Source organism: Cyprinus carpio, unplaced genomic scaffold, assembly GCF_018340385.1.
Source record: "Cyprinus carpio isolate SPL01 unplaced genomic scaffold, ASM1834038v1 S000006603, whole genome shotgun sequence".
Lineage (NCBI taxonomy): Eukaryota > Metazoa > Chordata > Actinopteri > Cypriniformes > Cyprinidae > Cyprinus > Cyprinus carpio.
In genome coordinates, this window is record NW_024879248.1 from 527,565 (window position 1) to 599,653 (window position 72,089).

The window sequence follows — 72,089 nt, forward strand, 5'->3', positions numbered from 1 at the left end:
AGAGTGAATTAATGTCACGATCATTGGTAAAACAACCCCTAGAGAGAACATCATCATTCCTAAAAACATGCACTACCCACTTTAGTATAGAAGCCATGCATTTTTATGCAACTGGCTCTAAAATAAAATGTGGACAATGAGGAGATTACGTCCAGAAAAAGCCAGCATGCCAGTAAAACAGCAATCTCACACAGGTTTCCTGGAACTTCATGTGCATGCAGTGCCAAATTATGATGAAGATACATACTACATTTGGAAATTCTGTAAATTAAATACTTGATTTTGAAATTTAACGTGTCTGTTGTGCTGGGCAGGGGACTGGTACTCACTCACACCAACCAAATTTATGTTTACTTTTCTCTGTTACCCCCTTACATCTAGGACGTAACAATACACAGGCCAAACCCACAGACTCCCAGTCCATATATGTGCCAAACAGTTCACTCTCATTCATCACCAACATCACAAAACTGATCCCAAAAAGTTACCCTCGAATTGGAATTATGCACGTTTTAACACTCTCAGTCGTTCAACATAAGTTCACGAATATCAATCTTATTTGAAGCCACTCCACAATTACTAGGAACTCAAACTCCTACCAGAAAGAAAGCCTTTTAAGATTCAAGAGGTAAAGTTGGAGGCACAGAAGAGGCGGAATCAGAAGACTACAGACACAGATGACCCTCCTATAACGCTGAGCTCAAGGCGACAGCTTGATAACTGGATTATCGTGAAAAACACATCTGAATCCAGTCCTCTTGGCGAGCAGCGATATCAACCGCTATCCAGCTAGTCAAGGTGACAAGAACAACAGACACAAGTCATGCTGGATACACCATCTGCAGTGAAACACACGGTCTTCGGCGGCGGCCTAGCGATAAAGCATCGCTCCAGTCACCACTGGAGCTAAAGCTAACGGTCCCCGGCGCGATTTACTTACCGTGACCCCCTCTCGCCAAGAGTCCACTCATCTGAATCCACCACGACTTAACCTTTCATTCTGGCTAAAGGCGATCACCGGAGCAAAGCAGAAGCCCTTTGATTCAGTTTTTGGGCGTATATAGGAAGAGTTCAGCACAGCTGTTCGCCCGAAGAAAATGACTACTGTGTTTGAGTGTGGACAGGGACACTTACAGTTCTGATGTCCGAGATGAACACAGCTAATCCTCCTCGCATTCCGTCTTCCCTTCGGACACGGCCGGCAATGGTTTGCTCGTTTTCTCTTCAAGCCGGCTTCACGCGAAACAAACGACTTGTCAGATGTTTCAGAGGTGCAGGTTTAACAAGCGGCGGTTTGGGGTTCAAACTGCACAGCGCTAACTAGCGGGCTAAGTTAACTAACACGGAACTCCAAGTCTAGGTCTAAGCCGGAATTAAACTATAAGCGCGTCGTGTAAAGCACACAAATAAAGCAGCAGCAGCGAGTGTTTATGAAGAGAGGAGGTGAGTGCAGTGGGTGAGAGAGAAGCTGGGGAGTCAGCGCGACTGCTGTTTCCTTTGGCTAACGTTAAACTTTCATACTTTCAATCCCGTGAACTCTCGTCAATGGAAAACGATACAAGGCGTAACGTTACACGCTTACGTCGCGGCACTGACTAATGAAAAAACCAGCCAACGTGTTGTATTTAGTTTATGCTTACGCCTCCTATAGTCGAAGGTCGATTGATGTGGTGGTGTTAAAATTAACAAGTGATACTCCTCTCTGACTGTGAGTCACGCACGGCAAGCTAGCCAAAAAGCTAGCGTAGCTGGCTAGCTCCTATCAAATGTTCACGAATACATCACGGCCATAATAACACACGATAGGACAACGGTGAATCCTGCTTCAGTTCTGAGCTCGAACTAACTCTGACAGACCTGTCTCGGGAGAAAAGATAGCCCTGGGCTGTATTTAGTCGTTAGTAATGTGCGAGACTTTTCGCTCGGTCGCTGTACCCCGACGGAGCTCGTGACAGAACGGGCGCTGAGCTCGCTCCAGCGCTTCCTCCCCACAAGTCCCGCCTCTAGCCCGCTTCTCCTGCTCTCTGATTGGCTAGTTTACTGTCATTCAGTACACAATTTGGTCCGTTCAGCACGTCACTGTCCGTTCATACGTCAGTTGCATTTTATATCCATTTTAATTGGCTTGAAAACGATAGACAATGTTGGAAGTATGGAATGGGTGATAAGTTGCTAAAAGAGAGGTTGTAAATTACACTAATTAAATCTGACGACTGGTTTTCCTGTTTAAAACTGATATTTGACATAGTGTGATATTGATTGTGTGAAGGGGATAATCACATGTAATCATAGACAATACTTGTCTGTCTATCGTTTCAGTTTCTGTTTTTTATGTCAGTAAATGTATTTTGAATGGTGGGTGAATCGTTTGCAAAGAGATCAGAAAATAATCGAATATCTGCTTTTGTTTTGTCAAAAAAAAATCTACACATGTCCGCCGCCTCTATGCATAAACGTTATATAGAATGTAATTTTGTATTTTTTCCATGACAGCCTTTTTTCTGCCATCAACCATTCCAGTCCAGTTTCTTAAAAAAACACTTCCCTACGATCACAGGGAAGCTGGAGCGATTTGGGAAAAACCCTGTATGGATACCCTGCCCATCACAGCAGCTCTTTCAAATATTTATTAAAGATGAAATCAAATGTATTTTATATATTCTACAAAAATCAGATTTACCTTTGGGGGGTTCTTATCCCAGGTAAGGGGTTATTACTTAGTAACAGAGCAAGATGGCACCTGTCAGTTTTGTGCAACTAATTAAGTAATTTCCCCAAATGATACTATTTTGATTTACATCATCCGTGTAAACTCATACAATCTATCAATAAATGCACACTATTCTAAAGGCATCTTCCTTTAACTTGATATATAGGTAGCCATCAAATAGCTTTTGCATAGTTTCGTTTTGATTTAAAGGATAGTTCATTCAAAAAGTAAAAATAAACTAAATTCTGACACCATTTACTCACCGTGTCCTTCCAAACTGTATGATGACTTTCTACAAAAAATAAATAAAATACATTAAAAACAGAAGATATTGTCAAGAATGTTTGTGGTTCAACACTGATTATTATGTCAAGAACCAAAATCACTGGAATATTTTTATAAAAAAATATCTTGTCATCTCCACAGGGCAAAAAAAAGAAGAAAAAGGAATGTATATGAATTTGAGGGAGACACGAGGAGAGGCTTTTAATTTGGGAGATTATGTATGTGCTGCACTGTTCTTTTCCCCGTTTTAGTTTGATCAATCCTCTATTTTTTCTCTATCTGTCTCTGTCCTGTCTGGCTGTCTGTCTACCTATCCTGTCTGTCTGTCTGTCTGTCTGTCTACCTACCTGTTCTGTCTGTCTGTCTGTCTACCTACTGTCTGTTTGTCTGTCTGTCTGTCCTGTCTGCCCTAGCCTGTCTGTCTGTCTGTACCTGCTGCTGTCTACCTGTCCTGTCTGTCTACCTACCTGTTCTGTCTGCCTGTCTGTCTGTCCTACAGGTCTGTCTGTCTGCTGCCTGTCTGTCTGTCTGCCTACATACCTACTGATCCTGTCTTGTCTGTCTGCCTCTGTCTGTCTTTCTGTCTTCTGTCTGTCTACCTACCTGTCCTGTCTGCCTGTCTTGTCTGCCACATGTCTGTCTGTCCTGCCTGCCTTCTGTCTGTCTGCCTACAGTCTGTTCTGTCTGTCTGTCTGTCTGTTCTGTCTGCCTACTGTCTGTCTGTCTGTCTGCCTGTCTGTCGTGCCTGTCTGTCTGTCTGTCGTCTACCTCCCTACCTGTCTGTCTGTCTGTCTGTCCTACCTGTCTGTCTGTCTGTCTGTCTGTCTGTCTGCCTGCCTGCCTGCCTGTCTACCTACCTGTCTGTCTGTCTGCCTGTCTGTCTGTCTGTCTGCCTACCTGTCTGTCTGTCTGTCTGTCTACCTACCTGTCTGTCTGTCCTCCTGTCTGTCTGTCTGTCTGCCCTGCCTACCTCCTGACCTATCTGCCTGCCTACGTCTGTCTACCTGTCTACCTACCTGTCTGTCTGCCTGCCTGCCTGTCTGTCTACCTACCTACCTGTCTGTCTACCTACCTGTCTGTCTGTCTGTCTGTCTGTCTGCCTGCCTGCCTGGCAAATATCTCTATCTATCTATCTATCTATCTATCTACCTATACCTAACTATTAGGGCTACCTTGCAATTAATGGCGCATTAATCGATTGTCGTGCGCATCTTGTCAGTAAAGACGTTCCCGTGATTAGTATTAAATCAGATCACCTGCTTTCAGATGGAGCGGCTTGTCACTACAACAGAGCCGGAGTTCACTGACAAATCGAATGTGATTCATCTGTGATTATGAGGGCGATTTTGCCTAATTGTCAGTGAATTATGGCTCTGTGTAGTATTCATCTGTGATTATGAGGGCGATTTTGTGCTGATTAATACTAATCACGGGACCGTCTTTTACTGACAAGATGCGCCAAGATGCGCACGACAATCGAATGTGATTAATTGCACAGCCCTACTACCTATCCTGTCTGTCTGTCTGTCTGTCTATCTATCTATCTATCCTGTCTGTCTGTCTGTCTATCTATCTATCTATCCTATCTATCTATCTATCTATCTATCTATCTATCTACCTAGGCTGTCTGTCTGTCTGTCTGTCTATCTCATCTTCTATCTATCTATCTATCTATCTATCTACCTACTGTTCCTGTGTGCCTGCCTACCTACCCAGCCTGTCTGTCTGTCTATCTATCTATCTATCTTCTATCTATCTATCTATCTATCTATATCTATCTATCTAATCTATCTACGTACCCAGCTGTCTGTCTGTCTATCTAATCTCTATCTATCTATCTATCTATCTATCTATCTATCTACCTAGCTGTCTGTCTGTCTGTCTGTCTGTCTATCTATCTATCTATCTATCTATCTATCTATCTATCTACCTAGCTGTCTGTGTGCCTGCCTACCTACCCAGCTGTCTGTCTTCTTCTGTCCTGTCTGTCTGTCTGTCTGTCTGTCTGTTTCTAACTATCTATCTATCTATCTATCTATCTATCTATCTACCTACCTGTCTGTTTTTCCCCTGTCTGTCTACCTACCTGTCTGTCTGTCTGTCTGTCTGCCTACATGTCTGTCTGTCTGCCTGCCTGCCTGTCTGTCTGCCTACTGTCTGTCTGTCTGTCTGTCTGCCCCCTGGCCTAACTGTCTGTCTGTCTAAACTAACCACCTACCTACCTTGCTGTCTGTCTGCCTGCCTGCCTGCCTGTCTGTCTTTCTGCTTGTCTACCTACCTACCTGTCTGTCCTGCCTGCCTACCCGACTGTCGTGCTGCCCTGCCTGTCTACCCTACCTGTCCTGGCTCCTGGCCTGCCTGCCTGTCTGTCCTTTCTGCCTCCCTGTCTGTCTGTCTGCCTGTCTGTCTGTCTGTCTGTTCTGCCTGTCTGTCCTGTCTTCCCTGTCCTGTCTCTACCTACCTGTCTGTCTGCCTGCCTGTTCTGGCTGTCTCCCTACCTACCTGTCTGTCGCTGCCTGCCTGCCTGTCTGTCGACCTACCTGAACTGTCCTGCCTGCCCCCCTGGCCTTTCTCTACCTACCTGTCTGTACCTACCTGTCTGTCTGCTGTCTGTCTGTCTGCCTGCCCTGCCTGCCTATCTATCTAATCTATCTAATCGACCTACCTAACTATTAGGGCTGTGCAATTAAATGGCATTGCGTTTGTCCGTGCGCACATCTTTGTCAGTAACACAAGACGGTCCTCCCGTGATTATACTAATCAGCATCACCTGCTTTCACAGATTGGGCGGCTTTCATTACACTGAGTCCGTAGTTCACTGACAAATCGATGCGATTCATTTGCGATTATGAGGGCGATATTGCCTAATTGTCGCTGTGAAATAACCGCTTCTGTGTAGTGCAAAGCCAGGATCCAATCTGAAAGGGCAGGATGAAGTTGCTGACCTTTATGTACTAAGCACTGTACGCGTCCTTTACTGAGCCAAGAATGTCCTCACTATACTTTTACAATCGTAATGTGAATGAATTGCACAGCCCTACTTACCTATCTACCTGGTCTGTCGTGTCTGTCGGTCCTTTCTATCTATCTATCTATCTATCTATCTATCTATCTAATCTTATCCTACACTAGCTCTCGTCTGTCTATCTGTCCTGTCTGTCTATCTATCCTATCTATCTACCTACCTACTGGTCTGTGCCTGCCTACCCTACCTACCTGTCTGTCTGTCCTGTCTAGTCTATCTAGCTAGCCTGTACTGTCTGTCGGTCTGTCTATCTATCTATCGATCTACCCAGCTGTCCTTGATCTGTCCTGTCTGTCTAGCTATCCTACCTAGCTGTCTGTCTGTTCTGTCTATCTATCTAATCTATCTATCTATCTAGCTGTCTGTGTGCCTGCCTCCCTACCCACCTCTTGTCCCTCTGTCTATCTATCTATCTACTATCTATACATATCTAATCTATCTATCTATTTCCTATCCTATGCTATCTGTCTATTCTAACCTACCCTAGCTGTCGTTCCTGTCGTTGTCTGTCCGTCCTGTCTATCTATTCTATCTTCAAATCTGTTCTATCTTACCTACCCATCTGTCTGTCTGTCTATCTAATCTATCTATCTATCTGTCTATCTGTCTATCTCTCCTAGCTGTCTTGCCTGTCCCTGTCTGTCCTGTCTATCCTATCCTCTCTCTCTATCTATCGTATCTATTCTATCTATCTATCTAATCTATCTATTCTTATTCTATCTACCCTACCTAGCTGTTCGGTGTTGTGCCATGCCTACCTACCCAGACTGTCCTGTCTGTCTGGCGGTCTGTCGATCGTCTCAGTCTCTCTAGTCTATCTATCTATCTACCTAGCTGTACTGTCCTGTCTGTCTATCTATCTATCTATCTACCTAGCTGTTCCTGGTTTTGGGTGGGTGGCCTCGCCATACCTACCAGCTGTCTGTCTTTGCTATCTATACTATCTATCTATAAATATCTATCTATCTAACCTAGCTGTCCTGTCTAGTCTGTTCTATCTATCTATCTATCTAGTGCTATCTTACCTAGCATCATCTTGTCGTGCCCTGCCTACCTACCCAGTCTGTCTTGTGTGCTGTCTGGTCTGTCTATATCTACTATCTATCTATCTAACCTGCTGTCTGTCTGTCTACCACACGTCTCCCCTAAAATCCTGTAGAGTTCAACCAGCAATCCGAGAAGACTTCGACATTACTCCCTTGAGGTGTTTTCCACTTGATGTGTCTCCATATAGCATCAGACCGCATTCAAGCTTAACGGTCCGTGGGCGTGACAATCTGAGGCATGAGACTACAAGCCTATACCTGAAAAACACAACGTAAATCATTGAGTCTCAAATAACGTGTTAACATAAAACTTGTGTACAGAATAGATAATCATGTATCGCGCTGCAGTTTGGTCCCAAAAAATTTTGGTCAAGCCACGCTTCAAAACAGCGGACAAACGCAGTTGAAGTTGAGTCCTCATAGAACGGAGAGCCGCAAGATAAGTGGGCGGGGGCCTACCGTAATATCCCGTGATTGGTCGTCCAATCAAATCATTCATTGAAGGCGAAGTGGTCGGGAGCAAACACGTGTTGTTTTTAACATGAGGTCTGTGCTCGCATGTCGATCTCACAATCCAGTTTACCGAAATGGCGGAGTACAGCTGGACACAATGGAGTGTACAGCTTTACTATTACTTCAAGGCCATATACGCTGGCACAACATCCGAGGCCAAAAGCTATTTGCGAGAGGTTAGAGACTCACACATAACCTTTATTTTTTTAATTTATTACCCCCTTCCTATCTCCGACGCTTATGTCGTTGAACGGGGCTGTGCTGTGCCTGCGTATGTCGTTATCAGGTGGCTGGAAATGTTCGCACTGTCGCATCTTGAGCATCCATTTTAGCTGCCGCGAATATTTTCATTCATTTAGCATCACGTTGTCTGCTATTGCTAATAGGCTAGTAAAACGAGTTAGGGTAGTCCGAGTTTTTAAATGTTACGTGTAACCACTTTGATGTATAATGGAGTTGGATTCAGTGGTATAAGAGTCCTGTTAGCTAGCTCCCTCGTTTCAGTTTCCACGAGGGTCGTTCAGGCACGCTGGCGGCGCGCTTCAGTCACTTATTGTTGGGTGCAAGACCGCATTGGGATGTGCTTGCTACTTTTTTACAGCTTTGGGTCACCAAACCACGCCTAATTAGTTTATTAGTTAGCTGATTGCTATAGTTTTGCGGTGTGCGTCATTAATTAGTCGGTTTTTTCTCAAACCACGTTGTTGCCCGCATGTATTTAAATTAACGCTTCAGAGGACGCTATTAAAGATTTTTTCTAATTTAAAAGGCGAATTATTTTAACCGCGACTTTTCTTCTCTAATAAAATGTTTGTTTTTAATGTTGTGTGTGAGAACCTCTCGTTTATCCCGCTTTTTAACCCGGCCTGCTGAATCGTCCGCTAAACTGCTTTTAAAGTAGCGAATAGTGCTGGTCTTGAATTGTTCCGCTTGAATCTTTTGGCTCATGTACCAAAAAATAGTAATAGTGAGGTGGGTTTTTGATTGGTCACGGTGGCTTTAATCTTTTTGAATCCATTTACCAAAAAGATTTTTTTTTTTTTTTTTTTTCGTTCTTCGTAACAGTGAATCTTTAAAAACTCCAATCCTACATTTTTGGTACAGTAAGTTATGTGACAAGCGATTCTTTTATGGCTAGCACTTATTGAATCTTTTATTTTGAGTTCGTAAAATGAGTCATGCGTGACCGAAACAAGTTTTGTCCGTTGTTAAAATTCAGTCTAGCTGGTTTTGGGTCTTATGACAACTTTTAAAAATTTTATGGCAACATAGAATGTAGAAAGCTCGTTGCTTATTTTTTTCCTCTGTGTATAATTGATTTCTCTTTTTTTTTTTTTTTATAGGTGTCCCCAGGAGAGAGTCTCAGCAAAAACCTGCAGCAGAAGACATGACCTCCACAAAGACTACTACTTCGATTCCCTATGCACACTTTGGCATTCACGAGGTACAGTCTTGTTTATTCCATGAGGAGCGGTCAATTTTAAAAGTCTTCATATCCTGTGACTAATGTAACCCCCCTCTGTGTCCACAGGAGATGCTAAAGGATGAAGTTCGTACTCTGACGTACAGAAACATCCATTGTTCCACAACAAGCATCTCTTCAAGGGATAAGGTGGTGCCTGGATGTGGGAAGTGGAACCGGCATCCTTTGTATGTTTGCAGCCAAAGCTGGGGCCAAGAAAGTTTATTAGGAGTGAGTTGTAAATCCTGCTGTTTATGTAAATGTCACCTCATTGCTTCCACAGCTGAGTTTTTGTTATGGGATACCGACTGGTTTAGTTAAAATGTGGCCTCTTTGCCCGTCTGTCAAGGTGCTCATCTGCCTAGTGCTTGTGGCTGATTTTCCATCTGATTTTGTCATTCTTGTGATGCAGATAGACAGTAGGGGTGAGTCCCCAGATGGAGTGCAGCAGTAAATCAGACTAGGGCTGTGAAAGATGCAGTGTGAAGGCCTATACAAGTTGGATGCACAGTAAGCACTTCTCAGTAGCTGCGCTATGGCTGATCCTTACCTTGTAGATGATACAGACCTTCAATTGCACAGCGACACCACATCGGTGATTCTTTGAACTGAAACTACTGCGTTTTATGAGTTGTGTACACTCAAATACGGCTGACTTCACTATCCTCATCTTTACCTTGTGGGAACAGTCTTTCCACATTAATGGCAAGGTGACGTAAAGAAGGGTTGAGGTTCTTCCCGTGGAAAAGGTGGAGAGACATAATCAAATCTCAGAGTGGATGGGCTACTGCTCTCTGCTACACTAAGTCCAATGCATTAGACACTGTCATTTGATGCAAGAGACAACCTGGTCTGGTGGGTGTATGCTAAGGTCCTTTTAAAGCATTGAAGCTCTTCACTATAAACTATTCACTATTTGATTTAAATGCTCATGTTGCCCATTTGTTTTCTCTTTTCAGAAACCTGATGGGCCTGATTTTCCCTGACAGGAGCCACGCTCTACGTCACTGCCAGTGAGGACCGACAGTACAAGGACTACAACCAATTCACTGTACTTGTCCATGTCAATTTCTGAATAGCATTTGGGGTCTTTTCTGCTGTGTCTGTGGCACCATGTCATTGGTTTGGTTTTGTTTTCGCATTTTCAGGGTCTGCTGGGAAAATGGGTAGTGGCTTTGTATATGTCCTGGTATCAAGGAAGGTGGCCATTAGGAACCACTAGTGTATGTTGTTGACCCCAAAACAGCTTGTTAGTACTGCCTGCCTCATTAAGGTCAGTTTACATCCACAAAAGTGTGCTTTCAAATTTTTATTGTGTATAATATATATAATGTTTGTATCTATATGTGTGTATTATATATGTGTGTGTATATATATATATGGCATGTATGTATTTATGTATATATATAGAAGTGTATATAGATACTTTATATGATGTATAGTGTATGTGTGCATGCATGCATACACACACACAGACAGACAACATACAGGACTGCATGCATGCATGCATGCATGCATCCATACATGCATGTATTCACTTTATTACATGCTTGCTTATTCAAACCTTACCAATTCCTCTCGGGTTCATTAGGAGGTGGACATCTACACAGTGAAGATCGAGGACGTGGTCCTTCACGTCACATTTCTCTGCCTGCAGGTGCCAAAAGGAATGACTGACATCTCAGGCGCTGGTAAACCTACTTCACATTGAGTTTCACAATCGCATGCCAACAAGAGGACAGGCGAGCGTTCTCTGACTAATGAGGGCTGTCTTGTTTAATCCCCTCTCTCGAAGCTCACAACTTTAAGTTATAAATGAACCCTGGGGTGAAAACAAAAGTGCATAGAGTATCCTTTAGGCCCAGTGAGTCTCCTTACAACTCATGGGAAGCAGACTGGGTTCTTACCTTGATGGACTATTTGACTGTGAAGACCGGAGAAGAGATCCTTTGGCACCATCATCATGAACGAAACCCACATCAGAATAATGTAAGCCCATCTGCACTTATATTATAAATGATCACCTTTAGAATAGAGTCTTACATGAAAGTGTTGAAAAGAGAAATGGGTATATACATAAATAGTTTTCTGCAGGATATTTGAAATAAGTTTTAAAAATATGGCCTACGCTACTGTTAAAGTTTTGCCCTAGTAGAGGTTTTCAGTTTCTTTTAGAGGTGTGTGTTGTTGCTGATTGTTTTGTTTTGTTTTTCTATCTCCAGCAAGTGCTGTGCTATTTTAAAGCTATACATTAAACCTTTTATATTTTGGTATTTATTAAGAAATTTATTCTTCTTGTTAAGCATTGTAGTCTTCACTTTTTAAAATTCGACCTGTTGAATGTCCCAAGTAAAAAATAAGCGAATGTGTGGTATGGTTCCACAGAACTATAGACAGTGGGAAAACATTCCTGACCATTACGAGGATATTTCAGCCAATTAATAAAAAGTAATTAGATTTTCCCCCCTGTGAGTTTGCAGAGAGAAAAACCTGGACTTCAACGTCCGACGGTACGATCGACTTCGAAGGGTCACTTTAGTGAGGTGGTGAGGGTCTAAGACTTCAAGCGGAAGTAGGAAGGATGCGCTAGATTTTCGTTAGCAAAGTTGTGTGTGAGAGGCATCTCCGAGAGCATTCACGCTTGTGTGTATGAAACCGTAGTACATTATTCTCAAACTGTGCATGATGGACATTTGTTAGAGATTCTGTTTTACAGAATATTTTCCTGACGTCTTCTCCTTTTCTTTGAAAAAGGGGCCCAACGGGACTAAACAGGAGCAAACAAACGGTTTTTTTTTGTTTTGTTTGTGCCCTTGCGTTTTTTGCCAAATGGTAGAGTGCACCCAGCTTGGCTGCAAGCCCTTAGGGTTATGCATGTTAACATGTGCCAGGCTCAATCAAGTTTTTGTCCAGATTGTCTTTGTCTGACAGGGTCTGCCACTGTAGCTTTTTTTGCTTTGTCCCGCCAGGGGCCGACATGTCTGTTTGTGGGTCACTGTAGGAAAATGTGCAGAAGCCGCACATAGTTTTTATAGTTCCATCTGGTTACGACAGCATCTTATTATGTAGGGAAAACGTGGTCGGGTTGCACTGTGGACCAGCGCTCTGGCCCGTAGTAGCTAGATGGATGGCCCATATTGTTTTTTTTTATTGTTCTGTACTTGGAGGAGGATTGTTTTGGACCATCAGTAGAGGGCGAATCCTATTAGGTGCAGTTTTTTGTCTTCTGGGAGTATAGTAACAGTTTGAAATTCATGTAGGGGCTCCCAGTGTCCTCATCTGTAGTTTTTTTTTTTTGCTTAACCTTGGTTACAATAACTTAATCAGAGGATATTATCATGTTATTGGATGAAAGACCGCATAGGCAATCTCCTCTTGTGCAAACTCATAGGTGGGGGTAATGAGCACCATTTTAGATCCGTTGATCTTTTAATGTCCATATGAGGAGGAATTCTTCATGACCCATTTAGTTTAAGCTTATCTGCTCTGCTCTTTTGCACTATGAAGCACTTAAACTCTAGAGTTTCTCAGACCCAGAACTACAATTTATTCCATGGAGGAAAAACCTTCAGACTACATTTTCCATTTGAGTGCTTTTATTGAAGGTGATGCTTAATCCTGGTTTGAGTAACTTCACATTTGGTTCCATATGTGGATCATGTCTCATAGTGTTGCTGTGTAGTACTGTTATTGTTCGAGGGGTGCAAGTTCACATGCCTGGGTCTAGCACTGGTTTGGATTATTGTGTCCACTAGAGAAGTATTTTTTTTGTGTTTGTTTGGTTGTTTGTTTGGCACCACAACCCCCCCCCTTTTTTATTTTAAATAAAAAACCGTAATTGAATCTAGCGTGGTTTTTCAATGACGCAAAAATGCAAACTGACTTCTCAATAGACTAAGCCAGCTACTGCATTTATATGTCCTCTGTAGAGAACGTAATATTTTAGGGAATTGCACTGAAGATCATATGTGTCCAGTTTTAAAGAGTTTTTAGAGATGCCAAATGTTAGAACTATTGGTTTACCATAAAAAACTCCTCTACTTGGTCTTTAAAAATGACTGACATTGACCAAATTATCAAATGGTAGTACTCTTATGGAAATACCGGTAATATTTTGTAATTAGCACTTAGGTTTTCAAGTTGTTTGTTTGTATTGTTGCCAAGTTCTTACATTATTAACAATCTTTTCATTACGTTACCCCAAGAAAACATGTTTAAATGCAAATGAGATATAACTGAATGGGATACATTAAATGGGAGTGCCCTTTTACACACATATTGCAAGATAAATAGTATATCATCCAACTGTGCTGTAATATCTTTCATTACAATTATTAATGGTTTCAGTTAGGATATATATATATATATGTGTGATATATATATATATCTATATATATATAGTGTTTTGTTTTCACCAGATGTTTTGTGGTATCTTCATCATCACATTTGTAGACTTCCAGCAACTTATGTATTTAAGGTTATCCGAAAAACCAAACCACCAAATGTTTAGAAACTGCCAATCATACAAATTTAGTGTATAAAATAATCTTTTCTTAAACCACTTTTTTAAAACCAATTTTCTGTTTTATCATTGATCAAAATTTAAATCCAATTCCAGACGTCAACAGGTGTAATAATATAGTAAATTTATTCAAAAGAATATAAGGAACAGAAACCACAAATCATAACTTGAGAAATGAAGTTCGATATAATAAGAACCAACCTTCAAATATAGAAAATGTCAACATCCAATGTTAGTACATTATTAATAACATCCACCTTTATGATGGATTGAACCCAACCAGTATTAATCAAAACATTAATAACAATTGTAATTAAACATAAACAATTATTTCTGTTTGAATCAAAAGTACAAAATATTAAATATTCAAATATTAAAATTTCAAAGTATCAAAGTATCTGAATTTCAAGGTAATCTGAATTTGAATAAAACTGTAAAAGTTCTAAGTCTGAGTCTAAGAGTTGTCGATGGTGAAGCCCAAAGAAGAGGAAGTGAGCTGAAAAGATAGAGAGCACCAGAGTCTCAGAAAGTCAAAAACCCTATTCTATTTTGCAGATGTCTATCTTATATACGTTGTTCTAGACATAAGCTCGTTCATCTGGCTATCACTAATAACACCTGACCTTTAAAAATAGTCTAGTCCATGTGTCTCGATTTTGGACTTCGTCCTCTTTAGATACAAAGTATCACTACTGGATAATTCTAGAAATATTGATACAAAAGAACAATACATGCAGTTCAACTGCATATGCAAAACACTACTCAGCTGACTACGCAGCTTTGAAATAACTGTGAAATTTACATATGAAATATTACCATAAAGTTTACCAAAAACATTTTTGAATATAAATGAAACCATGTTAATAATATATATATATATGAGACAGATCCTTACCATGAAATATTAATTTTTAACTTTTGAAATGAAGCTTATCATTATGAATAGAACACATTTCTGAGTACGTGACTTCTCAGAATCTCTCAACAACACTTGGGTTAATTTAAATACATGGACTTCTCAGAATCTTCTATCAGGAATGTGGATTTCTTAGAATCTCCACACACCCAATCATAAAATGATTTTTTTTTTCCTTCACCATCTCTGAATATGTTTTCTGGGTCTGTTTGCAAAGTAATATAAGAAAAGTCTTAGTGAAACTTGTAATTCACTCTCTACCAGTTGCATGCAAGAGTTTTCTTGTGACTCGGGTCCTTATTAGGGCCTTTCGCACCGCAGGAACTTTTTCATAGTCTGATTGATTTAGAGTAGTTAACTAGCTGTATCTAGATCTAAATGATAAGATAAGGTAATCTTATTTATATATATATATATAGTATATAACACATGATATAATATATATATATATATGTAAAATTAAATATATAGAAATTATGTGGTTAGTGTCCTGACAAACCCCAAAAATATATGTGAATCAACATCAATTTTTCATGAGGAATGTCTCTTTTAAAATTGTATGCATTATTTTAGGTGGCAGATCTTAAAACATTTGACATCTGAACTATTCAGATTTATTGCATAAGAATATTTACAATTACATTTTTAAAACTTGAAATAATTTTCAATAGTCTTTGAAACATAAGACGCTTCATAATATTGTCTAAGTAGAGGTTTTTATGAAATAATACAGGTTTTCGTTTTTCTCATTTTTTCCTTCAACAATTCTAGCATTTCAGTGTCTCTCATCTGTTTCTGTTGTTCCAGCTGAAGACTTTGTTTTTCATATCTTTTTGACATTTCCTGCTTCTCTTTTTCTAACCTCTGCCTCTCCTTCTCCATTCTCTGTCTATTGCTGGGACTCTCATTTTTGCTCTTTATTCTCCTCATTCTCCATTGTACTGCTGATGTTTTAACTGCTCTTCTCTCTGTTTGTTGCCTCTCTAGCTCCATCAATTTTTGATGTTCTGCAGCCTGGCCACTTAATGCTTTCTGTGTCCTTTCCTACCTCTTGTCTCCTCTCGTTTTCTCTTTCAGTTTGCATGTGCTCTAGCATAGTAACTATACTGTGGTTTTTTGCTTTGTCAGTTGTTCATGCAGCTGTGTTCTTCTCAAGCTTGGCACTGCTGCTCCAGTTCTATGAGTTTAATCAATCTTTGAAACCAGCCTCTCTGGCTTTCATTCCTTTCTAGTAGCTTCAGCTTTCTGTTGTAGCTTAGCTTCTCTTTTCTTATATTGCTCCAGTAGCTGGTATGTTGGTGTTGGTGTAGCATCCACCACCATTGTCCTGAACCATGTCTTGGGATCTTTTTAAGGAGTTTGGACACATTTTTTTTTTGTAAATAGTTTCTATCTTTATTTGTTGAAAACATGGCATCTGCCACCACATTTGTCAATTAAGGCATTTGAGATCTGCTGTAGCCCCCTCTCAGTAGTCCTCAAAAGTTGTGTCCTCCAGGGCATCCCCCTTTGTGAATAAAATCAATGTGTATCTTGTAGCTCCTTCCCCAAAGATCTCCTGAATCTGCTGGACTGTTTGCTTCTCTTCGTTTGTGAAACGATTGCCAATCGCCAGCGGGGATGAAAAGAAAAAGACATGGGGGACCAGGGTATGACATGTCGATGCATTTCACTATGGCCTGTGTGAGCTCAGCCTCAGAGAGCTCTGTGTCACACCAGCCTGGAGTGTCCAAAACTTTGATTGTGTTTTTCCATCAAAACAGTGGTGGCCACACTGCATTGCTTTGGTCACAGACTTAGAGCTTGCTGCTTATTTTGTGAAAATGATCTCTTCCAAGGATGGAGTTACCAGTGGCACTTTTTCCTAACGCCTGTTTTGCCAATAAGGACAATCCTAATTTCTTGTGCTATATAGATCAAGAAATAAAATGCAGTTGTATCAAATAAAATAACAAGTATGTAATAAATATTAATAAATATACTTATACTAATATAATATACTTTTTAGTATGTATTTTAATTTAGATAAAATGATAGACCTTTACAGCAGTGACAGGAAAAGTGTAAAACAATTCCTAAACATTTAATGGACTAAATACTTATTAAAGAGAATATAAAATTACAATATTACAGTATCATATTAGGATTAATGTGAGGCATTAATGGATAAGATCAAAAATAAAGCTAAATAAAAAAAAAAAAACTCATAATGTGTATATATATATATATATATATATATAACTATATATATATATACACACACGCGCACACACACACCCTATGTAGACACACACACACACACACACATATATATATATATATATATATATATATATATATATAATATATAAACATTCTGTTACATACCTGAGAGCTGTGCACTCATCTTGGCTCAGTTTAACAGAGACCCTAGAACAAGAGTATTTAGGAGAGACCACTATAAGAGCGCTTATAAGGGCTTCCTTGTTCCAGCCCCTATCTTGGCAGTTTGACAGATTATTGTTTCAACTAAAAACTGAAAGCCAACAAAACCCAAACCAATGCGTGTTTAGCAAATTTCTACACAAGAAGTAAGAGATGCAGGTTTGTATGTAGATGTTCATGCTATGTAAAAAAAAAAAAAGTTTGTTTAGTGTGTTTTTTTTTGAAATAAAAAAAAAATGTAGGAAATTGCTAAAATTAGCTAATGAAAAATAATGTTAAAACAATGTAATCCACCTTTTATTATTTTTTATTTACTCTTGTTCAGTGTCTGATACGTTAATTTCATGGCATTCTCTTTTAACTTGATTGACTTTTAGTGTGGGGTTAGATTTAATGCCTACATTCTTATTGCCCTCATGTTTACATCAATGTAATGATTTTTTCTTTCTCTAATGATATTTGGTTGTAAAATTCACTATATGAACATGATGATAGCTTCTACTGAAAATTCATAATAATAATAATGCAGAAAGAGTTGAATGCAGGTTAGGCTGTATATAAACCCTAATAAAATTGGTTATAAAAATAATACAAGCTACCCATGAATGTCAATGTGTGTTTTTGAATGATTGGCAGTGACTTATGTGTGCTTATATGTTAAATGAGTGTTTACCTGTGTATGTTGTGTTGGGTTATGTGTGCTCATGTACAACAGAAACAAAATAAATATAATGCAGTATGCAAGTAAACATTAAAGTCTCCTTAAGGAGACTTTATGAACTAATTTACAAATGTATTATAAATCATGACAAGCAGTAATAAATCCATGAATAAAAAGGGTGATTTTAATGCAATGCCCGCCAAATAGTGAGCCATTTTTAACAATAAATGATTAATAAATATATTTATGCATACCTTTTCATTCAAAACCAGATTCCTGACTTATTTCATGATTCAACAAACATAGACTTATATAGCAAGACTGAAAGGTGTTGTATTTATTGTTTACTCATTTACAGTATATCTCATGGTAACTCAGGGGGGGGGGGGGTAACGTTATCTCTTATGGAAAGATAAACTGGAATAACTGATTTACAGTAATGATGATTGGGGTGGTTGCAAAAGTTCACCATATCATGATAAGCAGTAATAAATGTCAACATCTAGGTCTGAAGAGTTATCAGGATGATTACTTTTTTATAAGGGTTTATAAAAGGAAGAGGACTATTAAACTACAACAAACTCCTCCAGGGGGCAGTGCTTTGCAAGTCCACCACCTGATCTCGAATAAGAGCGGTGGGAACTTTGTGCAGGTACCAGGGCCGGCATCTCAAGATAACATGAGAGTTTGACTGGCCCGAATTCCAAGCATGCTTCGTACAAAATGAAAATGCTTGCAGGTCCCCCGACCCTCTTAAACCGGAGCTAAAGCTGTCAGGAGTGCAATTTTAAAACTTTAGCTCTTTAAAACTTTAGCTCTACTGAGAGCAAGGGTTCGAAGTGACCCCTATGCAGTGCAGAGAGAACCACTGCAAGGGTCCCAAGAGGGAACTTGATCAGGGCGAGGCGGATTGAGCCTCCTGGCCCCTCTCAGGAACCTGATGACCTTACCGTCAGCCGCAATGGCGGCCACATAGACCTTCAGGGTGGAAGGAGACAGCCTTCGTTCCAATCCTCCCTGAAGAAAGGAAAGCACTGACCTGATCGGGCATCTCCAGGGGTCTTCACGACGTGAAGAACACCAAGCAATGAATAGGTTCCACTTCAGAGCTTAGGCGTTTCTTGTAGAGGAGGCCCTAGCTGAAGTGATGGTAGCTACCACCTGAGGTGGAAAGGTACCTAAACCTTCCATGACCCATCCAGGACCCACACATGTAGGTTCCAAAGATTGGGAAGCGGGTGCCAGAGGGTGCCCTGTCTCTGAGAAAGAAGGTCCTTCTTCAGAGGAATTGGCCAGGGAGGGGCTGTTGCGAGGAGTACGAATTCTGAGAACCAGGTATGCCTGGGCCATTAAGGTTCAACCAAAAGGACCTGCACCTCGTCTGCACCTGCACCCACCCAAAGAAATAAGTTTCCCTCTCTCTCTCTCTCTCTCTCTCTCTTTCACACACACACACACACACAAAATGGTTTCTATGCTTTATGGGGACATATATAAAATAATGATTTTTATACTGTATCAACTTAGATTTTCAAAAATGTTCATGATCACGGTGACCAAAAAGAGTCCCCACAAAGATAAAAAGACTGGTACATTATAGGTCCACATAATTTAGGGAATTCCAGTTAGACACAAACACACGGAAACATTACCTTTCAGATGACACATTATGACATTATGGTTGTTGACCATTTTTATGTTCTCACAAATAAGAACAATGTTTAGTGAACAGAAGCTTATAAAAACTTCTTGTTATTGTTATTCTATGAACATTCTGGAAATATTCTGAAATGTTTCATTTGTAAATAAGCTTATGCTTTTTGAGTGTTTATGTACATGTTTTGTAATATGATTTTTTTCCCCACATCAGTGATTTTGAGAAACTGCAATAATGTTTTCTAAAAGAAAAATAATATGAAAATAATACATATAATTATTTGTTATCAGATGTTGTCAGTGTCATATAAGTGAAATCACACCATTATCTTAAAGGAAATTGCCCCTTTTATTGCCTGCATGATTATTGCACTCATATTTAAATCAATTTAATGATAATTATTGCATTTGGTTACAAAGTTTAAATGAGTTTATCAGGATCACTTCTCTTTTCAAATTTCCCTGAATTGTCTCTCTGAATTGTTTTGTGCAATGTTTAAAAAAAATTATTTTTGATGTACTATTGATTCCTGTATTCCAGAGCAAAGGTGTGATAAGAGATAATAACACTGCTAGAATACAGTTTCCTGCCAATACAGCATGACCAAATCTGTAATAATATTTTTAAAATACTTGTTAAACGAGTTTAATTGTATGTAATATTGTATTCAATTGTATTCAATTTGTCATATTTTTTTTTCCATGGGTGTTCTTGCTTATTATTAAATACCTTTTGATGTTGCTTCTAGTATTTCTGTGTGTGATTTTAATTTCCAACCCATTTTAAGCCAGCAATATAGTTAATTTTAAACAATATTTTGAGTTAAATAAAAACAACCAACATATTGGGTAAAAACTTTTAACCCAACCAGCTGGGCCAAAATAACCCAGCATGTCTTCTGTACAGTAACTAGCAGTGGGTTGCCAAGTAATCCAGAAATGGTTGTTTTTAACCCAGCATTTTTCAGAGTGCAGTCACTGATGGTTTAATCTATGTATGTACTTTATCCTGCTCTATGATCATAATTGCTGAGTGGGTTCAACTTTGAACACTGTGTGAGTGTATCATCTGAGATAATTGGCTAGTAACAAAAAAATATTTTAATTATAGGTTATCTGTTTGAAATTGCAAACCAAATCTGAATCTAGAAATGTACCAAATGATTCACTGATTAAAGATCAGTTTGATTAAATTATAGACAAATGGTTTAACAATATAGTATGACGAAGGGCATAAATGTTTAGCTACATGAAACACTTATGTTTAGTGAAAACTAAGGATGCGTTTTGATTTAGTTTCTTGCACTAAGCTGACAATAAACTGAAATGTTTGATAATGTGCATTTTCGAATTGTCTGTTAAGGGATTATTTGGAAAAAAATATAAGGCAATAAAAACATGAGAATTCAGTATCTGGACAATGCAGTTCATTTATTTATTTATTTTTTTTTTTACAAGAACAATGTAATACACAAGATAATAGTTTAATTTTCAACTGAAATAGGACCCATCCTCAGAATCTGTGATGACTCATGATCATATGGGATAGACAGATTTTTAAAATTAAATGTAGTATTTTTTTTTTTAATTGTGTAAATGATGAAAGATGCCAAATTTCATTGCACTAAATCCCCTTCTGTGTAAGGCAACATATTACTTTAAATGGATAAGGATTTAATTAATTTTTTTTTGTAAATTCTTTTTTGTGTGTGATGTGCTTTCGTAAACACTAGAAATTGCACCGTGTTCAGTCTTATTCGCAGATTGTTCATGTCTGCCATCAGCTGGTCTTGGATGGTTTTAGTGAGCTCATCCACCTTCTCCTTTACCTTTTCAAACTCCTTTCTGTCAATCATTGTTTGTCCTTTTTCTTTTTGGTCAGCATCACAAATACTCACTTGGTCATCGTCATCATCTCTGTTTTCATCTTCAGCAGGACTTTTTCTATTTTCTGCCACTGAATTCTCTGCTTCATTCCTACACTGTTTCTTGTTCTTGTTATACATAGATTCAGTGTAACATTTATTTTTATTTTCCTTCACCAGATCATTTATCTTCTTCAGAAGTAAAGAGGTTTGCTGGCAATCTTTTTCGTTTCTGTTGTTAAAGACATGAACTCTTCCTCCAGATATCTTAATGATTTGCTCTAGTTCTGAGTGAAGTTCTTTCAGGTAGTCTTCGATAGGCTCCTCCAGCTCATCCCCTTTGGTGAACAGCACAATCATGTATTTGATGACTTCATCCCCAAACTCCTTCAGGATATTCATGACTGTTGTTATCTCTTTCATTGGTAAATCTTCCAGTAGTCAGCACTAAGAGAAACACATGTGGATTGTACATGTTGACGAATTTAATGATATCCTGCTTCATTTTCAGTCTCAAACTGAGAAGAATCACACCATCCCGGAGTGTCAATCACTTTGATTTTTTGCTTGTCCACAGTGGACATGCTCATTGAACAGGCTCGAGTGACGCGCTCTGAGCTGGGCGCTGTGTGAAATGCATGTTTGCCCAAAAAGAGTGTTTCCTGATGCGCTCTTTCCTGCTCCTTGCTTTCCCAACAGAATAATTGTCAGCTCCTCCATGTCCAGCCTTTCATTGACAAAGAAAAAGAACAAATATATTTGCAAGCCAAAATTAACATGTAGCCTGCTGCTGAACAAAGTATTCAAAGTAAAGTAAGTTATCATTACAACGTTCTTCATAGCTTTTTCTACAAAAAATATAACAGTACCTTTCAGTCTCTGTGTTCTGTTGTTTCTGCTATAATGAAAGTGCTTGATGACTGAGCAGCACATTTATACTCTGACTGGATGCTCCACCTCCATCGGAAGATGTCACAGACTCAGGCACAGGTTTCTAAAGAGCCCCATACACTGGAAACTCAATAGATTCAGCAGGTCTTTGTTTTGTGTTTTATTTTTCATTGGTTTTTATGACATGGGGGAAATGTTGGTGCGTCACATCACATTTCCTTGTTTCTCATTATAAAACAAAATATTGATCTCATTATGATCTGTATGCAACCACAACTGCTACAATAAATGTAATGAAAAATAATTTGGAAAACAACAACAACAAAAAATTTAATCATCATGGTCCAAGCACCAATATGCGCATGATTAGGTGATTTAATTGCCCTGTATCTCTTTCAATATAAAGTGCTTTACTGCAACTTGAATCTCAGTTGATAAGAAAAGTTTTGATAAACCAGTTTGCAGAAATACATGCTATTCTTGCAAGTTGTAGCACCCCTTATGGGCAGAATCTGACATGACCTGTTCAGATGTGCATCCTCAGAATGTCCTCTGGTCTATGTGTATTTTGTCAAGTTTGAATTTTGCATTCAGAAGATATAAGACTATTAATTACAAAAAGGCTAATTTTCTTTGGCTTATATATTTGCAATGTTTAGACATGCCAAATGTCTGAGTCAGATTTTAGTCCCTAAAGTTGCAGGTTTATGAACTGCAAAGTAAATGGCCTTATTATAGTGCTACCTAGTATACAGAGGCACTGGGTTTAGAGCATCATGGTTCAATCACTTTCTGTGCTTGGGCCCCTAACAATGATTTGCAAGTCTTATCCACATGTGTAAATAAAGTATTCAGTGTCAGAGTCAATATAAATTTGCTTGAAAGAAATGTATTGATATTGCTGCAGGGCTTTAAATATTGCATTACAGAAAAGTATGGTTAAAGATACAACATAAATTCCTTAATAAAATTAGGTTGCCTAACATACAAATGTTGTTAAGCTGGTCAAACATTCAAATAAATTGTAGGCATGTGTTCTTCATACAAATGTTTATTTATATTCCATTTAAATGCCTTTTTGTTTAATTTATTTTATCTTTGTATTGGTCCAATGAAATTTTATTTAAGCATATAAGAAAAGTGAGTCAAAAATCTACACCTTAGAAACAAAAAATAAAGGGCCTGTTTTGCATTTGGACAGCATATCCTCTCTAACACATCTCAGGTCTCTTCTTGGCTGCCCGGCAGCGGAGAACTTTGAGGAAACTGTCAATTTTGTGGGAGTCCCTGCGGAAACAGGACAGCAGGAAATGGAAATTGACAAGTCGGGAGGTTTTATCCTGGCCGAGGCTGTTGGTGTAAAAAGGAAGAGAGGACAGGTTTTCTGAAGTTGAGTCCATCTGTCGAGAAGAAAACATAGACAGGGACAATGAATAAACCAACCCTGCTTAAAAAGATTTCTTTCAATGTTTTTATCCAAACATCATTTAGTTTTACTTCATACTTCCCTCCTACAAACATCATTCACAATATACACACCGTGAGCTGTTCTTTTAAGTGCAATCACCTTGTTAAAGACGTGCTCCAGACCTGCTCCCAGGCTGTTGATGTTTTCCTGTAGCTCTTTGGTTTTGCTGTCAATGGTGTTGCGTTCTGGATGTGCCAGGCTGGACGCCTCAGAGGAGAGAAGGGCGAGGGGATCGGACCACGCCAGCAGCAGAGACCGAGCCAGAGACAGCAACTCATCCTCCTGCACAAACAATCAGATAAAACTTCATTCACTGCTGGTCCGTTTTGCCTCTAACTACAATTGTGACCACAAGTAGGAAATGTTTACTCATAGTTGACACTGCACATTAAAGGGTTAGTTGGTTCACCCAAAAAATAAAAGAAAAAAGTAAATTCATTTGTTCCAAGTCCATAAGGCTTTCGAACCAATGAGGTTTCACAAAAGTGAATTCTTGTGATTCTGCAAGAACCAGTGAGTCAGAGAGGCAAGTATAATTGAGTTCACATGTATCATATTTAATGTGCTCTATGTATGTGTTTTGATTATTGTTCATATGTGAATAAAAATCTTTTATAAATTTTAGTTTTGGTAGTATGGACATTCAATAGACGAACAGAAATCTTGCATTTCTTTAAAAATCTTTAAACATATTCATTTTTTTAAAAATTAAATATATTAGTATATTTTGTTTTATATAAAGTATTACAGTTACAACAATTTAATAATATATTTGTATACTATAAAAATGTATATTTGTATTTAAATTTTATATATATATAGATATATATATATATATATATATATATATATATATATATATTTGTAATTATAAAATTGTTTAAATAATAAAATAATGAAAAATAAGCTTGAACACACTCTCAAAAATATAAGTATGAAAATTGTTACAGGGGTGATACCTTTTCAAAAGGTACACCTTTGAACTTAAAGGGTCCTTATCGTTACCTTAAAGCAAAGACTATAGAATATCCTTACCTTTAGTCTTAATATGACTTTGCTTAAAGGTACATAGCTAAAGTGTACATATTACAAGTATATCTTTTGAAAAGGTATCACTCGAGTGACAGCTGTCACACTTTTTTTCTGAGAGTGCAAGAGAATTTTTTTTACATTTGATAGAGATGAGGATGGATGCAGTAAAGTATGCTCTTACCGGGACTTTCAGGGCTTGGTCTTGTCATTGGGAACCTGAAGGGAGGATGTGTGGCACATCGATGGACGGGGCATCATTACCCTTCCAACTGGAGGAAAGTGAGAATCCTGTGGATGAAAGCAACATTAATATTAAACAACCAACATCAAATCAATGAATTAAATACCTGCTTGGATAAAACTAAAGTCACATATTGCAAATAACCCGGGTGAGAGGGCATACAACACCAGGGTGTTTTGGTACTGACCAGGTCATTAGTGAGAGAGGTGCTGAGAGAGTGAAGTTTGTCGGAAAGTTGAGAGGCTCGCTCCAGTAAATCATTCAGACCAACTCCATTGATGGAGACAAATGCACACATCAGAACAGCCACTGAAATGCAAAAAGAAAAAGAAACCATTCAAAAATAACATTAGGGTCATCTGAAGTCCAGTGAGTATGAACAGAAAATGGAAAAGGGAATGTAAAGGAAGAGAAGTAGAGTGCAAAATGTGGCAGGGAAAGGTTAGTCTGGGAAAGACAAAGGTTTGCTTACCTGCAAAGCACAGTCTAGATCCTTGAGTCATTTTAACTGGTTTTAACTGGTCTCGGTTGAATCTTTGCAGTCTCTCTTGAGCTCTCTGTCATTTTCTTCCCATTATATAGCCCTGCTCTTCTTGGTCCTCTCATTTTCATATGCAATAAATCTTGCACTCCAGGTGTATTAGGTAAATCCTGAAACTAATGAAAAACATTGATGTGAGGGTTTGGCTGATCAATGTTTATAAGCTGTCTGAGTAGATACAGGACACGAAGGCACAAATCAGATGATCAGATGATGATCACACAGTCAGATGATGTACCAGTTAAATAAATGTAAAACAGTCTTTCTCTTTTAACTATGATATTTGTGACGTTTAATGATTTTTTTTTTCTTTGGCGTGATGCAATTATTTTAGGGTCTCTGAATGGAAAAACAAATTGATTCTAATAGACTGCACCACTATCAGAATCAGGAAGAGCATTTACACATACATACACACACACACACACACACACACACACACACACACACACACACTCTCTCGTTTGTTTTTTGTGAAAAGTGGGCGACATCCCATAGGCGTAATGGTTTTTATACTGTACGAACTGTATATTCTATCGCCCTACACCAACCCTACACCTAACTCTACCCCTTACAGGAAACTTTGTGCATTTTTACTTTCTCAAAAAAACTAATACTGTATGGTTTATAAGCGTTTTGAAAAATGGGGACATGGGTTTATGTCCAGAAGTCACCCTCTCCTTGTAATACCTGTGTCATACCCATGTCATTATACAAAGTTGTGTCCTGATATGTCACAAAAACAAACACACACACACACACACACACACACACACACGTACACACACACACACACACACACACACACACACACACACACACACACACACACACACACACACACACACACACACACACAAGGAACTTGTCTTGGTGACAGGAGCTTCCGGTGCAGAAAAAAAAGGTACAGGCATAGTGAAGACATACATATAAACTTGAATTGAACTGAATTTAAGCTAATGAAATGGCCTTTTTTGTAATAAACTAGCTGTTTTGGTGCTCAGTAGTGGCCGGGGGTACTGTAGCCCAGTTCAAAGAGAAAGTTGGCCAGGTGTGAAGGGTCCGAGTTGATTTTTTCCAGCTCTTTTCCTTTCTGTGGAGGTGTACCGTAAATGTGTACCCATTCTATGCTCTTACAGCTACATGCCATTTAAAAAGTCTTCACTTGTGAGCCCCTTCCCCCAGCAATGAGGAAACACTCATTTGTCATGACCTGCTGTGAACTGAGAGCGTTTTAACCCTATTTGTTTCTTTTCTGTTCTTTCCTTGTTTATTTATATCTGAATGTGCTGGTTGAGTCCAATTCTTATGAAAGTTTCCCGTTCCCTTAATGTTTTCTGACTTATTAGTTAGTTACAGTGTGTGACCTTATAGGACCTTGAAATAACAGGGACGTTTGTAACATTTTGTGTAATAGTGTTATCATTCATTCATTCCCATATGAAAACTAACTTTTTTTTGTAGTAAAAGTGTTGTAAGCATGTTTTTGGCGTATTGATTACCGTCTCACTACAAAAACCATGGTTAAACTATGGTTAGTACAGCAAAACCATTTTTTTGGTTGCCATGGATTAGCATGTTTTTTTTTTGGTTTTGTAGAACCATAGTTACTTTTTGTAAGGATTCACTCTGTTACCTCAAATTGTCTTTAGTCTTTCCAAAATTTCTCATATATTTTCTATATTTTGGGAACTTCAAAATTTCACATACAGCCTGTTTCAGCGAACCTATAGCCTACTTTTTATTATTTCATTTGACCAACTCCTATAAGAACTCTGTCATAAGAACTCTGTCATAAGGACGACTTATCCAATAAACAACCTTATAGTCTCATTACAGAGAGAATAGCATTGTATGCATGTGCATTAGGGCGTTTCTCCTCCTTCAAGTCTCCTGGAGAAGGAGGCGTGGATCTAGTTGCTACTTAACGCGTGTTCCAGTTCAAAAATATATTTATTTTGTTTTCCAGGTAAATCTTGCCAGAACTTTCCAGACTGCAGATCCAGGTAAAGTAATTGCATGACATTTTATGCTAATTTAATTATCTGCACTTTAGCTCATTGGCAGCAGTGCAAATGCATATGGATGTGGGTTGATTGTTTAGAAAACAGGACGTTCTTGTCTGAAGGTCACGGGGTTGTGTAATATTCGGTTCCTGTGAAAAACTGTTCCCGTGGGTGGAGTTTACGTGAATAATCATTAGTTCCCTTGTTGTGGGCGTGTCCTTGAAAAAAGTGAAATTGAAAAAGTGATGTGACCCATACTCAGAAATGTGCTCTGCATTTAAAGTGCACACACACAGCAGTGAACACACACACACCGTGAACACAGCCCCAGAGCAGTGGGCAGCCATTTATGCTGCGGTGCCCGGGGAGCATTTTTGGGGTTTGGTGCCTTGCTCAAGGGCACCTCAGTCATGGTATTGCCGGCCAGAGACTCAAACCCACAACCTTAGGGTTAGGAGTCAAACTCGCTAACCACCAGGCCACAACTTCCCCATGAAACAAGGCGCAAATGAATGGAACTGAAAATATCAGTGCATGCTCCTCAAATCGCTACTTGTTTAATGGATTATTTTGAACCGTTAATGAAGTGTCAATGTGAAGCATTGAAGCATTGCAACAACCCAATGACCTGACGGTAGGTGCTCGCATTTCAGCCTGTCTGAGTGACATTTCTAGCTGGATGAATGTCCATCACCTTCAGCTCAACCTTACTAAGACAGAACTGCCTGGTGGTTCCAGCTAACCCATCGTTTCATCACAACTTCTCTATACAGCTGGGTTCATCAACCATTACTCCTTCCAGGAAAGCCAGAAACCTAGGAGTTGTGATGGATCATCAGTTAAGCTTCACAGACCATATTGCTACAACGACCCGGTCCTGCAGATTTGCCTTATACAACATTAGGAAGATTAGACCCTTCCTGTCAGAGCACGCCACCCAACTTCTTGTCCAAGCTCTTGTTCTCTCCAGACTGGACTATTGCAATGCTCTCCTGGCGGGCCTTCCTGCATGTACTATCAAGCCTCTACAACTGATCCAGAATGCAGCAGCGAGGGTTGTCTTCAATGAGCTGAAAACAGCTCATGTTACTCCTCTCCTCATCAGGTTACACTGGCTACCAGTAGCCGCTCGCATTAAATTCAAGGTACTGATGCTTGCCTACAAGATGACCAACTGGCACGGCTCCAACATACCTAAGCTCATTAGTTCAATCTTATGCGCCCTCCAGAAATTTGCACTCTGCAAGTGAACGACGCCTTGTGGTGCCATCCCAAAGAGGTTCAAAATCACTCTCACAGACTTTTTCCTGGACTGCGCCCAGCTGGTGGAATGACCTCCCGATCTCAATTCGAACAAATGAGTCTTTACTCATTTTCAAAAAACATCTAAAGACTTATCTTTTTCGCCTGCACTTAACCAACTAATACTAGTACTTACCTTTTCTTTTCTTGTCTATCATATTCTTAAAAAAAAAAAAAAAAAAAAAAAAACCCTGGCTACGTGTTCTGTACTAGTCTAACTGAGACTTGTCATAGCACTTGTATACCGTTGTTGTTCTCTTGTTGATCTGATTGCTTCTATTGTTCTCATTTGTAAGTCGCTTTGGATAAAAGCATCTGCTAAATGATTAAATGATTAAATGAAATGTAAATGTAAATGCAACAGTGTCAAAACAATCCAGTTTGTGTAATATGATAAATCATCTGTAAGCTGTTTTGCTTGATTGATTACAGGCACACAGCAAAACAAAAAGCGAATAATCTATATGCTAACCTTGGGTAATATAGTTTCTTATTTTTGATGTGTTTAGCTACTTCAAGAATATTATTTTTACATTTAGATAAGAAATCATATGTCTCATCATCAACAATGTTATAATATGGCTTTGATTTGCTTTTATAATGTTTCCACGTATATTCATCATCATGTAAAGTCACTGTCTGTTTCAGATTGGATGAGAGCGTTTAAGTCACTGGTACAGAGGTTTATCATTGTATGAACTGGACATACATGGAGACTGTTCTCATCGAGTACCAATAAATATCTCAGACACTCACTTAATTTTGCATTGCTTCATTCCATATGCATACTTTCACACAACTTTCCTTGTCTTTTCAATTTGATTTATATTTCTATAAAGCAATTACTTCTGTACTTGTCATAGTAACATTTAATGAATGCAACTAATATTTATATAATCTACAATATCATTTTTAGCTTAATTTTAAACAGTAAAAATAAAAAACTTACTATAAAGATAACATGTTATTTGTTAACCTGCATGTCATGTTACTATTAACCCAACTCAGAGAACTGTCAACATTAAAGTGTGTTGTTAAATTAACTTTGATTAAGGAGACAGGAGAACAGAGTTTGGCTGACAAAAACATTTGGGTTTCATTGTATGTAATAGTTGTAAAATGTGAAAAACAATTTTGAATAAGCTGTTCAAATGTTAAACATTATTAACACAATGGATCATGAAATTTTGGATGTTTTCACACACTATTCTTAAACATGACATGATGAGGTTGTTTTTCAGTGCAACATATGGTCAAAAAACAGACACAATGTATGCTTATATATGCTATTCATTATTATAGTATTTATTAGTAGTAGTTTTTTCTCAGATTCTCTAAAACTGTTAAGCTCTGTATTTGACTGTTAACTAAATACAATAAAGAAAAATGTGATATGCTATGCTAATATGACATATTGTGTAAGTCCATTTTAAAGAAACAGTTCATTTAAATAAAAATTGACCATATAAAAATTAACTCACTCGCATGTTGTTTCAATGTTGTATGACTCCTTCTGTAGAAGATACTTTTTAAAAAGTTATTTATTTATTTTTTTGCTCATACTGGTTTCAAATGGGTGAGTAAATGATGACAGAATTGTCATTTTTGGGAGGATTACTACCTTCAATATATTATAATCTATTAGTTCTTTTGAGATAAGTGATTCCCAAACAGGCTTATGTGGAAAGCTTTTGATGTTAAAAAAAAAAAAATCAAATATAATAATAATCGTAGTAGTAGTAATAGGAGAAAATATGTGACAGAAGTAAATTGCCATTTAGTGTGACTTTAATTATAATTTTACCTGATATTCAAATAATTAAAAAATATACTGATGGGGCCGTGGAGGGCTGGTAAAAACTGGTTATTTAAAAAAAAAAAAATAGATTAAAGAAAGAAGGACACAGGATGCTCACACCAACTTTATTAGGCCACAGATACATTTGTAGTGGTTTGTTTCAGGCATAGCTGTATACAAACTGTATTAGTCTCCAATGACAACCAGGTAGGCTAATCAAACCAAACTATTAAAAATAAAGCACCACAAATAAAATATATAAAAATATATAAAAAGCTAAATACACCAAATAGTAAAAACGTTATTAGGTAAGATAGGTTATTAGCTTATTGATTGTTTTGCTGTGTGCCTGTAATCCATTAACAAAACGTTACAGACAATTTATCATATTACACAAACTATGCATTGTTTTGGCACTGTGGCAGTTAATACTAATTAATGTGTAACACTGACACTTCATCATTGCCTGTTCAAAATAATCCATTAAACAAGTAGCGATTTGAAGGAGCATGCACTGATATTTTCAATTCCATTCGTTTGTGCGTTGTGTCAAGGGCACGCCCACAACACGGGAACTATGAATATTCATGTGAACTCCACCCAGGGGAAAGTTTTTTCACAGGAAACCGAATATTACACAACACCGTTAAATACCTCTGTCATTTTTCAGATGCGCGCGCGACTTTCAGTCATTTGCTCCTACAGCTTTAATCGCGTAACATCTTGATTTAGACAGACAGGTAGGCTTAGCCAAAACTTTTTAAGTAACCGACGCAGAGATCCGCAAAAGTTTCAGATCTTTAGAGAAAGTAACAACTATGCTTTTGTTTCAGTTAAACGGATCCACATGCTCACGGACACAATCGAATAGGCTACGTTTTAAAAGTAATACAAAGATAGGTACATTTACGAATTGGACTTTAATGACACAGGCATTTTAGCGTTGATCTTTTGTTTCAGTTAAACGGAAACCATAAACAATAAAAAAAAAAATAAAATACAAAACACTAAAAATAAACTGCAGTAATAAAAAGGTTACAAAACAATTCTAACAAATATTTAAAATAAAACTATAAAACATGCACATAGGTTACCTTAGGATACGTTTCGTCCCCGCGGAATTTTCAATTTATTATTATGCATCCAGCTGTAAATTAATTTACATTAACCAACAATGAAAGGATTAGACCGATTGCTTTTTAAAGTTAAGTGTCTGATTTATAGTCTACGACTCCTTGACTTTGTGAAGGGGGTAGAACAGATGAAGGGGCGGGTGAGCAATGAAAGACTCTCTGCCCGTCGAATAATAGTATGTTGTGACATCTTGTTTTTATTCAGTTTTCTCTCGAAAACCTACATGTAAATAGGTTACTATATTAAAACCTATGAAGTGACCACTATTTTGAATATTGATTCAAATGTGACCCCCTTTCTGGCATCAAAACTCTTAAAAGCCAAATGGATTTGCTTGATTAAGCTTATAGTCAGGCTGGTCTGCACACCATATAGCTGAGGGATGGAATTAAATTCAAATTGAAACTTTATTCATATAGAAATAACTTATTGTATTTTCATTAGTGCTGTCAAATGATTAATCGCAATTAATCGTATCCAAAATAAAAATTTTGTTTCCACAATATATGTGTGTGTACTGTGTGTATTTACTTTGTATATATATAAAGATACTCACATACAGTTATATATTAGAAAATAAATATTTACGTTTATCTTTCATTCAGGATCATTTATATTACATATAAATATATTAAATATATAAATAAAACATATTTTTCTTAAATATATACATGCATGTGTGTGTATTTTATATATCCTACATAATAAATATACACAGTACACACACATATATTGTGGAAACAAACCTATTTTGTTTGTTTTTGATGAAGTTTATTAGTTTGACAACACTAATTTTAATTATGACATCCATTTAGAGGGATGGGTTAGTGAAATGTAGTGCACAATTCACAATAAAAACAAAGTTTAAAGGGAAAGTTATGTTACAATGTGATGGGCTCTAAAGTGGCTGGTGGTGATGCTTTTAACTGTTTAAAATCATGCATGAAAATGCATTCGCTTTTTAATTCATTAATTAATCTGCTAACTTCTATTTAGTGTACATAAATGTAAATGGGGGGGGGGGGGGTAAGCCTTTTGTTTTTCATTTTAAAGGAAGAAGAAAGTTGTAAAATTTGTTAATTTTAATGTTTTCGTTTAACCATTTTACATTTATTCATATATCTCGATTTTACATTTAAATTTAGTCATTTTGCAGATGCTTTTATCCAAAGCGACCTACATTGGGGTAATACATAAAGCGACTCTTCTTAAAGAGGCAAACAGACACAGGAAGTGCTTGAAATACCAAGTGTCAGGCATTGTTCAAATAAGTACAAGCTGGAAAGGAAAGGAATAAAGGAATAAGGGAAGGAATTTTATTTATTTTGTATTTATTCTAGTGTACACCCTGGCTGTATTCATTTTAAATCTTTAAGAAAAAATAAAAATAAAAAAGGGAAAATTGGATGCAATTTAAATGATTAACAAAGAACGAAAAAGTGTAAATTGCAGCATGTCATGAAAACATGTTGCCATTAGTGGGCGTCCATGCACAGTCCGTGATATCACACAGAAGTAGTGCAGCTTTTCTGTGTCCGAATGCAAGTTAAGTTACTCTACATACTTTCCATTGGCTCAGCACACTTCATTACACACTGTTGCTTTAGGTGCAGAAAAAAAACACAATTATTTGCTTTTTGCATATGAAGCGCCATACTTTCAAAATGTTTTTTATTTTTTTAAATGTTTTTTTATTTTTTTTATTTATTGTTTTGCTGAGTAAGGGTTGAACCCGATCACTGTTTGATCTCTTGCTCATGTACATATGTACCCTCTCACGTTCCCCCCTCCTTCCTCCCCTGTGAACTATGTACACTACCCCTCCCTCTTGACAACTCTAACTCTCCATTCTCTCTTTTTCTCTTGCACATGCAACCACAGGAGCGCACGGATCACACCAACGCCACAGAACCATGTCGGACTCAGAGACTGCAGCTCCTGCCGAGACCCCTGTCCCAGCACCCTGTGTGGCCATCAAGGCAGATCTAGACAAATGGTAAGTGACTGGAGCAGCAGTCATGTATGGTCCATAATACTCTTTATAGACCGAATTAAAATTTGTGTTAAATTCTCATACCCAAAATGTGGATTTATTTCCTAATAGATTTATTATAGTTCTTAATTAGTTAAGATTGGTGATATTCAAGAGAATTTTGATACACAGAGTAAACACTGCATCGTGATGGCGATCCAAAATGGAGGGAAGAAAGGATCTTGCGCCGAATAAGGGGTGGAAGGTTCGCGCAGAGGGATCCGGTGTTTTTAATAAGATGAAACTTAATTAAGCTTAGTGAGTTTTTTAAATGGTTTGATTGGTGTCAGTTTGATGCGAGTTGGCAGCAGCAGTGGGGCCGCTCATTAAGAGCATTCTGGGGTTTTTCTTCAACTTCAGTTCTTCCTCACGGCTGATTGGCTGTTGGGAATGTGTCTACATCATGCTTTTCCTCTTGCTCGTCCTACCATCCCTGATTCCCTCTCTTAATCTTCGCCCATTATTGTCCCTGCAGCCTCCCTGGCCTCGCTTTGTCATATTTTGAGTTTTGACCACTTAAATGAGAGGGAATCACTGATGTTTACAGGTGAAACCTTTCACCGGTTTTCCCTGCCCTCCCACTAATGGGTTTTGCTGGTTTTATATCCTGCAAATGAAGGAGATTGTGGCCAGTGGCCAGTGATGAACATTTATTCAGTATGCATATGCTGTCCTTCTTCCTATGTAGGGTTTCAATGTGTTCCCTCTCTTTTGACCATTGACACAGCCATTGCTCAAGCTGTATTTTGACACCTAATCCCCACACCCACCCAAAAAAATGTAGCTGGCTGCTTTTGGTGTTTGTAGTGTCGACAGGCCTGGGGCAGCAATGAGAAAGGAGATAAGGTTGCACATACGCACTGTGGACCTTTGGTGTGGCAAGGAGCTAGATAGGGGAAGGGGTGGGTGGGGGTGAGAATTTGGTTGAATAATGTGTCATCTGCAAGCAGGCCATCACAGTCACATTCATTTACAGCAGTGCTTCTCAACTCCAGTCTTTGAGACCCACCTCGCAAGATATTTCAGATGTCTCCTGTTCAACACATCACAAAGCTGATGAGATGAATCAGGTGTTTTAATTAGAGAGACATCTAAATCATTCTGGTAAGATGGGACATTGCTTAGCGGATATAAAACCAACAAAATCCACTGTAAGCCAAAATGGGTTTGAGGGGGAGGGCAGTGAAAAAGGGAGAAACGGTTCATCTGTAAACATTAATAGTTTCCTCTTACATGAGCAGTCACTGCTTAAAATGACAAAGCGAGGCTGGGACGCTGCAAGGACAGACATGGTGAAGACTGTTGGGAGAATGGCAGAACTGTTAACAGTTAACACCTATTAGCAGGTCAGGTTGTCATTGACCTTTCTGTGACCATTTTGATCAGCAACATGCATGTGTTGCTGACTAGCTGAATGTTTAACCTTACAGAAGGCGACCTTAAGTAACATACACCACACTGGATAATTATAGTGCTTTCGTTACATGGTTGTGCATAAGTGTGTGTGTGTGTGTGTGGTGTGTCATCCATTATAGTGTGACATGTACTGTTCACTGGATCACTTTACACCTGGCCTAAGCATGTCACAGTGGCCAATCTTTGTCTTTTTTTTTTTTTTGTAATGCTAGTCCACAAATGGGGATTCATTCATCATGCTTGGGCTTTAAACTCAGAATAGGATTAATGTTACAGGTTTAACCCCACAAGCTAGCAGTTATTCACTGGGAGAATGCATCTGACTGCTTGTTGTGGAACAGTGTACAATTTGTGACCTTATGACCTTGAGTTGTTCTCCATTTTGTATTGTTTCAAAGTCTGTGACTGAACATCATCCTCAGAGTTAACGTACCACCATTGTGTCCTATAGGGTGTCCTTTCAAGAATGTTAATGCAAATCACAAGTTAATCTTTTACACTTTAAGCTGATTTTTCCCTCTCATTTGTGTTAGCATGCCTGCTCTTGTAGTGGTTGGAATGCATTGTTCTAGTTTTGTAGAAGCCCCCCTCAGGGTAAACAGTGTTACTTAATCTATCAATAAACAAAAGCATCTGCTTTATATCAACATAGAATAGCTTTGTTACAGGAGCTCCATGTGGAAATAAATCAATTCCATATGGATTCAGTATTTTATTAGATTCCAGTTGAATTATTCTTTGGGTCAAATAAAATTATTTCCTATTTGTTGTGTTAAGATCAGAGGACTCCTGAGCCGTGCCCTTTTTCCTTTTGCATTATATATGTGGAGGACTGGCCATCATGTGAATTATTAAGTCTTCATTTAGGGAAGGTGATCATCTCCTTCCTATTTTTCTGATGCTTTTTGGTATCATTTTAATTTTACACCTCCAAGACTGACAGATTTCAATATTTGACTGGCAAATAATTATGGTTTGGTTCATTTAATTCACATCTGTAGCACATTTTAAGACCAATTATGACCTATATTTTATTATTATTACGATTTATTCTGTCATTGTTTACTCACACTCATGTCATTACAAACCATTTCTATTGCAGAACACAAATGTGACCCTGGATCACAAAACCAGGTCTCGTCCCATTCGTCGATATTTGTGATATCACAAATCCCGGAAAATATGTATTGTAATCCAAACGAGTCGTCCGTTGTAGTTTTTGAAAAGTGATTTCTATTAAATTAAATTTCTCCTTTTGAATTGGACTTTGAGCTTTGTAACTTTGCAGATCTTTTTTATACTCAAACAGCAACATTACAGACTAACTAAAGTTGACAAAGTGAAAAAGCATAATAGCATCCCTTTAAGTCGCTGGGGTATATCTGTAGCAATATCCAAAAAACATTGTATGGGTCAAAATTATTGATTTTTGTTTTATGCCCAAAAATCATTAGGACATTAAGTAAAGATCATGTTCCATGAAGATATTTTGTAAATTTCCTACTGTAAATATATCAAAACTTAATTTTTGATTAGTAATAATATGCACTGCTAAGAACTTCATTTGGACAAGTTTAAAGGTGATTTTCTCAATTTTTAGATTTTTTTTCCACCTTCAGATTCCAGATTTTCAAATAGTTGTATTTCGGCCAAATATTGTCCTATAATAACAAACCATACATCACTGGAAAGCTCATTTATTCAGCTTTCATGTATAAATCTCAATTTAGACAAATTGACCCTTATGACTGGTTTTGTGGTCCAGGGTCACAAATGATAACGTAGGGAAGAATGTTGGCAACCAAACAGTTCTGACTTCCATTTTATGGGCAAAAAAGAAAGTTCTTTCTCAAAAAATAAAAATAAAAAAAATAATAATAATAATTTATATTCCACAGAAGAAAGAAAGTCATACAATTTGGGAACAAGGTGTGAGTGAGTAAATGATGAACTATCCCTAAAAAAAAAGCTTTTAAAATGGCTGTGCTTTTGCCACCAATTTTACATCACGTATATAGAGTGTTTCAGCATTTGTCTCTCAAATCAAAAGGTCTTTAAACACCCATTTTCTGGTTCATTTGACACAGTTTTCCAGAAATTCAACACATTCTGAAATCAAATTAGCTTTTAAATGGACCATTCTTCGAGCACAAAACATGGGTGGCTTTCCAGTTGAATGGTTTTTTTTTGATCTCTAATTATTGGTTGATGAGGATAAAGACATAATCTGACCCTAATTGTTTTTTGTCAGTAAGTCTTGTGCTTCACAATGGGCCATTCTCCCTTTGCATGTCTTCTCTCTGAATCTAGTATTAGTATTAAAATGGCTGCCTATGAAGAGGAAATGCCCTTGGCTAGTGAAATCCCCATACATCCTTACACCAACGTCACGTGGCTCATCAGAATCAGTCTGCATAAGGCGCTTTATATTAAAAATTGACCAGCTGTGTGTTACATCACCACTCTCTGAGAAAAAAACGAAAGCGAGGAAGAGCATGCTTATGTCACCATGCGAGATGCAGCAGATGATCTGTGGGGGGAGGGAGACTAAAATCATTTTTCTATCCGGGGGAGGGGCTATTTTCCTCATAAGTCACGACATCTCCCTCTTTAGCAGGAGGCATGTCTCTTTTCCATTACCTGCTTGCTTTGTCATGTGATTCTAGGGCTCTATCTTTCACTGGTTCAGCTGGATTATCCGCCTCCCTCGCTTTGCATCTCTTTTCCCCCCTTTGCGATGTCATTCCTACCCTTGTTTTCGCTCCATCACTCTGATGCAGTGTGTCAGTGTCTGCCGTTGTTTGGTGTGGAGAGGCTCAAATAATCTCACTCATACAAATGCATACATACTGTCTCATTCAGTTGGCAGCAGAATCCAGCCTCTCATGAGTGCACATTTATACAACTTTGCAGAAACAAAAGACACAACCAAAGTTACGTAATTTCTTTACAGTGTGTGGTACAGAACCTTTATATTGATTATATTGAGTACTGAGTTCTGCATGCTTCAGAGGGACAAATCTGCATTTTTTGTGTTGTATATGTGATATGTTGATGTGAATCAGTGTGTGTGTGTGTGTGTGTGTGCTGGAGTAATGTGCGTGTTTTCTGTGTGCTACAGTGTAAAGGCGAAATGGGTGAGGAAGCGTGTAAGGAGCTAATGGAGGCGTTTGCTGCCTGTGTGAAGAGCAATGCTGAGGCGTCATGAGGAGCTCAACATGCAGGAAAAGTAATGCACATTCACTTGCTTCATTCCCCTTTATTTGGTCAGACGAGTATTTTATTTATGTAAGATCAGCAGATGCATTATGTACTATGTTTTCTTTTCTAAATATGGTGAATATGGCTGACTGATCGGTATTTCAAATTAGCTGGGAATGGTCTAATAATTTAGGATGCACATATCTAAAAAAAAAAAAAAAAATAACAACAACACAACAACAACAACAAAAACATTATTTCCATGTTATGGGTGAGAATCGATAATTGGCTGATATTTATATTCATTTTTAGATTAGCTGAAGAATAAACTGTTTTCATGAAATAATTAGTTTTGTTAAAAATAAGTTAATGAGTACTGTATCATGCCAAATTTAAAACTAAATGTAATGGGGAAAATAAGTATGCAAGAATAAATGTCCAACATAGACTATAATATTAAATCATAATTTTTAAAAAATTCAATATTGTTTAAATTTCAAGTCAAGTTTACCTTGGTACTTCAAAAATTATTAAAAATTATGTTAACTTGACAATTATTTTAGATTTTAGATTATTTTAGATAAAATTAATTTTAGAGTATAGTCAACCTTTTTTAAAAAGTCAGCGTTATTTCATTACTAACTAATTCACTCCACACGTTTATGTTGTTGTATCAAGTGAAACCATGTCAACTGGAAAAAAAAATATTTAATATTCTTAATACTTCTCAGTTGATTGGCTTTTAATTTAATCTTAAACACATTTGTTCTGCTCTGTTTTATGAACTGCCTGCATGATTTTTTTTATCATTTGAAATGCATGATTCTCTGTATTTCTGTTTGTTTTTAGCGTTTTACTGCACTGAGTCCTCCACCCTTCCCAGCATTCCCTGCAGCTCATGGCACTGGACTCAATGATGGGGTTTGGGGTTTGGCAGCAGAAAGACCATATTTGTGTCTTTTCCCTTCTCTACCCTCCTGTGAAGCTTAAATGGATTCCTTCAACCACCCAACCTCCCCCTCCCCGTTGTGGCTGATTGTATTGATCTGACCTGTAGACAGTTTGAGAGTTGATGTAAAATGATGCTTTCAAAATGGAAAAAAGATTAAAGATTTAAAAAAAAAAATTGACAATGTTTGTTTTGGTTTTTAAGTAAACTCTTAAAAACAGCTTTCATTAACTTGCTTAGCAGATCCTGTCTTGCCAAAAGTGACTTCTAATGAGCCCCTGTGGTTTTATTTATATACCAAAGTCCAAAACGTTAAGATGGATGCAGTGAAGTGGACTGTAGGCAAGGATTATGTAGGCTTCTGTAATGGGTTTAGGTGAAGTAAAGTAGGAGATTAAGCTTTCCAGTGTCACTAATACTCTAAAACTCCTCACTTTGACTCGTGTTAAGAGGCACACAAATACACCCACCCAAATCACCAAGTGCACTCATCTCATCAGTCAATCAATCAGATCTATGCTCATTCATGAGCTGATCTATTAACAAAGCTAGAAGTGTGAAGACTTGTTCTATAACCAAGAATAAAAATCCCCAGGGTTTGGGACTACGCTCAAACATGCTGGTTTGGTGTCATTTAAGCAGTACAAAACAAGAAATTCAAGCTAATTATCAATGCAAAAGTCTTGTCACACCAAATTTACCGCTTGCATAAGCAGAGAAAAATTTTTGGGTGATGTCTCCATGAATCACTGCTCAAATGTGATCAGATCATGCAACAATCTCAACCAATATCAGAGCAAGTAGGCTGGGAAATATTGGACAAAGATTTTCCAAACTGAGGTTGGTGAAACCACTGGGGTTCATAAGGAAACTGGGGAGTTCATGAGTTGATGAAAAGCTAGTCATTAATTAAATCATAAAAATATAAAATTATAACGTTTCAGAATTAAATAAAGAATAATTTAGAATAGCTATTTAGAATCAGACTTTTATTTTGTTTTTCAGAACCATGAACATTAAAGTAACTCTTAAAGTAAATAATTTTGGTCAAAAAGGTCTGGTGAAAAACGGTTTAGAATCCCTAATCGAGATGATACCGGAATTGTGACTTCAGTGTGAAACGTGGCAAAAAGTCTGTTGTAAATAGTTATTAAAGGGTTTACTTAAATCTTATTTCAGTAATCTTAAGGCGCTGTTTACTAAATAGCTTACAGACAAAAGGCTAATCACTCACCTTTCACGGTTTGCTTTATTTAAGATAGGCTAAATGTCTTTGTTGTTTTCATGCATATGAGTAGCCTAACACAAAATTAAAATGATTAAAAGTGTAAAAATGTGAAAAAATAAATAAAAAAACTGATTTAGGCTACCTTATTTTTACGACCTAAATGCGTGACTGTTACACTGTTACACTTGTTTATACTTACACCTGGCTTTACCACAGTTCCAGCCGACATCCTCCTGCGTCCTCCTCCATGCTGAGGAGAGATTTCGGTTGTCATAAGACTCTAAGAAAATAAAGGGAGTAGGGGTGTGCTGCTGCCAGACAGGTAGGAATAGGGGATAACTTTACAAAACTTTCCAAAAGGCATGTATGAAGGTCACTGAATGTGTTTGAAAACATCACGTGAGGGACGATATGAAAGTGCTGAGAGTTGAATATCCAGGCGAATCTGCAGGAATCACCTCTGTCTGCTGATCTCTGTCAGAAAAAAAACACAATTAGAAACCCTGAATTTTATCAGCAGACGTGTAATCTTGTAATGACTCACTTAACATAACATAGGTACTTTAACGTAATATATGAACAGTTCGTGCCTAATATAGGGTAAGAGCTCAACGAGCTAGACTCTAAAGCAACGCCCCCTGCTGTCTAAAAAACTGCCTGATACAGATTGAAATAAAAGATACTCCCAGTATTTCGCTATGCCTAATGTTTTTTTGGGTGAGATTAAGAAATAAAAACCCCAACATAAATGCACATTTTATTGTTGGGAGATTTTTCAATAACTTCTTGCCTGCAGAACACGCCCTATGTGTTTGTCTCTCTCCACCCTGTGTTCAAATATAAAACTGCAGGGATGGTGCTTTAATTTTAGCAATAGAAAGTAGGCAAAAAGTGAATTTCTTTACATTTTCATTTCTTTTTTCTTTTCTGCTCTAGCTTGCTCCCCTAATCTAACTTTCTAATAAGCCTGACATTGAAAACTGTTGAATCTTGGACAAAATTCTGTTCCTGTAAGTCGCTTTGGTTACAGTTTTAGTATACTAATAATAAAATAATAAAATCTTTATTTGGACACTCCAACAACAGAACCACACACACCAAATCTGCAAAAACTATACACTAATTCTTGGCCTTTGCCTCATTTTTTAATTTCATAAAACACTTTGTGGAAAACACAACATACAATTCTCTGTGAAATACACAAAAATCTAACATGAATTACATTTCTTTTCAACTGCTTACACACATTTCAAAACATTGCCTCTTTTTTTTCAAAACTTTACACACAAATGCAAGAATTGCACACGTCTCAAAAAGCAAACATTTGCAAACACCTTTGCCATAATATTAAATCCTGTTAGATTTTTAGAGAAAAATTAGAATTATGAGAAAGTGAGAAAGTGACGTGACATACAGCCAAGTATGGTAACCCATACTCGGAATTCGTGCTCTGCTTTTAACCCATCCAAAGTGCACACACACACACAGCAGTGAACACACACCCGGAGCAGTGGGCAACCGTTAGGTCACGACTTCCCCCATGATGGTGTGTGTGTGTGCTGTGTGTTGTGTTTTGCACAAAGTGTTTTATGGAATTGAAAACTGAGTCAAAGGTCGAGAATTAGTGTATGATTTTGAAGATTTGGTGTGTGGTTCTGGTGTTTGAGTGTTTCAGAAAGTGTGTGACACGTAAAGATTTTGTGTATTATCAGTTGGAAAAAAAAAAAAAACCCGTAATATTATGGCAAAGGTGTTTGCAAATGTTTGCTTTTGAGATGTGTTTGTGATATTTTGAATGCAGTGCTTCATTTAACAAGAGATGAGAGGTGTTTAGCATTTTGTGTGCAGTTCTTGGATTTGTGTGTAAAGTTTTGAAAAAGAGAGGCAAAGTTTTGAAAATGTGTGTAAGTGTTTGTGATTTTTTTTTAAAAAGTCTGCTAAATGCATACATGAAAATGTAAAAAGAATGAAAATTACTATGCAAAAACCCAACTAGGCCCATCAAAGATATTCCTGCAAGCCTGTGACCGTCTTTTTTTTTCTAAAAAAATCCATAAATATTATGATAACAAATTATCTGAAAATATGTACGGTATTTATCAAACAATTTACAGATGCTGCACAATGACAATAATGGGTTCAATAATAACGTGAGGGGCGGACGTGGGGTGGGGGGCTATGACGAGCATGTTTCAGTGGGAATCGCGTGAGGGAGGGACGCAAGCAGTGCAGAACCCGGATGCTGATGCTGCTCGTGTCGGATGGGGGAGAAGCAATACAGGGCGAGTGAGAGCTAAAAAAAACAGAGAAAGGCCCCGCTGACAGAGGGGGACTGCTATCCTCGCGGCACAAGGCAAGAGAAGCGAACGGATTAAAGCCAGGCGGCTCGAGAGGATGACTCCGCTCGCGGTGTCCGAGGCGACGGGAGGAGAGAGCGAGTAGATGCTGTGATGCGCCGCACATAGCCAGCGCGAGCGAGCGCGAGGGAGCGAAGGGGAGAGGAGAGGGAGAGGACGCTCCTACGCTAGTTAAAGATGCTCGCTTTTTGACCAGGAATGTATTCCGCGCGAATAAAGCCAGGGATTTCTGCGCAAACACTATAGCTTGCAATAGCGCAATGCACTCTTGGATTAATTGACGGATTCATGTGACGGAAGACGCAGAGGCTTTCTTTCCCGAAAGGGTGGCTGTTTTCTCCCGTACAGTTCTCCCATATTTCCGGATGTGAGGCCTGGAAGATACCGTAGTTTATATCAGGCACGGGACGCTCATCCTTTGCATCCAAACATTTATTAAAACAAAACGAATCATTGTGAAGAGTCAGTGACAAAGGAAAGGGACTTAGAATAATCGCGTAAGGTGTCACAAACCGGATGCGCGGTTCTTTCGCAGAATAAATGTGGCCAAGTTTTTAATTAATAAATAGGTCAATTGCAGTTTGACAATAACGGGAGGCTACACGAATATTTATTTTAAAGATAAAAAACCGGGCGAAAAATAAACCGATGATTGAACCAGGCTACCTAATACCTAATGATCATAATCATTGTAGTGTCGTCTCGCCGCTATTATCTGATCTAGTCCTAGTATCGTTTCCCTTATACTGACAGATTTAATCGTGTCCCCTCATCATCTTCAAGCAGCAGCGTGCAACCCACAGGCCGTGCAAATCGCAATAACAGCTACAGTTTGGCGTGTAGGCTCGTCTGGACACGCATTTCTCTGTTCACTTTTGATATTTTCTAAAGGAACATGTTTACCGATCCGTTTCCACGAAGTTTAAGGAGTCACGGCAGATGTTTGGGAGTAGGCCACGGCACTGACAGCACGCCTCAGCATCCCTGTGTCATCGCTCACCGTCTGTGATGTCTGTACGGCGGAGCTATTGCGTGAGCAGGACAGACGCCAGTGGATACATTGTGAGAATACACTGATACCCCCCCTTTATATTGAGACACGAAACCGCGGTCGAACGAAATGTCCAGCAAGGAGTTGTCTGGGAGTCAGGCAGAGCTCAGTACGTCGGGCCCTACCGACTGGAGAAGACGCTGGGGGAAGGGCCAGACAGGTAAGAGCATTTCCTCTTTGGTGAATGCATTAGAATAAATTCTGCTCTACTTCGCGCGTCTCATTAAAGAAGTAGCCTAATCTATTGAAAGGCTGGTTCGGCAATAACGTGGGTGCTTTCAGCTGATGAAATGTAATGAGGGCACGCGCAGGCAAGTGACAGTTGTAAGGGCAGCGTTTGATGAAGGAAGATTATTTCATCTTTCTGGCGTTTTGAGTCATGAGTGGCAGTGATTCATTTCGTGCTGTTTCGAAACTTGAATGGGATTACAAGCTGTTTTTTTTTTTATTTCTTAATATATATGTTACTAGTACTTGTATTTGTTGTCTAATAGTGACTCAGTTTCTTACTAACGTACATTAGATGCTAGTACTTTTCCTTGGCCTATCTATTTAATTATTTAAGGTTGCTAGTAGGCTACTCTTTTGCTATCCCATTAGAGACAAGTCATTGTTACTTGAATCTGTGGTTCAACTTGTCACTTTCCATTGTAGCTGGAACCTATTAGGGTTTTACAAGTAACTGTTCAATAGGTTCTTACCAGTTACTTTTCCAATAGTTATATCTGTTCTCGCAGTTTTATTTGATATTATGAAAACTAGCAACTACAAACTGTTGTAACATTTATTTTTTCCCTAGATACAGTTACTCTTTTTTTTGTAGGCTGTAGGTGTTGTAGGTAATGACTACTGTAGTCTGCTACTTTAGTTCAATTAAACAAGTAACAACTTAAATACATACGCGGTCGTTGTAATCATTAAGTACTAGGAAAACTTGACTTGATACTAGTAACTATAAGATGAATTTGCAACAAATTGCAGTTTGTTACAGTAAGAATGAAACAGGTAAAGCGACTAATGAGTATCTGTAGTATACTAGTGTAAAAAGTAAAATGTAAAATAATTCCTATCACTATTAGATTGCTAGTAGCCTAATTAACAAATGTCATGTACACCTAGATACTAGTTAGTTTTAAGGTATAATAATGGCTTGCAACCGATCTGGTCTGAATGCAAAGGCCACTAAGATCCTGTTTGTTAGTACATTGTAAATAGGATATGAATGTTCACAAGAATGATATAGATCTACATACATTAAGAAGTAGACGATTTATGAGACTGTCTATATGAGCAGTATGTACTGGTGTTTTTATGCTATTTTTTGGACTGTGCGTAAGTCAGTAGTGTTTTTGGTAGTGCTGCATTTTTCAGGTGTAATGGTTTGTAAATGGGAATTGATTACCTAAAATTGTGCTGTCTGAATGTTGCAGACATATGCTGTCTGCTTTTCAGTTTTTACAAGCACGTCTCATCTGGATTTTAATGTTGTCCACTTTTAAAATGCTTCTGTGAAGAATGACCATCTGTGTTCCTCTTGCAGGTCTGGTGAAGTTAGGAGTTCATTGTATCACAGGACAGAAGGTGGCCATAAAGATAGTTAACAGAGAAAAAAGCTATCAGAGTCTGTTCTTATGAAAGTAAGTTTTGCGTACTATGAATTTACAACGGAAATGTCTAAAAATTCTACAAGTTTTCCTCAGTCACCTCCTGCTTACGCAGCATTTTCTTATTTACAGTAACTCTTCAATAGCACAGCAGCTGCATAACTCCAACTGCTTTATTAACCACAGTATTTGCTGCATCTGCCCTAATGTTCTGTGCTAAAGAAATGCAAGACTCTTCCTGCTAAGCCATTTTTGTCTGTGTCTACTGTCTGATTGTCAGACTCTTGTTAATATATTGACTATATTAATTCACTTCTAATTGAAAGTGATCATCTTTGCTCGGTTATTTCCTTCATCAAAGTTGTTCCTTTTCCCTATTCAACTCTCATTCAGTGTTCCTCGCTCTCCCCGTTTCTGCAGGTGGAGAGAGAGATAGCTATTCTTAAACTAATAGAGCACCCTCATGTCCTAAAACTGCATGATGTGTACGAGAGAATAACAAATATCTGTAGTACTGCTCTGTTTCTCCCCACATCTGAAGCATGTCTGGCCTTGTCTCGTCTTGTCTAGACTTATTATTACACTCTTGCATTCTCTGGAGGTGTGCTTGTGTGTACCATTTCATGTGCATCTATCTCTGTGCATTTGTTTCATAAATGTCTTTCTCATTCTCTCAGGTATCTAGTGCTGGAACATGTATCTGGTGGGGAGCTGTTGACTACCTGGTAAAGAAAGGCAGATTGACCCCTAAAGAGGCTAGAAAGTTCTTCAGACAAATCATATCTGCTCTGGACTTCTGTCACAGTCACTCTATATGGTAGATGTCTCTTTTTACTTTTTTCTATTTAATGTGCGGCACACACAGATTCTTTTTACAGGCACATTTTTTTCATAATATTTGTGCCATAATCAGCATTCTGTAGATTATGTGGATGTGAGTTGGGATGACAACTTGCGGCCAAGTTATGAAGCCCAAGCTGACTTGCACAACCAGCACAACTGTTTTCAACATTGATAAGAAATGTTTCTTGAGCAGTAAATCAGCATATTTGAATGATTTCTGAAGGTCATGTGGCACTGAAGACTGGAGCAATGATGCTGAAAATTCAGCTTTGCCATCATAAGAATAAATTACATTTTAGAATAGATTCAAATTTCATTTGTAATCATATTTCTAAATATTACTGTTTCTACTGTATTGTTGATCAAATAAAATGCAGCAGTGTTGAGCATGTTAAGAGACTTTTTCCCAAAACATTTAACAAATCTTACCAACCCAAAAAAAACTGTTGAACGGTAGTGATGATAGATGAAAAAAAAGTGAAGCATGTGTAAATGTGTTACAAAACTTGTGATTTATTCTTGTTACGTGTTCTGCAAGGGTATGCAACACAAAATAGGTTATTCTCACTCTGTAAAATAATTATGGTTTTCCTATACATATGGAAAAATATTACAATACACAAAAATATATTACAATGTTGTCATTACATTTTTTTGTTTAGTCACAGAGATCTTAAGCCTGAAAACCTCCTGCTGGATGAGAAGAATAATATCAGGATTGCTGACTTTGGCATGGCCTCCCTACAGGTTGGGGACAGTCTACTGGAGACCAGCTGTGGGTCAGTAGTTTGTGTTTTTGTGCTTTTAATACTGTATTAATGAAGATGAAATATTAATGCTCTCTATTATGTATCTGCAGATCACCCCATTATGCATGTCCTGAGGGTCATCAGGGTAAGGACAAAGCTCTTAGAGCAAAAGCACCATATGTTTTTAACGTATAAGTCTCATAGATTCATATTGTACAAAAACAGCCGGTGCTTATCGGTACTTAGTGTTTTTTTTTTTATTCACAGGGAGAGAAATATGATGGACGTCGGGCAGATGTGTGGAGCTGTGGGTTATCTCTCTTTGCTCTGTTGGGGGTAAGAAGCTTGCTGCATCTTTTTTTTGTCATTTCCGAAATTCCACCCACTTTTAATATCTTCCTTGCATGCCTTATTAAAAATTAAATGGCTGGAAAATACATGTTTTATGTCTAAAATTTGCCATTGACTGTGTGCATATTGCAGACTTTGCAGTCAGTTGCACTCAGAAATGTGTGTGAATTGTAACATATCACCTCACAGGGAGCGTTGCCCTTTGACCATGATAACCTGCGTCAGCTGTTGGAGAAGGTGAAGAGTGGAGTATTTCATATGCCTCACTTCATTCCTCCAGACTGCCAGGTCTCTCCCTCCGTGGCATGATTGAGGTCAACCCTGAGAAAAACGTTTCACGGTATGCAACACTGGCACGCAATGCACTTCTGTTTATATAGAAATTGCATGTACCACTACCGTTCAAAGTGTTGGGGTTATTAAGAGGCTGCATTTATTTGATCAATAATACAGTGAATATATTATATTACATATAGCATATTACATAACATATTACAATTTAAAAATAATTGTTTTTCTTTCTATTTTATAATGGTAATTTATTAAAATGTCATTACTCCAGTCTTCAGTGTCACATAATCTTTTAGAAATCATTCTTATATGCTGATTTGGTGTTTAAAAAAAAATTCTTATATTGTTGTAAAAAATATGTACAGTTGTACTTCTTAGTATTTTTGTGGGAAACTGTGATACATTTTTTATTTAAAAGAACATCATTTAAAAAAAATGTATACATCAATTAAATTCATTATAAATATCTTTACTGTCCCTTTTTAATCAATTTAAATGCATCCTTCCTGAATAAAAGTATTATCTTAGTGTATTTCCAAGGAATGTTTATGATAATTCTTGTGTTTTCTTTTCCTCAGTTGGAAGAAATACAAAAGCACCCTTGGTATCAGTAAGTATCATGTGAGGTACCCTTAAATAGTTCAAAAAAGAAAATTGTTCATCATGGATGTCATGCATTTTTTCAAACACTGTATGCTGTTATCACAAAAGGAGAATTTGATAAAACATTTGAGCAGCACTTTTTCATACATCAACAGTTTATAGTATGTCTGTCAAGCTCCAAAAAGCCTGTCAAGCTTGTTTTGTTCAACAATCAGAGCTGAATGTTGCTTTTAAAGAAAAATCTTGCCACCATGTCTAGAGTTTTAGCCAACTATATCATCATCAACATCATCAAATGTCACGGGTTCTCAAACGTCTTATGATCAAACGTCATTAACATAATGGCTTGTGTTATATGTATGAGGAGAAATAACTTCAACTTGGGTTGTACTCTTCACACAAAGCTATCATATGTCACCTGAGGACCTGGATTATAGCCTACGCATCATAAGAACCACTTTCATGGTGTTTCTTTGTCTTTTTTTGGAACTTGACAGACAGGGTCACTGTGCAGTGCAAAAATTCACCTTCTGTGTTACACAGAACTATTCCAATAAAAGTGGATTTTATTTTATGTTGTTGCATGTAATGCCCACAATGTGCACTCCACACTGATTTGCTTGTGTGTATTGTGTCTTTCTGTCTCAGAGGGTGGCAGGAACGAGCCGTGTCCAGAGCAGCCACCACCCCGAGGCGTGTGTGTGTGAAGAGGATTCTGTCTCTTACAGCTGTCTGGACCCTGATGTTCTGGAGAGCATGCACTCCCTGGGCTGCCTCAGAGGGACCCGTGTCAAGCTCACCAAGAGACCTGCAGTGTGAAGAGTGAGTCTGAAACGTCTGTCTTGTGTGCTCCAAACACATCTCAGGCTGTAATTCAGAAACGAATATTGTGTGCACAAACTCAAGAATTTCAAGAATTTATACTTCAAAACAAGATACAACTGACCATTTAAGGGATGGTTCACTCTCAAAAAAAAAAAAAAAAAGATTTTACCCCACTCCACCTCATAGTATGACTTGCTTTTTCTGTGGAACCCAAAAGAAGATATTTTGAAGAATGCTTCTGTCAATACAATGAAAGTCAGTTTAGTCCTTCGGGACTCTGATTGCTTTCTCCCTTTCAGAGAGAAAAACAAGGAGAGAAGTTGAATCTACTATCTTCTGTTGACAGAAAAGGCGCCACCCGCTAGCTTACTGAAAGACATGACCATCTTACAGCCACCCAGAATGGATGTTGGTGTAGTGAGCTTTGTGACGTTGGCAGGACTGTGGGTGTGTTGCTGTAATGTTCAAAAGCTAGTCAGCGAAACACAATGATGAAATAGTCAGGTAACCCTAGAAAGCACACTGGTCTGCTTAGGCATGAAAGTAAGACATGATTTATTAAAGGGGCCTCTAAGGCAAACGTCAGAGGGGGTTGTGATTTGTAAAGGTAAACAATATTGAGGAGCGTGTGTGTCCGCCAACATTCAAACAAAACGATCAGGTGACCCACAGAGCGAGAGAACTAGAGAAGAGACTAGGTGGGCGTCCAGGTGTGAGAATGCAAAGTGGGAATCAGTTAGGTCTAGGATAAGCAGGGTCGAGGAAGTCGTAGCATGTGGTGTGTCTCATCCAACCGGTAGGGTTCCGATTGCGTGGCGAGTGTAGGAACTCACGGTGTAGTCATGTGATTTTAAGGGGAAGAAAAAGGGATGGTATCATGTTTAGATGTATGGAACAAGGAATACAACAGTGAGTATCCGAACGTGAGTCCCCATGCTGGCATGTGAGTAGCCAACAATGATCTATTGGGTTTTGACAGTTTTTATTTTTCACATGTACAGCTCACCTTGTCATACATTTTTGTTTATGATAAGAGGCGTGATATTTTGGGTGAGGGTACGGTCTCTCCCTGATAGGGCTACACAAATTAATTGAAATTAATGAAAATAAATGTCCACTTTAAAAACAAATCAAAAAGTCGCATGAGAACAAGCAACAGTTTTTTTTTTCCATTTATGTAAATGTTAGAACATTACAAGCATTTTTAGCAAAAGCTTGAGGGTTTTAACATGTTGAAAGTAAGAAAAATTAGGATGGAAAATATATTAACACCAGAGAAATACATTGAAATAATTTAAAAAATAGAAGCAAGTCCCAAACAATAATAAGTCAAATAAGTAAAAAAATAATGGTTATTATTACTTTACTATTATTCACATTGAATCACACAATAGTTGAATGTAAAGTGGGACTAGCCACAGTTTCAACTGAAAAGCTGACTAAAGAGAGTTTGGGAGTTCCCTTTACAGTACGGTATTCAGGTACAACATCAAAATGAAGAGAGAATTGATTTTTTAAAAATAGTTTTTTTTTTTTTTCACTCACATCCGTACACTTTTTTTGTCATTGAAATAATTTATTTTGCTGGCTCTTTAGATGAGTTTGGAGACATTTTGTGAGAAGAAAAGCTTATAATTATTAAACTATAGTTTTTGCTACAACTTTAGTTTAAATGTTAATTTTAGTCCCTTTGTTGTCTATGCGAAAAATCGAAGCTGCAACAAACGTAGTATGGATGGTCAAGGGGGGTGGTTTATTGTATCACAGTGCACCATCTGACAGAAGCGTTGAAGCCAACTCATTTGAGGAACAATATTTGCCAATCAGATTGACTAGAAATGTGACAAAACCCTAATGTGTTATAGGTCCATCATTTCACACTATCACTGCCATGAATTCATACTCTCATATAGCACGCTGTATCCAGGTACAATTGACCCTATTGCTTAGACAGGCATTTCTGTCTCTCTCTCACAAGTACATTGAAAAGGACTTCTTTTTCAGCTTTTCCTATGCTGCAATTTCCCTTCTAACCACTGTAATACAGATAATAGGCTGTGCAGGTTCACATATTTATAATATACTAAGTTACTATATATATATATAATATATATATATATTATTATATATATAAAAACAAACCTTAGAGTTCCATCAACTGGATTATAGTGAAGGTTTGCTAATGTGTCTTGTTACATGAAGGAGCCAACAGTAAGATGTTTGGTGTTACAGTGGGTTGTGTGTGTGTATTGTTGGTGGATTAAGTGTGATCAGAGGTCACACACCACCGTGTAGCGGGTGGACTCGGCCCATGTTGACCCGTCATGGGCGCGATGTCGGCCGGATTAACTTCGGAGAGAAAGAGTCTGGATCTTTTTTGGTACTGAGTGGGACAGAGCAGGGCATTCTCCAACACCTAACCCGCACGATGGCACGATGTGGAATACCTCTGCACATAGCCAGAACAGGTACTATGCCAACTGTTTGATAAACTTTGTACTAAACCTAATCATCTGAACGAAAGTCAAGCTTGATGTTCCACTACTTTGTCCTCTGGTCAACTTCAAGTGCCTTTCAAAAAATGCAGATAAAAAATGGGTAAATTCACTGAGTGACCTGGCAAACTTGGTTACTTTCGTTTGTTGTTTTGTGATTGGCTTAGTTTTAGCACGAAATATGTTTTACCAATAAATGAGATTGCACACTTTACAACCATGCACTCGAATTAAGTGCATTATATTTTTTTCTACATAAGCTAGACTCATTATACGATGGAACTATATTCCCAAAAAAGCTTTGTTTGACGGCTCATAATTTAATTGAAAAAAGAAATGTTTGTATGCCAATATTTCTAATTGATCAATAATCATGGAAGCACGTGCATAGTGGGAAAAGGAATTTTACATGATACACAAACAGGTTTTTTGTTTATTTTGTACAAACAGGAAGTACTAGCCAAGTGAAAAAACATTCTTCATCTGAGAGCAATTCACATGTATTAAAATAATGTGTGATTTATCTATAGTGAAGAGCTAATGAATACAAAATTAAAGGAAGGAAACTGGAAATCAAATGTATGTATTACGTTGTAGGCATCATAGAGCTTGGGAAAAACCACGCGTGGTATTATCTTATTTTCTTTCATGGTGGGTTTTTGCTAACCACGTAAAAAAGCTAGCCAAATGATGATATGTTTGATTAAGATAAGACTTGAGTGTATCAGATGGACGACAACGAACCAAAAAGAGTTTTTAATCTTCACATCTAGCTAGGCGACACAAAGTCACCATCGACTCCTTGTGAACTGCACAGCCATTGCTGGCCCCCGTCTCTAGATATTCCAAACATGTGAACGTGTGCGGTTTGCATTGCTGCAATACCATGTTAAATACTATATCCTAAATTTCATAATACTGATCCAATCCAAATGATCAAAAAATATATATCCAGAAAACACAGAGTTTAGAGGCATGGGCAGGATAACAGGAACAGAACTGATGAAGTTTGGTGGGCGGGGGGGTAGTAAATTCCCTACTAAGGACTTTTACTCACACTAGAGGTTGTGTATTAGTGTAGAGATAGATGAACATAATCCATATGAAGACTATGACACGGGATGTTTTGAACAGGATATGTCATTGTTGGGGTTGTTCTGACAGGTCTCGCATTCTGTCAGTTAGTGGAGCTTCAAACCGGGCCATCCATCCAGTCCCCCTCAGCCGGCCCCCGAGGGGTAAGTGGACTCGTCACGACCTTTAACTACAATATTGGACATAAGACAGTTTTTTGTTTTTTTGATAATACGTAACCTATGTAGTGAGCTCACCATTTTACCAGGATCTGTGAATAGGCTCGTTGGTGGACACATAGCTTGTTTTTGGCGATATTGTGCCTATGAATCGGGGTGCCAAACTGAACCCGGGAGATTCAGTTGCGTCTTTTTATGTTCATCTATCTCCATACTGTCCTCATGACTGGTCATTAATCCACACCAAAGCACACCTTCACACCACAAATGTTTTTTTTTTTTTTTCAAGAGTCTTTGTTTTGTGACTTGCCATGTCTGCACACTAAAATTTAATGAACCTATACAATCATTACTAACTGATACTAGATTTCACTTGCATCTCGCAAAAGCTTTGCATCATTTTCCTAACTCTTCTCAGTTTAATTGTAATGTTAATAATCACTTATACCATAGAATAAAAAGGGAGGGAGAAAAAAAGAAGGATCTTCAATTAACGGCTGCATGGACCATTTGCTGTGTCCATCTGCTCCAGTTCCTCTTTCCCTCTCCAGCCCTTTCTGTCCCCTTTCTCTTCCTACCTGTCACGAGCCCAGTTTTTCACATTTCAGCCAAACTGAAGTCACCTCTGCTTCCTCCACCACCCAGTCCAAAGACCCCAAAGCAGGGAAAAGTTCCACCACATGCCCGGTGTTTGTCAAAAACCCCGCGTCCTGACGCAAAAAAACCAGAACCCTACCCATACAAAAGCAGCCCTGCGGCCCGTCCCCAAAAAAAAAAAAAAAAAACTGCAGTCTATGAAGTCCAGAAATGGAAGAGGAATCCCACATGACAGACAAGAAATCCATCCGGTCTCCCTGCGCCCTCCCCCTCTCCGCTCACCTGATCCCCCAGTACCCGTCGCTTCTTCTTCCACTGCTCCTTCTGTCCCTGGAAGTCTGTCACTAAGACCATCATATCCCTAACACTTGTGTCCCATGTGTCCGCATGGTCACCCCGCAAACAGGGCTCCCCCCACTCCCCACCCCTCTGGGGGACCCCTGTGCAGGCCATCCCGGCAGGCACCCCCCTCCACCGCGCGCCCTTCCTCCTACTCTTGTCTTCTCCTCCTCTACGAGAGGAAGGAGGTGGTGGTGGGTGTGGGCGGTGGTTCCATGTCCTTGAACACCCAACCCCTCCATCCGGGGGGAAGTGGTGGAATGGCTGCCAGTAGGTGTCAGGGGGCCCACTGGAGGACACGCCTCAAACTCCTTCAATGGATACAGCCGCGTGCTGGGGGTTAAACGCCCCGCTTCCACACCAAGCCGAAAGGCTACAGGGTGAGAGGAGCATCGCCTTAAAAAGAAATTGCTGTCATTGGAGTTAAATAAAAATCATTGGGAACATTTTTTTTTAAATTTGTTTCAATAGTGATTCCCTACGTCAGAAGATATGTCCAGTTACAACTCCAGAGTCAACAGCCCAGAGTACTGTATTTAGAGGAATAAATCAGTATTTTAAAAACCATTAGTATTTTCACCAAAACAATTGTTTTAAAAACAGAATTCAGATAATAGTAATCTAATCTTTTTTCTGTCTGTGTGTGTAGAAGGGGATATCCGTTACAAATTTACACCAACTTTTTTTTTCCCTTGAGTGCAACAATTTCAAACATTCATTTGAGCCCCGTTAATCGGAAATAATCCAGTGAGATTTTTGTGTTGTAACGGGAGTCTGACAACCAAGCCACAGAAAAGCTACAAAGACAAAGATTTTCCAGAAGTTTTTTCACATGTGACCAGGACGCGGTGAATGTATTTGTGTTATCTTTTGACCGAGCTGCTACCACATTCCAAAAAAGTTTGGGACAGTAGGCACACATAAAAAATTGGAAAAGGGTTACAGTGAATATCGCACGGGTTAAACTGGTTGTTTTGAAAACAGTTGACAGTGAGCAGTTTGAAATGGGTAAAATAGGTCAGGTGATGATGTTTTGGGGTTATAAGGTGCATCTCAGTCTTTGCAAGTCAAAAGCTGGATTCATGGGCTCATCACTTTTAGCCCGGCGTTCCACCACTGGAAACTTTAACGCAGAGGGGAACTAGGGGAACTTTGGGGCTGGTGACTCCAGGTGTGTTTCCACCACAGGAACCAGGATCTAAATAAAGTTCCGCGTAAAAAAATGCCCCGTCATAAAAGTCCGTTGCTGGATATCAAGGTAACATCTCAAACCAGACAGCCCGTCTAGACCATTCTCTGGTAGTACTTTTGGTAATCAAAGGTATCCGGACCACTTTGTGGAGATAGGGGAACTTGGGTGCTGAGCATGCTGATTGGTTTGAGTTAACTACAGCATTCATTGTGTCATTTTCACCACCAGTATTATTTGGATACAATTTTCTAATATTAGCTGTGTTACAGGGATGTACACATGCAAACAGATCAAGTTTTAAACAGTACTTTCAGGTGAGAATGTAGTGGGATGTACATAACTCAACCAAACTCTGTAACACTGGTTTATTTGCATAAAAGACAGATCTCGGCACGAATATTACACACACAATATGTTCGACGCGCTAAATTATCCGTACAGAGACGGTCATCAGCTCACAAAACGGCGATCCACACGCGGAGCTCATGTGTTTCATGTAACTCCACCTCGAGCAACTCATCAACTCGCTAGGGACCTTCTGACACTTTGCCGCTGGCCTCTGAGGTCTGGCCTTTTAACGCAGGTAAACCACTTTGGTCTGTATTCAATTTATCTATATGTGTGACAAACTGACAAATAAAAAGAGGCAATTGATATAATATTTGGGAAGGAGTTTTCATTGTAATGGTGCTACATATAACAGTCACAGTTCCCTAATCAAAACATAACACAGTACACATGTATACAATATGAATCCTGCGGCTGCTATTATTATGGCTTTAGAATGAAAACATGAAAGGGGAGGCAGGTTGTTATGTTGCGGGATAATCAGTATGGTTCGTTTCAGTGGTAAATCTACAGTGAGGGCCAAGGCAGATTGGGGCAAATCAAACTCCGGATGTTAGATCACCAGTAAGCGCCTGCTGTTTTGCAGAATTACACGGATTATGCGTCGATCGCGACACACCAAACATTCACCTGGTTTAATGCGCAAAGTCCGAACTTGAACTACCGGGAGAAATGCCAGTCTGAAATTTGCGTCTTTGTATTGAGAAACCCCACGTGCAGTGGGGCCCTATGGGGGTCCACCATGGACGATATGTGGCCCTAAGCTTCCCGGTAGGCTGGGGGGGGGATGAGGACTGCGGTGGAAACGCATGAAAGCACAGGGGTCGTTTGGGGGAAAATAAGTTTTGCCTGGGGAAAAACAAGTTCCCTGTACACAGTGTTACCGGGTAATTCGGTTGGAAACGGGTGGCAGTGTGTTACACAATTTGCATTTCACCACAAGGACAGAGTGTGTCACCAGGACAACAATCAAAAAGTCAACGGTTTCAGACAACAGGCAAAATTGGCAAGGAATTTTAAGGCTTAAGGGTCCACCAACACCTACTATGGACGTGTAGCGTATGTAGCTGTGAAAAGAGTGTTAAGACAATCACAGGGAGGAAATTCACAGGAAAACCCGCAGTGACTGTGGCGTGAGCCTTATATGAACCCTCACGGATGGCATGGCATAAGAAAAAAACCGTCATGTTGCAGTGTTAAATATAGCCCCATGGGCTCAGTAGGAGTTACTTCAGAAAACTGGCTGTCAACTTAAACACAGTCTCCCTGCTGCATAAGAAAGAAATGCAACTTTGAAACTCTGTTTACTCTAGGGAGAAAGCTTTACATCAGTTCTTATGCATGCGGTGCTGCCGCCCGTTTCTCTGGGCCAGAGTCTCATCTCAGATTGTCAAAAAGACAAAAAGTCCAAAGGGAAAAATCCCAGACTTTTCATGGTCGCGACAGAAGCAAAGAGCAGAGCAAAGAACATGTGTGACTGGAAATATGTTGCCGAAGGTACGATGGACATGGAGGCAATATTGGAGTTTTACGAGAAGACTATACTGCCATTAAGATGATGTCTTTCATGGGAATGTCCATAGGGTTATAAGATCAAGACAATGCCAGCTCTCATTCTGCATGTGCTTACAGACAGCGTGGTTTCATAGTGACAGATGTGAATGTTGTAGACCGGCCTACTGCAGTCCAGATCTGTCTTCCAATTGAAAATGTTATGGACCAGTCATGAAAAAGAGAATCAGGACCAATGACGAATCACAGACTGCGTGAGCATCTGAAGTCCTTTGTATCAAGTGAGACTGGACAAAAATTTTGCTTGCAAAACTTTAATAATTAGTTTCCTCAATTTCCCAAACAATGGCAACATTGTAATTAAAAGGACAGTTGATGTGACACAGTGTTCACCCTTTGGCCTTTGTCCCCAAGCTTTTGGATTATGCTTGCAGCCCAAACACATACAAATTTGTTAATATTTACAAAATAAAAATGTATCAAGCCAGAGAGAAAGACCACTGAAAGTTGGTCAGTGGAAAAAACATCTTTGTACTTTTGTCACTTAAATAAAAGTTAAGTGAATGAACAACACTCACAGATTTTTGATTTATTGCATTTTACAAACATGTCCCCACACTTCTATGGAACTGGGGTTCTACCTTTGGATTACCCCTTCACGTCATTATCTCCATGTTAACCATTAAAACAAAAACAGTTATTGCATATAATATACATTAAAGAAAAACCTAAAACAAAAGGTGAACTAAAATGTAAAATACATTAGCCTTACACGAAAAAGAATTTATTCAAGTGTTGCTAATTATATACTTCTTTTTTAAAGTCAAAATAGGAAAGTATGCTTTTAGTTTGACTTTTTTATGCACTTAGAAATGGGCTTTATATGTACTAGCCTCAGAAATATACTTAAAATGACATTTCAAGTTATACTTGGGACTTATACTTACAAAAAGTCTAAATATCTTTGAGCTATACTTGTGCTCCTAGAATCCGTCCTGTTTTTCATTATTATACGGTAAGACCAGGGCGCTAGTACACGATTCTGCCCAGGATATTTCCAAAAAACACCAAGTGAAGGATGAAAAAAAAGAAACAACCAGATGCTAACACATTTAATTCTAACACGATCATCTGACAATTGACAACGAGCATCAAAACTGTAACGTTATGGAATAAAATATCTAGCCGATGAAGAAGTAATAATGACAGTCAAGCGTTTGGGGTGTTGATCGACTCCATTCTACATTTTGATTATCATTCTGAATCCATTTCATAGGTCTTTAAATTTAAGCTTGTTGTTCAAAAATGTTATTTCTTTATTTTTTTATGAAAACTTACCCACATTATTAAGTTTTAAAAAAAGAATGCATGAAGCTAGAATAAAATGTTTTTGTTTATAAGTAGATACCCTGTTCTTTCTTTGGATGTTTTTGTATGTTTCAAGCTATTTATATAACAAAATATATACAAATTAAAACCTAAATAGGGACATAGTATTTTACTTGAAGTATGATGTAAAGTTCACGTAAAGAAGAAAACTTATGAGCGTTACTTGCAGGATATAACTAATAAACTAGTAGTTTACTGAGACTATGACTTCAAAGTGTACAACGTATTTAATTAGTAAACTATCAGTTATACCTATAAATTCACTTTTAGTCGAATTGCAGTACAAACTACAAACATAGAGGTAAAGCTAGTTGTGTACTCAAAGTTTCTACTGTTATACTAAAGTATACTTAAAAGTATACGTTTTATATACTAGAATGGTGGGGCCAATTTAGTTCCAAGGAGTATGGAAACAGTAACACTTACAAGTATAACTACTAGAACAACTGATATTTGTATACTTTCTACATAAAGTATACTTAAAAATATACTTGAACTTTACATAAAATACTTAATAAAATAAACTTGAAAGTATACTAACTGTTGTTGGTAAGGGTAAGAATGAAAAGTTAAAATGTCAACAACTACCTTAAGTGAAAATATACTATTGGAGTATTATATACTATAGTACCCTAACCCTGAAAATTACATTAGTAACATTATATGTGATACTTAAATTCCCCTTGGAGCATTTAACAACCGACTGGGTTTTAATTTTTTTTGTTTGTGTGTTTAATTTTACATTAATTTACACAAAGTAGAATTTTATATATAGTCTTTATGTGGTTTCTCAGCCATAAACATGAAACAGTTACTTGAAATTTTAACATCAGTGCATTTTACATAAGCAATGTGTGGTCAGACGTTCAATGTTGCTTACACGCAAAAACCTGCCCTCCTATTATTTTTGTGTTTGTTCTAGACAACTTTTGTCAGCATATCTGACTACGTTTTTTTTTCTTCCCTGAATGTGTACAGTTCCTAGGAATGAGGGCAGATTGAAGGAGAAGACCTTGGGTTATTTTCAAAGATAACATCTTCATATACCAAATAAATCCATTCCTGATGTTACAAAAGTCCCTAAGGGGTGTATATCTGTGTAGAATGAGAAACCCATGAAACAGTAACCAAAGTAATGTGTAATCTAGTATTGTGTATTTATCTGCATTTATTTTAATATTTTTCTTAAGGCATGCGCAAAGAAGTCGTGGTTTGGAAATTTTCATCAGTATGAGGAGGGAATAGCAACTATTTGTGGTGACCCGAGACACACCACTAAGCTCCATCAGCAAGCTGATATTGTCCATGCCTTTTCTATCAGTTAGATATTTTTTAATGTTATGTGTTTTTGCTTTCCTCTTCACATTCAGAGAATGCTTTTGTGTGCAATTTTTTTCTTTGAAGATTCAAAACTTTGATGCTACAGTCTCTGCTCTCCTCTAGATCCCATCCCTGAGTCCACAGTGTCATCTCTCAGACAAGAAATTTCTCCGTGGCGGAGTACAAGTCCTCCGGAGGGGTCCATCTAGGCTTCCAGAAACTGTCAAATTCAGGTTGGACAATCGCCGCGTCTCTGTAGGAGAGAGAGAGAACGAGAGAGGGAGAAAGAAAGAGGAGAGAAAGGGACGAGGGAAGGAGTGACGGACTGGGCATCTACAGAGTCACCTTCACCCTATAATCAGGTATTTTAAAAAAGACGATGTGCGGCAGTGTCATGGAGTTCTGTGCTTAGCTGTCAATTTCTACAGATGGTGAATGATTATTGTTTTTCAGGTCCTTAGTCGCAGGTTTAAAAAGAGTGGGTAGAGACCATTCAAGATCACCCCACCCCTCTTCTCAGTACACATGACCAGCCCTCTGTGCGTGCGCTTCATGAATGTTACACGCTACAACTTCCACTCAAAACATATAATCATACCAATAAATTAATGTTTCATATTAGTTTAATTCATTTTAATTTTAGGTTTTTTTGCCACATTTATCTACTATATATTGTTGTGTATTAAGTTCTTACAGGGGTGCACACTGCGGCATACGTGCAACAAAAATAAAAAATCCTGTGTAAATAAGTTCGGACCGCAAAAAAAAAAAAAAAAAAAAAAAAAAAAAAAAAGGAGTCATCCTTGGTGGTTGGCATACCGCACTTGACACTGTTAATGACACAATTAACCTTTTCATGGAAAACTGTAAATACGTATAAGATTTCTATTCAAACTGAAAGCATAAAATCTAGAGCTTACTGTCCAGCAACCCACAAAATGAAAGCTTGCTGATTTTTAAGTTTGAAAATGATGAAACATGTCATATATGTATCAACGAGTCAATATTAGCATTTTTATTTTTAAGTTTACGGTACAAAACAATTTTTATTTTATTTTAATTGTAATCTCTGTTGGGGTTTTATTTTTAAAAGCATATAGCATTATCACATTTTATTATTTTTTTTTGCACTTTTAGTTTAAAAATCTAAATAAAGTGCAATTATAGTATTATCATCACTATTGATGAATAAATTTTTACAATAGTTAGATTTAAATGGTCACACTATGTGCACTGATGAGGACCAAACCAAATGTCCAGTGCTCTTATGAGAACCAGGCTGCAAAAAAAACTTATTTTGCACCCCTGATTATTTGTGTATTATTAGTTTTTTTACTCTGACATGGTTCACAGGGCCCAGGTTTGCACAGCTTAGTAGGTATATTTTTAAAAAAGTTAAGTGTTTCATATTGGATGCAGGCAGCTCCAAGTTTATTGGTATAAATTAAAAATAAAAACAAAAACATTGTTAAACTTTATTGTTAAATAAATATCCAGTGGCATTTTTCATAGCATAATGCAGGGAAAAAGGTGAAGGTTTTTGCAATTTTATGTATCAAAATCTACTAAAGTAAAACTCATTTTTTTATTTACCATTTTTTTTCGTTTGGTTTTATAGATCTTTTTATCTTATTTGAATTTGGGGGGGGGGGGGGTAGATTGTGTAGCAATGTACTGTTTGATGTTTGCACAGGGTGAACTTAAAATTCATCTGAATTTTTGATTTTAGTGTAGTTTTATTGTCATTTTCAATTAACAAAATGTTTCATTCCCGGATGTTTCTGGGGGGACTTCTTCATAGGAGCAAATGGCTACGAATCATCTAAGCCACCAGGGCATCACACTCAACACACCGCTACAGAAACTCGCTGGGCTGGCTCAGAGGCCAGTGTATACAGTCAGGTGAGCGCGACAGTTAACGCAGCGTCGAGAAGAAGGAGAGCAGTAATTGCGTGGTAGTGTGAGTGTACTACAAAGAAAGGGGTCTGGAGAAGGATATAAAGATGCCCTCGCCTCCATGTCCCTCAAATGGGACCCAGTGTCTCATTGACCCTAAGGTGAACTAATGCCAGAGAAAGCTTTGCCAGTGGGTGGGAACAATCCCCCGCTCTTGATTGGCCCCCACAGACCACGACGGAGCCCTCATAGTCCCTCCGCACAGTACACAACAACAGGTATACTCAGCCTTGATTTTTCAACATCACTAAGCGGAAACCCTGGGGATCTCCAACTGCTGACAATAGGAGAGTCAGGAGTCTATCCACATGGAAGTTTTCTTACATGAAAATAATTATCTGATGAAAAAATTACGATCACTTATCCTTGTTAGGAAGACAAAGGATTTGAAAAATGGAAGCAAGATTTATGGCTTCATATGACTAGCTATAAATTATTTCATACACACTACAAACAAGGGGAGATTGACATCCGGTGGACATCAGTGACCTAATGTAACAAACAATACAAGGGCAACAAACACCAAAGTGGGACAGAAAGAATGTCTCAAAACTTATCTTCATCCTCATTATCATCATCATCATCATCCTCATTATCATAATCAATGATCCATCAGAAAATCACAGTGAGCTGTTTGAGGCAGAGAAAAGCAAAGATTGTGGGAAAAAGGGGGGAAGTTCTCCGTTCTTAACACCACTTGGAGCACAAAAAAAGGATTTCTAGAACACTATGTAAAGAAAAGAATAGGGATTTTAGAAGGGCGATCTAAATATTGTAACCAAGTCCTGTGACTTACCTTCGTGAGCTGAGGACGGATTATGCCTTTAGTGAGATATTACATGTTGAAGATATAGGCTATGTTAAACACTGATTGTTCAAGCTTGTTTTGTAGATCCTGAATTTCTGTGATATTTTTAAAAGAGTTAAAATCAGTCAGTGTCAGATATACATTGGAGAGCTGCCCACTGGAAGCTACATTTGGGGCAAAATTGGCCAGTTTTAAGTCTTGCAGTTCTGAAAGTATCTCAGATCCATCCCACTTACTAGCGGGCACAGGGGATGAGCAGGCATCTAGTTTCCTATGACATGTTCACACAGAACCGAACAAGAGGAACAAAATAGCAGTCACCCCCTTGTGTCATACAAAGACCCGCGTGAGAAAAAATGCGAAAGCCTCCACCATTTCTCATGTGATTCCTGGTAGAACTTCCATCATAAGTAGAAGTCCAAAAAAATCTTTTTTTGCTTTCCATTTCAATATTTATATTGTATTTTTGAGCTGAGATGTGAAATATTTCCATCAACAAAATGAAGTGAATGTCAAAAAACAAAAATATAAATATGTTACATTTTAATTAATTTTGAAGAATATATTTATTTCAGTGAATATTTATTTATTTATTTATTTATTTGATTTTAAAGTTGAGGCTGGTAAACTCAAAATGACATGGGGGAAAAAATTACCAATTAGAAAATGGCAGAAAACTTCCTATTTTTACTGTTCCCAAATATTTGATATCAATGCTGCAATGTCCTTTTAAAACCATTGAGTGCCTTCGTTTACCCATTCATTTTCATTTCTTTTCAATAAAAAAAGCAAACTCCCAAAAGGGGAAAGCTGGAGAACAACTTTGAAAATCATCCAAGCAATGACTCCATGCCTTGGCGTCTCCCCCGGGGAGAGACTTCAAAAAACCCCCCAGGATGTATGACGTAAAGACTGAAGTGAACCTTACAGAAGCAGAGGAAAAACAGAGGGAATGAGAAGAAAGGGCCCGCTGTGTTTACTCTTCATCTTTGAGATGTTACCCAGACGAGAGCCCAAGTTCGGGACTCGTGCGTACTGGGCCAGCCCTTTGTACAAATGCGAGCAGTATTCTTTTTTCACACACGCACACACATCCAAACACACACACACACACCCCAAGAAGACTCTCCTTCTCAAAACTGACAATATGAAACAAAAAGAATGATAACTGGACTTTGAAACTGGAATGCACTGTCCTAAAAAGAGAATTGTATTCAAAACAAATAGTTGTCCCTTTCCTTGCCCACCCACTGGAATCAATGAAGTGCTCTCTTAAGTGCAGGACTCAGGATCAGTGGGGCTTTTAGCTCATTACATTTGTGAATGGGGGGGAACATGATCCTGAATATCCACTTAAAAGCTCTTTCTCCAATGAGCCTCTGCCCTGAAGCCCAGAATCTGACCATAATGCTCCACCTCTCTTCTCTCTCTCTCTCTCTCTCTCTCTCTCTCTCTCTAGTCCACTCTTTTCCTGATGCAAGGAGCACTAAATGCAAAGCAAGGTTTTGCTCTGGTCCTCCCTCTGCCACCATCCCGCAGCCATCACATACACTCCTGGCAAAAAATAGTATAGCGGAAGACTAAGCTTCGGAAGGTTCAGACATCGAGCATCTTGTTCATCATCCTGAATTGATTTTCCATAGCACATTGAATATATTCACTACTGTTGAATGTTTAGGCGCATCGTTCATTAGATATGATATGGGGTACATTCTTATTTTAGTACACTCCAAATGCCTTAAAGCCACATATACAAAACGGTCAGCATGTGCGCTCTCAAACATACCCGGTCACTTGCAGAGGCAGAGAAAACACCAGAGCAAAACCCTGAAGATGTTCTTTGTTCAATTCTGTTAGTCTCAGGCAGGGTAAGTCTGGGAGTGTGCAAATACAGACTGTCTGGGCACCAGCTCTGAGTGAATGTGAAATACACTCCACATGCTTTCTCTGTGTTCATGACACTCTCCTGCTCTATGTGTCCATCCTCTCCTCCTCCTCCCTTTCACATTATGCACTGAATGATATTCTGTTTTTGTTTCTCGCCTCACACATACAGCACACGTATCACATTTCATATGTATCGTTAGTCTTCACTTATTTACCATACATTATATACCTCGTCCTGCTCCTGCCTCCCAATCATAGAATTATACTTTAGACCACCCCCTTCCCTTTCCTCTCATTATATACATACACCCTGCCTGCCCCCAATGTATGCTCCCCCTCCCCCCGTCTCTGTTCATTGTAAACAGAAAATATTACTCATCTCTCATTCTTTATCCATTCTATATTCACCTGATGGTTATTGATTATCTTTGTGTCATTACTGATAACTCCTCTTAAGATTGTAAAGCTGTACTCTTTCTTCCCGTCGCGCACAGTAGGAACTTTTTTCGTAAGAAATGCAAGTCATTAAATTGGGAGGGAAAAAAATAATGATGAGAAAATAAATGTCTGTGTAATAATTCAAAAAATGAAAGTGCACTATTATTATGCCTGTGATAAAGAACAATAAACAATACAAAAAAATCTGTGCCATTATGTTTCCTAACTACCTTGTTTTGCTCCTCATTTAATTTGTTAACAATATTTCTGTTGTTCTAAATATAGCATCATTTCTATATATATTATTGTAAAGTTCTGATTGAGACGTTAGACATTTGGATCCATCTGCAGGGTTTTAATAGACAAAACATGGTAATAAACAGGCATGGGTCAAAACAGGGGCAAACAGGTATAATCCAAGAGCAGGCAAAAAGAGTAATCCAATAAGCAATCCAAGATCAAAATACGTAGGCAAGGCAAGACAGAAACTAGATAGTATAACACGTTAACAGGCTAAACAATAACCAGCGATGTGTGCAACTTTTATAGTGTTCCTGATATGAAAATGGTGTGGTGCAATAATGAGTTCTAGGCAGGGGTTTATGGGAAATGGAGTCCAGAGAGAACCAAGACAAACCCCTTGTCGTGACAATTGTAACAACATTTTGTTGTTATTATATTTACAGTGCTGCTTGAAAGTTTGTGAACCCTTTACAATTTTCTAGGTTTCTTCTTAAATATGACCAATTCATCATCAAATTTATCCACTAGTCCTGAAAGTAGACAAAAAAAAAAAAAAAAATCAAACAAATGAGAAAAAAAAATTCTTGTAATTTATTTATGAGAAAAATACCTAGTTTTACATTTTGTGCAGTGCAAAAGTATGTGAATCTCAATGATTAGCTGTTAAATTGAGGGTAAATTAAAGTCCATCTGTTCAGAGGTGTTTTCAAACAATGGAATGACTGCCAGGTCTCTTTGTCTGCCCTGTTTTATTTAAAGAACAGGGATCTATGAAAGTCTGATCATGTTTGCGGAATTGAATCTTGGCCGAGCAAAGGAGATCTGTGAGGACCTCAAAAATAGAGTTGGTGTTGCTCATCAGGCTGGATGAAGGATACAAAACCATCTCTAAAGAGTTTGGACTCCACAAATCCACAGTCAGACAGATTATGTAGAATTAGAGGAGATTCAAGACCACTGTTACTTCCCCAGGAGTGATTGACCAACAAAGATCACTCCAAAAGCAAGGTTTGTATTAGTCTGCGAGATTGCAAAGGAACCCAGGGTAACTTCTAAGCAACTAAAGGCCTTTCTCACATTGGCTAATGTTAATGTTCATTAGTCCACCATCAGGAGAACACTGAGCAAACATGGTGTGCATGGCAGAGTTGCAAGGAGAAAGCCATGATCTCCAAAAAGAAATCACTGCCTGTCTGCAGCACATAAATATCATGTGGACAAGCCAGAGGATATTGGAGAAATGTTCTGTTTGGAGGAAAGACACACTGCAATTCAGCATAAGAACATCATCCCATTTGCGAAACACAGTGGTGGTAGTATCATGTTTTGGGCCTGTTTTGCTGCATCTGGGCCAGGATGACTTACTATCATTGATGGAAACCTGACTACCTGAATATACTGAATGACCAGGTTATTCCATTAATTATTTTTTTCTTCCCTGATGGCACGAGCATGCAGCATCATTTTCACACATGGATGGGCCACCCCAGAGTCCAGAGTCAGACCCTTTACCCCAATGAGAATCTTTGGGATGTGCTGCAGAAGACTTTGCACAGCGGTCCGACTCTCCCATCATCAACACAAGATCCTGGCGAAAAATTTATGCAACTCTGGATGGGAATGAATGTTGTGACACTGCAGAAGCTTATCGAAATGATGCCACAGCGAATGCGTCCTATAATCAAAGCTAAAGGCAGTCCAACGAAATATTAGAGTATATAACTTTTTTTGGGACAGGCAGTGTGTGTGTGTGTGTGTATATATATATGTTAATGGCGATTTGGAAAGTGGTATATACATTAAAATAATAATAATAATAAAACATTTAAGAAGAGATTAATAAGGTTACTGCCAAAATGTAGAGATATGTCTTTCAGCAAAAATAGTTTAAATCACATTTTATGAAGGAGATCGATCAGTTCTCCCCCGACTGTGTCTGACTGCATTTATTGTCAAAAGTTCCAGTAATATTTTCATTTAGTGGATGTATGAAGTGAACTATATTCTATAGCAAATTATTTTTTTAATCAAGAAACCAAGCTCAATGCAATAAAAGTAGACATTGTTTGTTAAAACTCCTTGCTGGTAGAGGAAAAATAGGCTATACAAAATCATAAATTCAACATAAGCTCGCTTTAGCGAACCATTATTCTTCGGGACTTTTCATGTTAACCCACCAAACATGAGGTCACGGCATGCCCTTGTGGTATCGTATTTTTTGGAGAGCAGAGCAAAGGCGGAGAACTCGGTCAGCTACAGTCGCGTAGTGCGCGCGAGTTCAAGTAAATGATTACGCGCTGGTATTCGAGTTTCGTATACACGTTCTACCAGTTTAACTGCATTCAGAATTATGGTGAATAAATGTCCCTGTCTCTGCTTCTTTGCTCACTTGTCTCAGAGCTCAATATGTATGTTTTTTTTTTTTTTTTTCTCAGTTATGTGGACTTTGGCTCTGCTGACTTTTAGAATTAATCTCCTTTAAAACACTTTTCACACTCTTACATTTGTTTGTGAAACTACAAGGACATACAATTAATGTTTTAACTGCATTTAGAAATGAAAAAAATAAAATTTCTTGCCTTTTTCTAAGTCTCTTTCACAGTTGCAATTAAAATAGCAGCTATTTTTTTTGTTTTGTTTTGTGGTTGTCAAATTTGAGTTAGGGTGCGTTGTAATTTATTACAATGAAACTCTTCCAGGTAAGCTCAGTGTTTCATAAAAGTGGGCATATGTTTGTGTGGGCATGTGTTTTCTCTTCTGTTTATTATTAATGAGAACATTAGTGTGCTATTTATGGAGGCTATCTTTAACACCAAGGATTTCTGCAGACTCTGTTGATATTCTCCTTGATTCCTTTAACTCAAAAGTTAAGAATGTTATTGATGATATTGCTCCAATAATAGTCAGTAAGAAAACAAACAGACAGAAATCAGTTTGGAGAAGATCAACAGCAGTTCAGACTATGAAAAGACAATGCAGAAAAGCCGAGCGGTTGTGGCGGATGACGAAACTTGAAATTCACTATAGCATCTATAAAGACAGCCTTCATGCTTTTAATGTGAAACTAGCCACAGCTAGACAGAATTTCTTCTCAAACCTTATAAACAGTAACTTAAACAACACTCACACTCTTTTTGTGATTTCAGTAGTCATGTCAAAGCAGTAACTAAATCAGCATACTATCACAAAAAACATGCAAGAATTTAGGATGTTTGTTTCCAGTCAGCGTGGAGAAACTTGTTCATGCATTATCACCAGCAGGGTGGACCTATGTTAATGGTCTTCTAACCAGCCTTCCCAAATAAAGACCTTAGACGCTGCAGCTCATCAGAACGCTGCTGCCAGGGATTCTGGACATAGATCAGAAACTATCGAGCATTCACACAGTCCTCAGGTCCTTACACCTGGCTTCCAGTTACATTTTAGGATTGATTTTAAAGCCTACTTTTACCGTTTATAATCACTCAATGACTAGGACCAAAATACATTGCAGATTTGCCCCTTTTCCCCCCCAACCACTATAAGCCTAACAGGACCAATCAGATCATTAGGACGAGACAGTTAAGAAATACCAAGGGTTCACAACAGGGAACAGGGGAGTCCCGCCTTCCTGTAGTTACTATGCCGCCCAACAGTTGGAATATCAGCTTTCCAGAAGAGATCAGATGTGCTAAAACATTAGTCACCATTTAAATCTAGACTCAAAACTCATGCTGTTTAGCTGTGAATTTATTGCAGTATGAGCATCTTATGTGCGATTGTCCGAACTGATTACAATGTATTCTTACCGGATTCACTGTTATTTTATGTAAAATCACTTTTCTATTTTTTAACTTGTTTTAAATTCATTTTAAATAAGTCAATTTTAAATCATTTCCAAAGATTTAATTGCTGATTTATTTTTTGTTATTTTCTTCATGATTATTTACTTTTTTATCTAAGCACTTTGAATTACCATTGGTATGAAATGTGCTTTATAAATAAACGTGCTGCCTTGCCTTATTAAATATCAGAATAAATGCTTATGGCCCATAAAGATACATTTCAATAAACACATAATGTTGTCTGAAATGGAAACATGCTCTCTTTTGGAATCAACGCAGTGTTTACTGCATAGTTATACATTAGATTGACAGGCACCATGCAACAAACTTTTTATTCAAACACATCATAACTGCTCACTTTGTATATAAAACCCGTTCACTCAGCTTAGTGTAACCACACTAAGTATTCTTGTCACTTCATAACATTACGGTTGAATCACTGATGGCAGATGGACTATTCTAATGATGCCTTTCATACTTTCCTGGACTTTGACACTGTTATTTATTTGACAGTCTATGGGACAGTCTCAAGCCTCCCGATTTTCATCCAAAATATCTTAATCTCAGTTTGCACTGGCTACCAATAGCTGCTCGCATAAAATGCAAGGCATTAATGTTTGCCTATACTCTTAAGAAAAATGGTTCTAAACATTACCAGAAAAGGGTTCTTCAGCTTGTAACAATAGCAGAACCCTTTTTAGTGCTAAATATTTTTAATATTAGTATTATTTGTATATATTATTTATTAATATAGTTTTTTTACCCCTCTATCTGCCTGGTCTTATAATATCTTGAAGTCTCTTTTAGGGATTTACATAAAATCAACAACAACGTGGGCAATTAAATTTTTTAATGACATGTGAAACTGTAGCAAAAATGACAGTGTTCTAACAGCAGTTATTAGCAGAATACATTAATGAATGACAATGGACATTGAACATAAATAAATGCTTAAAAAAAAGGAGTAAAACAAAATAGAACATAAAATAGTGTATTGAAGACCAAGCTCCAGTGAAATATTTTCACAATCCTCTATGATGCCTCTAAGTTAATCATTATCTGTATTTTGGTGTGATTGAATAGCAGTTTCTCTCTGCAGATGATGAGGTTGTTGGATGTGACAGCATCTGAAATGCACAATTGAGTTCAGATATACAGTTTGTCTCCTTTCATTTATTTATGTGAAAACAATTGTTTATGAAGACCAAAAATAGTATGTGAGCATTTCACAATATTAGAAGGCAAAAGTAATATAAAGTCATGGGATAGCTGGGTATGTTTATCCATAAACCCTAGTAATAAAAAATATCTAACAAAATGGACCATAAATTTCAATATCTTTGTCAATTAAATGAAGGACGAGGAGAGTATCCTTAACCCGAATAAAGCTGGCACACGTTTGGGCATGTTTTCTTAAAATAAAAGGAGGAAAGAAAGGAAAACCAATAGCGAATTTGAAGTTATAATTTATAGACATTGTTAGAAAAGAAGAACATTTATTTACACTGTTGAGAGTGGGTTGACAGTCTGTTTGTAGTTGGATGGTTGCGCCCAGAAAATCAGTAAGTCGAGGTGCTGTGACAGTTACAGATTGAAAAAAAAGGGGCAGGATAAAGAACCTATTAAACTCTAACACAAAGAACCATTTCAGCATATAAAAGGGTTCTTAAAAACCATTACTTAATGTAAAGAACCTTTAAAGAACCACTTTTTAAAAGTGTCCAAAAAACACCACTGGGTCGGCACCCCTTTACCAATTCATTAATTCAGATTAATTGGGCCTCTAAGAAGTGCGTTCGCAAGGTAAACCAACGCTTTATTGCGCCATCCCACAAAAGAGGAACAAAATCACTTTCACTGACTTTTAATAAATGTTCCCTCCTTTGGTGAATGACCCTGCCCAACTCATCACCCTAGCAGCTGAGGAGTCCTTAGCCATCTTCAAGAACGACGACTAAAAAACAACTCTTTCCATCTTTATTTGTTTATTTGACCCTCTAACTCTCAGCACTTCTTTTAAATTATAATGTTAATCTATTTTGTTTCTTTCTTTTATTAAAAAAAAAAACAAGCAAACTTGGACCCTCCTATCTAGCCACTGCACTTTGTCTTGCAATGCTTGTTTTTCCTTAAAAAAAACAGCATTCTCAAACTTAGCTTTCGATATTCTTTTTCATCTATAATCTATATATATATATATGAATATATATTATTTATTTATAATATATAATATACTATATATATCTATAAAACTGCGACCGTTTTATGTTTGTATTGTGTTGGGCGATACTAAACTCAAGACTTATCATACTGCACTGGACATTTTATGGCTTTTTGTTGGTTTTTTTGGATTGCTTAGTTGTTATAGTTGTAAAGTTGCTTTGATAACAAGCATATGGCTAAAATGACTAACTTACATGTAAAAGACTTTCAGGGTGGATAGTTTTATGCTGTAATAAGCTACACAAATGTCAAGGGTTGTTTATGTCAATGCAACACTAGGGGGCATTGATGTCTGGTTTAGTAGACACGTTCGCCCTCAACATTGAACAAATAAGCACGTTTATAGGATTGTGACTGGCATTTTGACAAAGCAGTTTCCTCTGTGATCTTCCTGGACATTGATATTTATGCCCCACCGATGTTGTCCAGAGTTCTTTTAGTCCCTCTGTGGGTTTGCAAACATTTATGTTTTAATAAGGTGGTGTGGGGGTGGTTAGTTTAAATAAGAACAACATTTTGTGCAAAAAAATATTTATTTGTATAATATGATATCAAAACAGATCCCACAAGTGATAGACTAAACATAATGCTTGCTTTCTGTATTGTCGTGCGTTTTCGAGTTTGTTTAATGCAGGGACTGTGTTTATATAAAATTTGGATGTTCTCAAATGTTTAGCTAAAACTTTTAAATATTAGCTCAACATTAGATTTAAGATTTAACCATTTAAAATGTAACTTTATCATTTACGTAAAATTTGTGATTTACATAGGCCTATAGCTAGGATTTACGTGGATATTTAAGATTGGATTTAGCATTTATACTTATTTAAATTAGTTTTATTCAATTATAATATACCATTGAGATTTCGTGGTATCTATATTTCCACATTTTAGATTTAAGATTTAGAGTTTAAATTACTGCGTGAAAAAGAGGAATTTCCAGGGAAAAATCTGACATGGGCCAATTTCAGGTGAAACTTTAAGGTGCCACGACCCGTTGTACGAAAATTTCCCAGGCAAGTGTGCTGTACGATGTACAATTTTAGGACATCACATCAGACCTCAGTCATTAAATAAAAAGGCGTCATGCCTCAGATTTAAAAGGCTTCGGTCATTGGACAAAATGGCATCGCGCCTCAGACTGAAACGCTTCAGGTCTCCCCAGGAAAAAGCTGGCAGGTCTACTACAATTAGGCATCTCAGACCGAACTGGACTCAGACAAAAAAGGCATCAGATATGAAAGGGACTCAGACAAAAAAAGGCATT

At 38.0% G+C, this 72,089-nt stretch overlaps 1 protein-coding gene, 2 long non-coding RNA genes and 1 pseudogene across 3 annotated transcripts; 2 read left to right on the plus strand and 2 right to left on the minus strand.

Annotated features, from left to right (window-relative positions):
* Positions 1-20,632: 20,632 nt before the first annotated feature.
* On the minus strand, positions 20,633-22,063 carry LOC122144145. Its single transcript, XR_006159562.1, has 2 exons — positions 21,955-22,063; positions 20,633-21,812 (listed from the first exon to the last, which is right to left on the minus strand). It is a non-coding gene; the product is annotated as an uncharacterized LOC122144145 (long non-coding RNA).
* A 782-nt stretch (positions 22,064-22,845) lies between these two features.
* On the minus strand, positions 22,846-25,310 carry LOC122133957 (prolactin-like). Its single transcript, XM_019076005.2, is given in 6 exon segments — positions 22,846-23,376; positions 23,544-23,726; positions 24,658-24,677; positions 24,680-24,764; positions 24,905-25,026; positions 25,190-25,310. Coding segments are annotated over 6 exon segments (630 nt in total). The 5' UTR covers positions 25,221-25,310; the 3' UTR covers positions 22,846-23,187.
* A 7,960-nt stretch (positions 25,311-33,270) lies between these two features.
* Positions 33,271-39,220, plus strand: LOC122144159. The gene is made up of 3 exons (XR_006159566.1): positions 33,271-33,494; positions 38,068-38,175; positions 38,997-39,220. It is a non-coding gene; the product is annotated as an uncharacterized LOC122144159 (long non-coding RNA).
* Positions 39,221-43,769: 4,549 nt separating this feature from the next.
* LOC109099747 lies at positions 43,770-54,230 on the plus strand (annotated as a pseudogene).
* Positions 54,231-72,089: the final 17,859 nt, after the last annotated feature.